At 33.2% G+C, this 72089-nt stretch overlaps 2 protein-coding genes across 2 annotated transcripts in view; both read right to left on the minus strand.

Moving 5' to 3' along the window:
* The window catches only part of LOC133178493 (mucin-2-like), a 21200-nt gene extending 7331 nt beyond the window's left edge, over nucleotides 1-13869 (minus strand). Inside the window, exons 1-2 of the mRNA XM_061313187.1 lie at nucleotides 13804-13869; nucleotides 12982-13117 (exon numbers count right to left, since the gene is read on the minus strand). Of these exons, the coding sequence (XP_061169171.1) occupies nucleotides 12982-13117; nucleotides 13804-13869 (202 nt within the window). The remainder of the gene's footprint in view (nucleotides 1-12981; nucleotides 13118-13803) is intronic.
* Nucleotides 13870-21035: 7166 nt separating this feature from the next.
* LOC133178495 (blastula protease 10-like) lies at nucleotides 21036-48480 on the minus strand. Its single transcript, XM_061313188.1, has 6 exons — nucleotides 48462-48480; nucleotides 48182-48298; nucleotides 40594-40700; nucleotides 38808-38929; nucleotides 24200-24345; nucleotides 21036-21061 (listed from the first exon to the last, which is right to left on the minus strand). The coding sequence occupies exons 1-6, from the start codon at nucleotides 48478-48480 to the stop codon at nucleotides 21036-21038; spliced, it is 537 nt and encodes a 178-aa protein (XP_061169172.1).
* Between the last annotated feature and the right edge of the window lie 23609 nt (nucleotides 48481-72089).

Below are 72089 nucleotides of genomic sequence, written 5' to 3' on the forward strand. Positions count from 1 at the left end.
GCATATAGTAGCTTTGTTTTATATAGTATTATATATATCGGCAAAATTATTGGGGGGGGGGGGGGCATGGCCACCCCCCCCCCCGGTTTCTACGGTCATGTATCCTGAATGATTATTATTATTATTAACGGATATAACTGCTAATTTTGCCTGTCTATCATATTTGTTTTTTTTTTTTTTGAAAGGATGTCTATATAGAATATAACTTCATAGTTTGGGCATTTGAACATGGTATTTTTTTTAAGGGGGGGGGGGGGGGGTATGGTAATATGGTCTATATTTTTTTTCCGACAGTCTGTAATGATAGCCATTTAGTACTGCCAGTAGCTGAGTAACGATCCGAAAACGTCCAGGTTAAAAAAATCTCATATACAATATGTATACGACATTATGATTACTTTATCGTCTTCTTACTCATTATCGCCTATCTATTTGTAGTTGTGTTAGATATTGCACATGGAGAAACGAAACGTAATTTTAAATATATCTGAAAATTATGAGTAAAATGTTAAAACTGGTTTTGAACTATATGAAAGTCTTAGATGTTGTTATGTTTGAATTTAATTTTCACTTCTCACCAGATAATCATTACTTTATGATTTTATGAAAAGGGTTTACAATATAGGTACTCCCCAACATGGGAGTGTGCAAGATATGATAATATGATAAGAAAACGATTAGTTAGCAATAATCAATTCGATTGTTTTTGTCATCTGAAATCTTTTTTCATATCTATTGTGGGTATATAAAAACGTTTCTCTTTGATGATATAACATATTTATCATAATTAGTGAATTTTATTTCGATTAAGTAATTTACATTGAATAAAGTGGTATACGTGCCATTTCCGTTTATCTTGTTTTTTTTTAAACTTCAGGTTCCGTTTTGAAATTCAAATACTTTGGAAATCTTGTGTTTTCGTTGGACTCTTAATTTTTTTTGCGGCCGATTTGATGATTTGCATCACTCTTGTTTAAAAAGTCTGTAGTACCTTCTTTCCTGACAATCTGTGGTGCGCAGGATTGCATGCCATCAAACGTCACTATTTTACGTGTATTACATGTATGAACTACAATTTCATTTCAAATCAGACCCGTAGGAAGCAATTTCAGTAGGGGGGGGGGGGGGGGGGGCACTGCCATACATTTTTCAGTTGACAGTTGAGGGGGCATTACCAAAAATTTCCTGACAATTAAACAAAAAACAGAAAAAAAAACTTCATTAACTACCAAAATTCCTTAACAAACTAAAAAAAAATTATTGAGCGGGCACAAACACATATTATCTATGTTTATTATAGTAATCTATACATTGGCAAAATTATTGGGGGCACGCCCCCCCCCCCTTGCCCCCCCCCCTCCCGGTTCCTACGGCCATGCAAATGTCCGGGAATTGCCATAAATTTCGGAAATGCAACGAAATTTTCAAAATGACAATAAAATAGATGGTAACTTCAAACGTATTCATTTTTAATGCAACTTTTCATTTCAATGTTGTTTTTTTGTATTTTCTGAAAAAAAAAAGTCTATTTTTTGTTTGTACGCAGTATGACCATACAATAACACATTTAAGAATGATAAAATCCTTATCCTTGGCTACTATAGTATGTATTTTACTACATTAATTCAGTTTTACTCAAACATGATTGATTAACACTTTGTGTTTGTTTTCAGCTTAACGTGTCTCTTATTATCCTTTAAAAGTGTTACATATATCAACAGTTATACCAGACAACCGTTGTTTATTCTTGGTGGCATTTCTTTAGAGCACAAATACAATGTAGCTTTAATTAAAAATTAAACCAAAAGTTTTCAGAACTTCTTGAAAAATTCATAGTAAAATTTTCCCAAAATTTTAAAGAAGAGCCTATATTGGTTATTTTTGTACATATGTTAGTTTCTTATACAAAATGTCAACGTCACGACGTTAAAGTGTGTAACGTCAACGTAATGACGTGATAGTATTAATAAGAAAAACAATACCAAATTTAAACGTATGTAAAAAGAAAACCAGAAAAGATATTGTTAAAAAATAAATTGTTTTACAACATAAAAATCTTAGAATTTTATGTGAGAAATTTCATTTATTTTGATGACTGGGCCGATTTAGCCCCTTCGTGGATTTAGCTCTTTCAATCGGAAAAGCTCATTTGTGCCTTCGACTCTGATGGGCTAAAAACGAATATAAAATCTCGAGTTCATATACCTTTAAGAGTGTCTCAAACATATCATGTTATTATCGAATCTCGCGCTTAATATGGGGTGAGAAAGTTGCTGTGAGAAAATGGCAATTTGACAATCACAGGAGAATAGTGGACCCTGCTACAGAATTTGCTGGCATAAAAAATTATCTCATTTCATTACATCTTGGAAGGCGGTAGGTTTTATTCATTTAAATAATAAAGTTTTGTATATAGTTTGTTGATCTTAGTTGATAAATTTGATACTAATTTTTATACGTGATTGGTTACTTAAAAAATTAACCATTTATATTTTATCCTCGCTCATTTCACATATCGAGTTAAATTGGATAAAGAGGTATGTGACCAAAAATGAAGATGCGTGGCAGCATTTGCTACATTTATTTGGAATCTCGAAAGTGTTGATTTAATGATATCCGATCCTCAGCCAGGAAGGATAACTCTTAAATTTATAATTTTATTTAAAAAGTCTCCAGATGAAGGTTGAATCTGAGATCTTTTTGTGCAATAATTTTCATTTAACGCATCTCAATACGATTTTAGGTTCTTTGAGGTCTTGGAAACAGTCTTGAAAAAAATTGACATTTGTACCCAATAAAAGAAAAAAATGAATTCATTTTTAGAGAAATCGAATTTCCATAAGTCTAGCATTAGATACCAATGCTTATTGGCATAGAATGAAATTAGACGTGATATGTGATGTCTTGCAATGATAGCACAAGCTATTAACACTACGTATCATATTACAATTGAAGTAAAGAGAAGAACTAAAATACTGTATAAGCATAAAAAAAGAAAGAACTTTCTCCAAATGCCTGGATACTTATATTTTTCTATCCTAATTTATATTTGTTGATCAATTTTCAATTAGAAAATGCATAGCTGGTGTTTTTATTCGCATTTCCTGAAAATATATTTGAGATTTGATAATTTTTCCTATATAATATGATTAACTATAATAATGATTTTTGAAGAAATACCATGGGTAAATTCACATTACTATGTGAAATCAGAGACATTTTTGTGGAGCATTTTCAATTACCTAAAAGCTGATTTTCAGAACCTGATGATCGGACTACCTTAATTTTCCATTTATCAAAAGGGAAAGTTCAAGAATTTGTTAAAATCATTGATAATGATTTTTGGAAAGATGTTAATGAAGCATTGATAAAGATTCAGAAAAGTCCTGAACACGTATCAGGTTATATGTATTTAGACATTAGAAATAGTGGATGTCAGAAAGTGGGAATTTTATAACAAAATGGGTTGGAAAAGGTGTCAAAACCCCGAACGACCTTATGTTGAAAATTATAATGCTTTAATGAAATAAAACATGTACTTAGTACTTGAATTTTTTAAATCTATTTTCTTATGAGTATTACAAAAACATAGAAAAGTATTGTGAAAACATTTCAATGTAAGGACAAAATACTCAGTAAATGGGAACTATATGAGATTGTGTATGATAAATGATGAAAAATCAGAATTGATTCTTTATCTTCACTTATTTGATATGTCTTTTTTATTAGATAAATAACACGATTGACTGTAACATATTTACGTATTATGTACACTATTTTACTATAAAGAAAGTGCACTGTATGAGTGTGTGTTAGTGTTGTGGTGAGTGGGTGTAAATTGTTTGGTATGTGATATGAAAAATGGCTTCAAAAATAAAGCATTAAAAAAAGTAATTAAGGGTTGTCATTTTATTTATCTTGAGAGGAAATCGTTTCGCTTTCATTGTATATCTTGCAAACGATTATTTTTGTATATACGATCGCCCTATTGTATATATATATTGGCAGGCGATTATTTTATCATTAGTTACTATGGTTATAAAATCATTTTTGAGTCTTGACATCAATTTAGTAATTGAGGGGTCCAGAGAGAACGTTACACGATCATGATTTTAGAAAAAAGGCTTTCGGTGTCTTATGTACATGTAATATACTGTTTGTCTAATAATTGCAAACTATCGATTATGTAATTTTTTAATCTATTTTTAATAGAACCATGCTTATGTCTGTATTTTTTCTTAGAATCATGAGGTCCATGTAAATTTGCGAGAAAAATCATTATATGTTCTAAAATTCAAAATATTTAGATTTTGTGCGCAGTTCCCTGCCGTTCTACGGTAAAACACCCTTGGCTATATGAACCAGTTGTTTATGCATGTATCCGATTTAATGCTTTACTGCTGTCGAAAGGATATAAAATGAATAAATAATTGATTATTCTATTTATAGGAAAAATTATTTAAATTTTGAAGGCTTAACCCCTGACTTTACTGCATTCCCAAATGCCCCGATTTAAAAAACAGTCAATCAGTCTCCTTACCATAATGAATAATAATAGATTTTAAGGGGAAGTAACTCAAAAATAAAGAACGGTGCTGGTATATCTGTGTCTTGTTTCTTTTTTCTTTTTCATTTTCAGCCAAAATATATCTAGATGCCACTGGAAATGAGGATACAATAATGTATAAAATAATAGATAAACTTTATGAAATAAATGAGTTTGTGAAAAAATATGTAAGTCCTTTTTATCAACATTTTACATACGAAATGTATTGAGAATTGTACAAACATTGATTTGACAAAATCTAGGGAAGGGTGACCTGGTGGGTTAAATGTACCAGAATATAACGCTTATTACCATTACACCTACTCAAGAGTTCTTGAAAAATTCTATACGAAAGCCAGGAACCTTGCCAAGGTCCTTAAGGATATCCGCTCCTCAGCCAGGAAGGATAACTCTTAAAATTATTATCTAATTTAAAAAGTCTCAAAATTAAGGTTGAATTTGTATTTTTTATGCAACAATTTTCATTTTATGCATCTAAATATGATTCAAGGTTATTTGAAGTCTGAGAAACAGTCTTGTAAAAAGTTGCAATTTGTACTCTAGCAAAGTAAAAAATAAGTACAACTTTACAGAAATTGAATTTCCTTTAATCTAGCCTTAGATACCAATGTTTATTAGCATGATATGAAATTAGAAGTAATCTGTGATGTCTTACAAAGATAGCACAAATGTGTTACACTATGTATTATATAACAATTGAAGTAAATACAAGAACTAAAGTACTGTGTAAATATAAAAAACATGCAATTTTCTCCAAATGCCTGGATACCTATAATTTTTTATCCTAAAACATATTTATTGATCATTTTGAATTGAAAAATGCATAGCAGGTGCTTTTATTTTGTTTCCTGAAAATATATTCGAGATTTGATCATTTTTCCAATATAATATGATTAACTATAAAGATGAACTTTGAAGAAATACCAGGGTAAATACACATTACTTTTAGAATTCAGAAGCATATTTGTGAGCATTTTGAATTACCCAACTCCTGATTTTCAGAACCTGAGGATCGGACTACCTTAGGATTTATAAATTCACATTTATGTCACATTACGGCAAATGTTGAATGCTCGCATTCGTAATGCTTCGGGGCATACACGTATACGTATTGCAAATATAACGTTCAATAACACGCCAGGATATTTAACCCTAAAGTTCTTTAGACTTTTAGTAGTTACTACTTTACGAATCCCACTGTGGGACTTGGAGACCGGTCCTTCGGATGAGACCGTATAAACCGAGGTCCCGTGTCGCAGTAGGTGCTGGCACGAAAAAGATCCCTCACTGCTCAATGGCCGTAAGTGCCGAGTATAGGACAAAATTTGCAGCTCTCCACCGGCAAGTGGTGGCGTCTCCACATGAGTGAAAAATTCTCGAGAGGGACGTTAAACAACATTCAATCAATCAACAATCTAATTAGCTTATGAGTAAAATTAAATGTCTTACCGCATATAGTGTTTAGAAGTTCGATGGTGTCGATTGCAATATCTCCCGACCACGAGTCTCCTCGGATTCCCTCAAATATAATCTTTCAAAGAAATAAACACGTCATCAAATGCACTGCTACTAATATTTATTTAATACTGCAGCAAAGAATATGCCCAAAAAATAACAACATGTAAAGCTGAATTATGTAGACTATATTTTTTAAGATGTAACCGACACTCTGAGACGTTTGCTATCAAATGATAAGACCACCCAATGTAACAATAAATACTGCATAAACCTATAGCTTACAAAGAATTCAAATATATACCATTTCAAATCAAAGTTCCATTTCGAGTTAAAATTGTCTTTACTGAATAATTCAAACAGTTATCTAACTTTTCTTGATTTGCGATTTTTTTAAGTTGAAACGTTTAGGGTTCTTCTAAAAACAATATCAAGCACATAAGAACAGGAAGTTTGTAAGCCAGTGCTCACTAGAACATGTACATTTGTAATACCCCGCTCTGGTGTGAATATATGCTTTCATGAATCATTCCAAATGGCATGCCTTCACAAAGACTGTGCTAAAATTTCATGCATCTGCAATGAATAGTTGCTGAGAAAACTGCGACGCAAAATGCGAAGATAAACAGGAAGTTGACATCGGATTCATACAGAAATGAATCCCATCATATGGCATGCCTAAACAAAGACTGCTAAAATTTCAAGCATCTGCGATGAGTAGTTGCTGATCATGAGAAAACTGCGACGAAAATTTGGTACGTAGAGACGTACAGATAAACAGGAAGTTGACATCGGATTCGTACAAAAGTAAATACCATCATATGACATGCATTGTGGCAACGCGTTAAAATTGGGACAAAATCAACGCACTTTGAATTTTTTTCAAAGTGCGTTAAGAATGTACCTCAACATTTTTTACCATGGAGACATTTAACGCACTTTGAAAAAAATACGTATGAAACAAAAATTCTGGACTTAGATTTTAATAATAGACAGTATTAATTTGTTATATTTCTTACGAAAAACTGATGAATTGATCTACCCTCATCGAGAACGAGGAGAAGACAGGTAGAAAGTCCCTCAGCCCAACTCTCTATCTTTCCTACACAATTATATGTATTTACATAACTGGTATGGCACTGATATTATTTCTCTCAATAAATTTGAGTTAACGTAAAATAGATGAAAAAATTGAGATAAGCTTTCCTGAAAAAAAAATTACGCAACCTATTATATAAAAGAAGAGAGTCGCATAACCTTTATTCAAAATATATCCACAATGATTCCTCTGAAAAAATGCATTTACATGGTATTTAAAACATGCTATTTGACATGTCTAGCATTTTTATGATATCAAATTACAGATTTAGAAGTAATCTGACTGCATAACTTTTTTTGAGAAAATGTTATTGGTGAACGAGGTAAAAATTTCAGTCGAGTGAGTAATGAGGCTAAGGTTTATTTTCTTACTTTCAAATAAATGAGTCAACCAATGTTTCATATATGTTCACAATATATAGATAGATCAATATGATAGAAAAATATATGAGAGAGAGAGAGAGAGAGAATTTTCATGGTATGGAAAATCATAATTGCTCCCTTTTCCCTAAGAAAAATGCGACGCTTTAAAAGTCACTTATCGACACCTACATCTACCGAACTTATTAAAGACTGGATAAAATTTAAAAAAGAAAAGAAAAAAAAAAGAAACGTAACTGTGCTATTAAACAATCATTCCTCTATTAGTCCCCTTTATAACAGTTACGAGAACCTTTTGAAACAAGACAACTCCTAAAACTCTTTAAAAGTCTATATCTCAGATCCTGACGTCATCACCGAAAAGTTATCCAACCAGGTTCAAATAATTATTTATCACACCTAAAATTTGCAAGTTTATTGACCAAGCCGTGCACATTTTTTTTTCAAAGTGCGTTAATATAGTCGATATTAACGCACTTTGAAAAGAATTATTTTTTTTCAAAGTGCGTTAACGTGGTCCCACTTTGAAGATTTTTTTCACAGTGCGTAATTTTTCAAAGTGCGTAGTAACAATGCATAAACAAAGACTGCTAAAATTTCAGGCATCTGTGATGAGCAGTTGCTGAGAAAACTACGACGGAAATTTCTTACGGACAGATACACCAATAAGCAGGATATTGACATCGGATTCGTACAGAAATAAATCCCACTGTATGAGATGCCTAAACAAAAACTGTGGTAAAATTTCAAACATCTGCGATGAGTAGTTGCTGAGAAGACGGAAATTTGGTACTGCTATAAGCGAATATAAATAGGAAGTTGACATCGGAATTGTACAGTCATGAATCCCATCATATTGCATGCCTAAACAAAGACTGTACTAAAATTTCAAGCATCTTCGATGAGTAGTTGCTGATCATGAGAAAACTGCGAAGGGAATTTGGTACGGCGAGACACGCAGATAAACAGGAAGTTGACATCGGATTTGTACAAAAATTGATACCATCATATGGCATGCCTTAACAAAGACTGCTAAAATTTCAAGCATCTGTGATGAGTAGTTGCCGAGAAAACTACGACAGAAATGTGGTTCGGACAGATGCACGGATAAGCAGGAAGTTGACATAGGATTCGTACAAAAATGAATCCTACTATATGGCATGGCTGAACAAAGACTGTGCTTAAATTTACAGACAGACACACAAGGGTAAATCAGTATACCCCCCCCCCTCCTTCGGAGAGGGGTTAAGAAAATATGTTCATTGTTATATATTACTTTTTTCAATATAAAATGTGTTAGTTATACTGATTTTCTTGCCCGGTATTTTGATTCTTCATAAGGAACGACTTAATTTACTCTAAATACTCTAAGTGATACCTACGAAATCCGGTCAATATAAATATTGTTATCTAATTATTTTTGTTAATGAAAATAACAGATAATAAAATGAGTACCTGCAAGTTGCTAATTGCAGGGATATCAATTTCAGCGTAATGCCAAGAATTTCCCTGGTTTCCAGATTTCGAAAATGCTAACGTCTTTGGAGTATTCGTTCCCTGATAAAAGACATTAAGTGACCCTACTGTCGATCCAAACATGTGGTAATAGAACTTCAGACATCTTAAAATAGCTGAAAATAAAAAAGGAAGTTGTCATTTTAAACATAACTACTTTGTATCACACATGGAATTATCATAAATTACTATGTGAATTAACTTTTCGGACTTTGTGTTAATTGTTACTAAAACTTTTCTTATATTTCCGCAAATGTGTTAAATTCTATAAATTCCACACAGCCGTAATCCCACCAGAGGCAGAGTCAGAGATGGACACTTAATCCCTTAATTGACTTCTGTTTATATTTATTGACACTTAATCTTTCATCTACTTTAATTCTATTATATACATGCCGCTAAATGTCATCATTCGCTCAATAATTGTTTGATACTTGATTTCTTTATACTTTTTGTTAATCCTTTTATTTTACTCTTTCTTTGTTCATGTTGTTCAGTATGTGTGTTTTGTTAAAAAAATTAAAGTCATTTGGAATCAGACTTTCGGTGCTGATACATCCCAAACTCATGTAAAAGTATATTCCATGCTAATTCTACATAAAAGTACAAAAAACTACAACGCGTGTTGGCTTGTTGGAGGTTTTCATGAATCTGGGTTTAACAATAAGAGGAGAACTCAGGGTTGGCCAGAATAACAATTTGACGAACAAATTCAAACCGTAATACTTGGTTGGAGAAACCTAAGGGTAATGACACCGGGACTGCTACATATACTTTGTAGTAGTCAGATCCTGGACCTCAACTAAAGCCAAATAGCGAGTTTCCCCAGAATTTGACAGTGCTTATTACAGATGAAGGAGACGTCTAAGGACAAATTCAGCAATGGAATATTCTTTCCGACCGCAGTGCAGACAGAAGTTCAACTTCCCTTCATGTCAGCATCCAGTGTGCAGAAGGTGTGGAAACGTGCATTCTAACGTTTTATGTTTCGCATTCAATCAGAAGTGCTACAGATGTCACAGAATTGGACCTTGTTTTAGGATGTGCTTCACACAGATTAAAGTATCAAAGCCAAAAAGTGATTTCAAAGGACCGGTTGCTACTTGTAGCAGGAAAAAGACTTGGGACTTGAAAAGACTGTGCAAGTATCTCGAAAATAAACAAATACTGCGAGAATTGCCATTCAGTTCTCTTCGAGACAGTCGTGCACTATACAAACTGATCTGAAAAATCTTAAATTTCAACTATGCATGTAAAATAAAGAGAAGAAGAATATGACGGTTGAATTAACAAAAGCAGAGTTTGAAACCGAAAAACTTCAAAATCAAAATATGGTTTTGAAAAAGGAGTATCTCTTTTATATATATATATATATATATATATATATATATATATATATATATATATATATTTAATGTAGTATAGAGTGGCGGCGCTAGAATTTCATCGCCATCAGAAGCAAGTTTTTTTAACTTGCCTAGATGGTCCAGTGGTCTAGATGGTCCAGTTCCTGCAATGCTAGGAGACAGATTCCACAGGTCTCCACTTTAAGCCCGGATCGGGGAAGAAGTGGGTATTTCTTCCAGGTAATTTCTGAATATCGTAATTGCAAAGAAACATGTCTCTCAATATAAAACCATATGAAAATGTATCAGAATATTTTCAGCCATAATGGGACCCCAATGGTCTGAAACTTTTTCATATAGAAACTTAAAACGGCAAATATTCATTTTTTTTATTAGGTAACGCTTTCCTTAACTAATAGATGAAATTTATAGTGATCATTATTAGTTGTGTTCTTTATATGTAGCTGAATGCAAACGAGAACTTAAAACACTACAAGCTAATTCAGAGAATTTGTGTCCCCCGCTTAGGGAAAAAAGAAGAGCATGCGCAGTTCGGGGGGGGGGGGGGGTCACACTGCCCTATATTTGTAGAATTATTAAATGTGTAATGTCTATATCTTAAATAGTTCATTCAGATTTAATGTTTCCCACATATAGGAATGTGCTGTATCAGCAGAATGCTATATGTTTAGTATTAAGTCAGTAATTGATGTTGACAGCCTCAGCCACGCGGTTTGTGAAATTGCTTAGTTATGTAGTTTAGAATTAAAGCATTAAACCAAACGGACGTGTTTTATAATGAGTGTCTAGAGCACGATAATCACGGACAGTACAAAATGCATACATGTATATTGAAGCAAATTAAAAAGAAGTGCCAATATGGATATAAAGATTTGATTGCTTATTCTTTAATATGTGTACAGAAGATTCTTTTTAATATACAGAATATTTATCACACTGTAATAATGATTTTATGAGTTTGTACACGCCAGACATCATAACTTTTTCGTCGCGCGCGTGGCGCAGTGCTTAGAGCGTCTGCTCTAGAGTCGCGGAGTAAGGAGTTGATCCTTACGTCGCGGGTTCGAATCCCACTGTGGGACGTGGAGACCGGTCCTTCGGATGAGACCGTATAAACCGAGGTCCCGTGTCGCAGTAGGTGCTGGCACGAAAAAGATCCCTCACTGCTCAATGGCCGTAAGTGCCGAGTATAGGACAAAATTTGCAGCTCTCCACCGGCAAGTGGTGGCGTCTCCATATGAGTGAAAAATTCTCGAGAGGGACGTTAAACAACATTCAAACAAACAAACATAACTTTTTCATTTCACATGTTGAAGAGTATCATTTAGTAAATCAAAAAAAAAAAAATTAAAAAAAAGAAAAATAGAATCGATCGGGGATTGAACCCGCGCCTCTCGCTTGCTAAGCGAGCAACATACCCCTAGATCACGGAGGCACTTTATTATATAGCAAATTAAAGGCAAACACTAGGTCACACACACAAGTCAGTAATGATAATGTCGTAAAAGTTATGCTTCTTTGACTATGTAACAAGAAGTTGATCTACTCATTTCCATAATATGACTCATATTGAGTTAAGTCTGATTAAATGCAAACATTAGGTCACATATAATGTTTATATTCACTTTCGATATTGTCAAAATTTTACACATTACATATTGTCTAATTTAGCCTTTACTAAACAGTTCTAATAGATGTAATTAGAATATAAAGCACTTGACACAATGATCTCTTTTTGTAACTGTTTGTAAATCATTGTAAAAGTGGGCAACAAAATAAACACAACTCTCCCTAAAAAGCTTTGGAATAGTTTTATGAACGCAGAAAAAATTATGTATTATACGTAATAACTCTCCACCTGCCCCTGTGCTAAAAATAGTGCCAAGCGACTTTTAAATACACAATAAAAAAAAAAACGGGGCGGGACACTTTGAGAGGGGCGAGAGATGCCATTGGGAGTTATGGTATAAAATTTCTTTGCAAAAGCTCAAAAGCTTTTTGAGATATCGCCCGGAAACGAAAGTGTTACACACAGACGGAATTTGTGAATTTACGACCTTGACCTTTGACCTTTTGACCTCAAAATTAATAAGGTTCTTCTTTAGTCCACAGGGAGTTGTTATGTAAAATTTCATTGCAAAAGCTTACAGAATTCGCGAGATATCGCGCGCGGAAACGAAAGTGTTAAAACAGACAGAATTTATGATCTTGACCTTTGACCTTTTGACCTCAAAATTAATAGGGTTCTTCTTTAGTCCATAGGGAGTTGCTATGCAAAATTTCATTGCGAAAGCTCAAAGGGTTCTCGAGATATCGCGCGGAAACGAAAGTGTTACAGACAGACAGAAATACAGACGGACGGACGGACGGACAGAGAGACCCAAATTAATATCCCCCACTTTCAGTGAAAGCGGGGGACAAATATATTGACGATGTGAAATCTCATTTGGTTAAAAATAAAAAATAATATTAAGAATTGCCCAATACTTTTGTTCTTTTTCTTTTATCTTAACATCGGTCGAGACACAGCGAACGAATTACCAATTTTGTGAATTTGAAACTTAAGTGAAAAGAAATATTTTTGCGTTAAAAACATACCAATTAAGAAGTCAATGATAGATGTGTTCATAACAGCCGTTTCTCCAGCTGAGCGTGGTGAAGAAGCCTCTATATACATGTAGTATAAACCAGACTGTGCTGCCGAGGGTCCTGTAGAGCTAGATACTGTCGGTCCCTAAAATGAACAACATCTAGGTCATATCATTAATTTTTTTCCCTTTTTGTACACAGATGATACATGGTAAAATTCTATATATGAAGCACTCATTTTTTAGTAGGCATAGTTAAGTTTATGTGCAGAAAATTTATTTTTCAAAAATTTCTGAAAATAAAAGAATCTACAATGAAAAATATTAGGCCCAAATGTTCAGCGGCAGATCCTCAAAACAAGGTTTTTATATTTGTATGATTTAGCGTGGCCCTAGCTCATGACAAGATTCTTTTTTAAATAAATGTCCTAGATATTCGTACTTAAAACTATTATACCCTATTGTGGCCCCAGCCTACCTCTTGGGACCATCCTTTGAACAATTTTGAATCTTCACTACCTGAAAATACTTGCATATTATTATGACATTAAAGGCTTGTGGTACTTGAGAAAAAGATGTTTTCCCGTATATTCCCATATTATTGCGTTATTGTGGCCTCATCCTTTCCCGAGGCTGTAATTTGAACAAACTTCTAAATTACCTGCTAATGCTTTTGTTTGTTTTCTGCTTTATGGGGAGGGGTTTTTAATAAATTTTCTTTCATCCCCTATTGTGGTCCAATCCTACCCTAGGGACAATGATTTGAACAAATTTGAGTCTGCACTAATTAAGGAGACTTTCATATTGCTCTTGAGAATATTTTTTGAATTACTTTCTTTATATTCCCTTGTAAAATTTTAATGCTTAATTCTGTCTCCGCCTTTTCCACATGAGCCATGATTTGAACAAACTTTATATACACTACCTGAGGAAGTTTGCATACATAAATATGCCTAATTATAGCTCTGCTGTTCTTAGGAAGACGAATAGTTTTTTCATATATTCATGTAAATAGTTACATGTATCCTTACTTTGTCTCCACCATATCGCCAGGGATCGTGATTTAAAGAAACTTGATTCTACAACATGTCGAGAAAATTTTACATATCTTCCATCTTTTATGGCCCAGTGGTGGAATTTTTTAAGGCGTCCATCTATTTTTTGTCTTTTCTTGATTATCTCTGATTCTTATCTCACCTGAGCCGAAGGGTGAAGTGAACTTTTCTGATCGAAGGGGTGTCCGGTGTCTGTCTGACGTGCGATGTCTGTAATCTTTTCACATTTTTGGCTTCTCTCAAGAACAACTAAGCCAAATTCAAGCTTGCCACGAAGCATCCTTAGAAGAAAGGGGATTTAAGTTTGTTCAAATGTAGAGTCACGCATTCTTTCAAGGGGAGATTATCAAGAATTAATGAAAATTCAATGTCATCTTTAAAAATCATTTTCTCAATTGCTGCTGAGCCAGATAAGCTGTAATAGCTTTAATAAATAGTGTAGATTCAAGTTTATGCAAATCATTACCCCCGGGGCTAAGGTGAGGCCACATGAGGCGATTAAATTTTTACATAGGAATAAATGTGTATACGAAAAATCTTTTTAAGAACATCAAAGCTATGTTTAGTCATATTCATATGGAATTTATATAGTGTAAATTCAGATTTGTTCAATTAATAACACCCGGGGGTAGGGTGGGGCAACATATGTAATCAGAATATGAAGGGGACAAAAATCTGCTAATGGAGAACAGCGGGGCCATAAACAAACTCGGGTGAGTGATGTGTCCCTTGGGCCTCTTGTTCTTAATATCCTTGATTATATGATTGATAATTATAAATTGACTTCTTAAAGTGGTGCTGGATAAGAAGTCGATTATGTTAAAACTTTACATAGGAACCGACGGACGTAGGACCAAATGTGAAAAAGCTCATTTGATCTTTCAGCTCAGGTAGGCTATAATCTAACGAAGAACAAGGAGCAACTTTAGAGAGAAGGCAAGAACAAACAAAAAGAATGAGTTATTGAAGGAAGTGCTGTGTTGGGAACAGAAACTCTTTGACCAATGAGAGTAGACCTGCGAAAAAAGGGAATTTTCACTTAAAATAGCATCCAGGAACAAGAGGCCCGACATTGTCTGGTCAATTACCACAAAACATTTTCTTCTGGAGCTCAAAAAAAAATGTTGATTTAAAAATTCTGTTAAAATTGCTTGCACAAAATATCTTTTTGAATTCATTTGGGTAAAAAGTAACAAGGCTAAATAGAAAGTTATTTCCATAAGTACATTTTGGTCTTAGACGTAAGTTCTTTTGTAAAACGGGGCCTTGTCATTGAAGCTAAGGCAATACACAGCAAAATCGAATTGCACTTCGGATTTATACGTAACACTTTTAACCAGTTCAAGAGATTGTTGTTTAAGTCCGATTCGAGAATTTTTCAATCATATAGAGACGTCATCTTATATCGGTGAAGGGTTTAGATACTCTGCACTCTGGGCCTCAGTGCAGTGAGGGTTCTTTATCGTGCCAACACCCATCGATACACAGGACCTCGGTTTTTAAGGTCTCATTCGAAAGATCCGTGACTTTCACTTTCAATGCCGGGAGGTTGGCGAAGGAACAGTCACTACCTATGATTACGTGTTATGTTTGACGCGGCGCGGAGAGAATTGAACGCTCTACCACTAGGATACGCTACCGTGACTGGTGACCAGTTCAAGAGTAAGCATTGTCAAAGTGCCGAAAACATACGACTAAATGTCGGGACTTTAGAATATGCTCTGTTTCAAGAGCTTCTGTTGGTTATAATCCATAGAAATCTCTTAAATGAATGTACTTAAGGCAGGACATACTTCCAGAGGCACCCACGGTAAATCAAGAAGGTCAGTACGGTTAAGGATGAGCGGATTAAGGATGTTGTCATGAGAGCACCCATGAAGCTCGCATATTTGATACATTATTCTTCACAGAACTGACCCGACCTAATAAAGAAAACATTTTCCTTGCTGAAGGCAACAAAACTGCAAATAACCGGGACTTTGAGAAATATTTAAAATGATTTGACCTAGCTGAATTTAAATCTAAATCTAACAGTATCTAGGAATTTCTTTTTTCTGATGAAAATATGAATGAAATGATCGGGTATGTTCTAAGTGTTACAGGGTCATCGCGAAAGAAAACGCTAGATTCGGTTCAGTTTTGATGTTAAATGAGGATAACAAAAAGAAACCTAGAAAACACACTCACAACACACACACACATTAACAGGAGACAAATACAACACATAACAAAGTTACAAATTACACAACATGAAAATTCACGTCGCTGCCAATGAGGTATTTTTCGTATTATTGATATTCTTTTAAGAAGTATTTAAATCATAAAAAATAAATCTTACCAGGTATCCAGTATAATCATAAAATATCATAGTTATCAAGACGTGAAACTCGATGACTTTAACATTACAGAAAGGGTTGGACCTCATACAAGCTAGAAGGTAGAAGCTAAGAGTTACTTTATTTGGCGGGATAAGCGCTTATGTAGTGCACGAAGTTAGCATACATACATATTAATCATCAAGTAGTGGTATGTCATTGGTCCACTAGTTGAACTTATACCTGGTCAGTTTGTAAAATAAAAATAGAAACATCACGTGACAAAACAAAACATTCACACGTCGCTCATTCACTCAAACAGTGCTATGTTTGATTGACAATGCGCCCTAATCAAATATGAATTATTAACAAAATATTTAATGAAATATCACCTGTGACATAAATAATTTAGAGCTATTTGATAAGTTATGTGTCTTACACGAAAAATATCTTCATGGAGGACGGAGGCACATTTTTGACAGAGGCACCTTTATCCTACTCTAAGTGTACAAAGAAACCTGTCATAACTATTGCAGTAGGAGCCTATTAAATGTCTTGATTAGTGATTGTTACTACTCGGGATTGCCCCGCATTAAAAAGATCACAGAATATTCTCATATAAATTGCTATCAATTCTCCAGGTCATAAATCTGAACACTTCGTCAGTTCACTCTAGGAAATTGACAAAGAGAAAGTAACCATACCTGAGGACCTACAAGCCCTTAATTTAACTTACATCATGTATCTTTTTTTAAATCTGCTGAAAAATGTTACAATGAAGTAATATTATTATTCATCTTTTTCTTGTACCTCTAACACCTACAAAAAGTCTTTTTTTAACTTCTTTTTGCTAATTATTTAAATAAATGTGTACGTGAATTTTCATACTTATCTGGAAATGCAAATGCATTGTTATCAAAACGTCAAAAAAAAAAATCAAATTAAACAACCAGCGTTGTGAAAACAGTAAAAGAAATTCCAACAACTTGCATATGTTTGGTAAAAATCAGAAACCTGGCAATATCGGCAACAGTAAATGTGTACATCACCTAAATCACAGGCTGCAATGATCGTAATGGAGGCTACATCAAATGGGTGATTTGTTTATCAATGGTTTTTAAAAGGTTGTACCTTTTCAAAATAATATTATAATACAGATTGATACTTACAGACCCGACACTCCAGTCAAATTGATCTGATTGTACATTCTGTAGGAAGGTCAGACCAGGATCATCAAATGTTGCAGAAAGGCTTACAGATCCTAAATTGAATTCAAAACATAATAATCTGTTAAGCTTTTCATTTTAATGACATTTTTCCTTTCAAACAACAAAACAAAGTTTGTCTAAGGACTTTCTACGATTATGTAAAATCTGCATCTTTATTGAAAGGTTTACCGTCAGTGATTTCATTACAGTTGGCGCCAGAATAACCACTGTCACATTCACAGATATACGATGCACCGCTAATCACACATTTACCAAACCGGCAAGGTGAATCAACACAAGCTGGAAAAAAATGTATATCAGTAACGTATGTAAACTATTCACTTCGGAAATCTCGAGTTGTACTTTATTGGGTGTCACTTTTATTGAGAATGAATTTAAAAAGGCAACATTAAGACAATTTTTGCTAATTCATATCAAAATACTTACATTTCCAAATAGTTTTTATCTAAGACTATTTGCAAATTTAAAAAAATTTCGCTTTCACCTGAAGTACCGTGGGATGAGTAAGAATATTTCCAATGTGATGTAATTGAAGTCAAAAAATAGTGCAAACTTTTTCTTCAAAAATGATCGTTGAATGACAACAATATGTGGCAAGTCATCAGAAAAAAATGTAAATATGAATTTAATTTTTGAGAATTCATGAGGTACATGAACTACAACGCTTCACGCCTGCATATTTATCATGAAGCGCTAATGCGCTTCATGAAATATGCCGGCGTGAAGCGTCGTAGTTCATGTCCTCATGATTTCTAAAAAAAAAAAAATATTATTTAATCTCTGAAAAAACACAAAAAAATTTAATTTATTTCATCATCGAATCATCGAACCACGACCAAATTCAAACTTGACCGGTATTTTCTGATAAAATACACAAAAATTAGAGAGCGGGAACTGAACATTTCCAAAAATCATCGGACCACGACCAAATTCGAATTTGACCTGCGTATTCCTATGCCGTATCCATATTTGAAATTTGAAGTTGAATGTGTGCAACTTGCCGAGGTAATGAACGGAAGGTCAATGATGATGGAATGACGGAGCAGAGTAACACTATATGCCACCGGCCATTTTATGGCGGGGGCATAAAAATTCAGGAAAAATAGAAAATATCCTATTTGACTTATTTCAATCAAAATTAAAGAGGGTGTTGCAGAAACTCGTGATTATTCCCTAAATCGAGAAGGACATTTAAATACCCATGACGCATGAAGAGTTATCTCTACATATAGATAATGCTACGTAGATGACTTTATTTATACAGCGGGCATGTCCAGCTTGTTATAACAAAACATTTCACATTTTATGTTAATATCATGCATAGTTTTTCCTAACATTGACTGGCGACCTGTGAAACTTTTTTTCACATCTATGGTCACTGTCGCCATATTGCATGAGAAGAGTTAGAACGATAAAAACCACAATTAATGGCAATGATGTACTGATGGCAGTACATCATTTTGAAAGATGTTCTGTAAAAAACGTGCATTAATATTTTTCAATATATATGAGTAAAAATATGTCCATAATTACGCTATTGACGCAATATCCAAGACATTCCATTAAGTCATTTCAATTTAGTTGTTTCAAGTCAAATCTGAGCCACTAATTAACAGAACAATAATGAAACGAAATGAGTATAAAAAAATTATATTATTTTAAATGATAGTACTTTATTTTTTAAGACATTGCCACTTCATAATAACATTAAATGTATGTCTTATTAGTTTTAGATCACAATATCAAGGAAAACAATTTAATTCTGCATGCATTTAAAATATTACCCATTAACTTTCTGACATTCTCTCCCTCTCTCTCTGTCTCTCTCAAGAGAGTTGTTACATTGTACTTCCATTATAGTGTATAAGAAAAAAATATGCATATACCAGCCATTCCAGGATTCGAACCCATTCTCAGGTAAAAAAAAAAGATCTTCGCATGGAGTCCATACGCTTTACCACTAGACCAGCTCCAACACTGAAGTATCGAGTGCTATTTTATGTACACATTTTTCATTTCGGATGGATAATCATTTTTCTTCGATTTTTGTGATTTTCAAAAATATGCCTCTTTGAAACAAAAATCGGAAATGGCAGTTTTGAAGAAAACTCCTGTCTCTTTATGCGTATATGAAATTCATTCTGTTTCAAGGAGGCAATTTTTCAGAACAATGGGGATTCCCTATTTGAAAAAGAGAAAACTTGACTAATTTGCTATGTGACTAGTTTACACTTCTTTTAATGGCAAATTGTTAGTCGATATGCATTTTGCAAATATTGTTCTACATTGTGCTGTGTATACTGTTGTATCTGAAAAAAATTAAGACCGCTTTCTGTTACTTAATTTTTTTTCTTTTAAACTGCTACAGCTTTAGGGAAAATAACAAAAGAACTGCAACACTCTCTTTGTATAATCATCCATCAAGGTATTTCGAAATTACAGCGTGACTTCGTTCATCTAAAACTAACACTTGTCATTATCAAATATGCAACATATCAAAGGGCAGACAGCTCTTAAAAATGGCATCATGCCAATTTTGAAGAATTACTTTAATAGATATTGAATGGGCAAAATCCAAGATGAAAAAAAATGTAATTTAGATATTTGATACTATTGTCATTATACAACTCTATATCATATTTTAATTATATCCTTAATACTTGCTCGTGCGCTTCTCAAAATGGCAAAAATATCATAGTAATTAATGAAGGATTTATGAAAATACCTTTTAAAAATATACTCATTAAAATGAAGCTTTTCATTATAATTATGTACACAGATTTTCCAATGAATGTCAATGAGAATAGTAATTTCTTCCAATTTCAGACATTTTGAAGGTCATGTCTTCATGACCTAGTGGGATAGAGACAATGCAAAATTCGTTATTTTTGCTTTCCTCCATCCTTTGTTGAAATGTTTAATATATTTTTTTTTAAATACAACAGTCATAATAAAGAAAAAGCTAAAAATGTTGAAAACCAACAGGTGTCTGAAGTAAGTCTATAGAGAAGCATCACTCCTTAATTTATAAGAATGTACTGATGATAAAACAAATCAAATAGCCCCTTGGCGTTAATGTTCCGTACGGAATTTTGATGCGGAATAGGCACGGCTAAGGCACGGAACCAGCACGGGTTTTTAAAAAGCCGTACCGTACGGGTTCTACATGTCCAAGACACGAACACGGATTCTGAGTCTGAAAGTGAGGAATCCTTGCTCACAAAACCCGTGTGAAGGCATGGAATTCGTGTCCCAGGAAGACGGTTTTTAATGCAAGCGGGTTTTGCTTCAAACTATTTATTCATATCTCACTGGGTTTTTTTTACTGAGCATGCTCAATCATAACTTCCTTTATTTAAATATTAAATTGGAGGCTAAGAATGTGTCTTTTTTACTCTAGTTAAAGGATATTTAACTAAAAGATGTCAATTGGAACTGTATTTATGTCAGTCTGGAATGATTTCATCACTTTTGAACTAAATGCAGTAAGTCTAATAGAGAATAAATAAGTCATTTTCAATTTACATGATCTTTCTCTATTGCAATGTGGACAATGAACATGATGAAATAGTCTTTGTTTATTTGAATGACATTAGTTGGACTTTCACTAAGTATTCTCTATTCTATAACATTTTATGTGTCATCACTGTGCTACAGAAAGTTTTATTTAAATTAAATTCTTTCTCAGATTGTGCAAACTAAGATAAAATTACAATAATGAATTGTGCATTATCAATAAATTCTTAATTAAAAACAAGCACGAATTGTAAATGATAAGGTAAATCTTTAACAGAAAGTAAATGGACACATTCAAAATGAACAGTTACCTAAACATATTATCACGTAATGTTAACAGTTACCTAACCATATAATCACTTAATGTTAACAGCTACCTAACCATATAATCACATAATGTTAACAGCTACCTAACCATATAATCACATAATGTTAACAGCTACCTAACCATATACCGTATATCCGTTTTTTTCGCGTGTTGCAAATTTTGCGAAAAAGGGTAGATTTGTAGTTTTTATTTTGCGTAAGTTATTTTTTGCGATTAAAAAAAAAAATTAATAAAAGGTAACGTTTTTATGGTACACAATAACCAATATAATTTCTGCGTGTTTAATTTTTTCGAATTAAAAATGATTGCAAAAAATGCGAAAATTAGATCATCGCGAAAAAACCGGATATACGGTACATGTAATCACGGAATGTTAACAGCTACCTAAATATTTAATCATGTAAAGTTTGGATGTCAGATGTAGGAGGAATATTAACAAAATATGTAATATTAAAATAAGACCAACTTGGCCCAACTGTGGGGTCACCTACAGAAGCTGTGTATTAAAATTGATTGACATTTGTATAACCATTTTAGAGAAAAATTGAAAAGTTTCAAAGGAGTATAAACGACAAGAAATGTACTTGAACAGAAATCAACACATCAATACTCGGAAGCAGTAATTCAACTGACTGATATATATATATTAAGTTTTTAGACTTGCCCAGATGGCCGAGCGGTATAGCGCGCTGTTCCTGTATTGCTAAGAGACAGATTCCGTAGGTCGATTGATTGATTGATTGTATGTTGTTTTACGTCCCATTCGAGAATTTTTCACTCATATAGAGACGTCACCATATACCGGTGAAGGGCTTCAAATTTTGACCTTTACTCGGCACTCAGGGCCATTGAGCAGTGAGGGATCTTTATCGTGCCAACGCCTGCCGTGACACGGGGCCTCGGTTTTTAAGGTCTCATCCGAAAGACCCGCAACTTTCACTCCAAAGTGCCGAGCGCATGGCGAAGGAACAGTTGCTACCTATTTTTTATCGACTTAGGTCTGTCGCGGCCGAGATTCGAACTCACGACCTCCCGATCACGGAGCGAGCGCTCTACCGACTGAGCTACCGTGAACGGTCCGTAGGTCGAAGGAAAAGGGTATCCTGATAAAAGTTAATTTCTTTGTGCTTCCTATACTTAGGGCAGTAATAATAGTTTAAGAGTTGTTAAAAAAATTTGCTGTAAAAAAAAAGTATGTGTATCGGTAACGATCCTCTAATAAAACTAATATCCAAATAACTGTATCTCTCTTCCATTCTCAATGACCGTGTAGTGTTTGAAAGCGCCGCGAGAATTCCATCTGCATCGAAAAGCAAGTTTTTAAGACTTGCCTAGATGGCCGAGCGGTATAGCGCGCTGTTCCTGTATTGCTAGGAGACAGATTCCGTAGATCTAGAGTTCAACCCCGGGTTGGGGCGGAAGTTGGTATCCTTATAAAAATGAATTTCTTTGTGCTTCCTATATATATATATATATACATGTATATATATAGAGAGAGAGAGAGAATCCAGTTTTTGGTACAGTAAAGCACTAGTATATCCAATGGATTAAAATCGAGATTCACAAAAAACGAATAAACAATTTCACTCTTCAGACAGTTACAAAATGAATTACAAGTTAAACTGCGTTACGTAATTTGCAATTCATTTTGTAACTGTCTTTAAAAGGCAGAAAGCCTTTACAGTTAAAATGTGTATTCGAGTTTGTGATTCGATTTTAATTCAATGGAGCATATATAAGAGGGGTGATCAAAAAGTTCGCAAACTAATTGAATTACTTCCAAAAAAGAAATAAAGTTAAGTTTCAGTGTTTATTATTTTTAAAGAAGTCATCTCCGATTTTCATGCACATCTGCCATCGTTCTGCACATGCGCGAATCACGTGATCTAGGCGGTCACGTGACATGATTTTTCCGAGTCTTATATTTCTTACCATGCAAGTTAATTTTTTTTAACAGGAATAGTCTGTTTGTCACAAATGGCCAATTATCGGCAATTGGATGGATGGATAAGGATATCTTTTTCCAGAATGAGCATAGTGACAATCACAACTCGACTCCTATGTCTTGTGCGCGTTGTTTATCCATTGTGGATAAAGTATGGGCGCCTTCTTTTTATCATATCTGATATGTTTAAAGTCTAAAGTAAACGATATCTTAGGGATTTAATGATTATATTATTTTTAAGACATTCAGTTATTTTTCTAACTGTAACCTGGCGATCTTTCGTAACAAATTGCTCTACTAAAGAAACATCTCTTCCCCAGCTTACTTTCACTGGGCACCAGAACAAACATTTTTAACCATATCCCTTCCTTCACTAAAACAATCAATCCATTTAATTAATTAATCATTTAATCCAATTAATGATTGAACTTCTGGCAAGTCTTTTGGCTTTATAAACCTTGTACAAATTATTATATGCTACTGCAAAGGAATTTCCAAGATATATGTTAAACTTTAAACCCGTTCGTAGCTCGATTACGACTGAGTCAACCATTTTTTGTCACAAATCATCTACATATTGACGTCATTTTCACACTGTGACGTCACAAACATGATCAAACATAACGTAACATCTACTATTTATAGAACATGTTAATGACTATTATGTGTGACAAATTTTCATTTTGATCTGAATTGTGGTTTTGTAAATATAGAGATAGTTCGGGAACTTTTTGATCACCCCTCGTGTATATATATATATATATATATATATATATATATATATATATATATATATATATATATATATATATATATATATATATAAATGAGTTTTCTTACACACTCCAATGCTCCTAACTGTCAGCTGAAAACCTTTCTTCGGTGCCCTGTCACTGGATACTGCACTATTAAATTTGATTAACATTTCGTTCTTCAGCTCATCAGATGTTGTATAATAATTTTCTGCGTTACGTATTCCACATAATCTGAAAAAAAGATTAAATGCAAAATAGGTCAAGTTTTAATGACATGTATGATGATCTAGGCATATATAGAGAGTATAAAGTACATCAGATGCTCACAGTTTTTTCATACGTATCTTCAAGACAATGCCATTTCTCATGTAGATATACTAGTAAGTATTTTTTCATGGTTTTTAAAAAGATTGTTTCTGATTTCCGTTAATTCAAGTTTCTTATCAATAAAATTACAGGAATCTCAGCATCAGTTGATGTAGAGGCATGTAGAGAAAATGATGACATGTCTTTGGATTCAATAATTACATATTTTTACAGTGTATATATTTAAAAGGACAAGTTATGGTAACGGCCGAATCTGGCCCCTTAGTTGATGTAAAAATCAGAACACAGTTAAAATCGCGATAGTTTGTAGTTAAGGTATGTCACTCGTAAAATTAGTTATATCAAGGATTTTTTAAGAAGTATATTTTAGATAAGTACTCATATAGTATGACTCAAAATCGCAAAGAAAATGGGGGGTCAGTGTACATCTTACTTAGCTACGGTACAATTACGTTGACCTTTTTGCACTTAAATTGTAACTTTTTGGTTATTCACTTTAATCTTTATCATATTTTATCAGATGTAATTATGGCAAGAAATATAACCTTATTTTACCTAAAATAGTTTGAATAATATTTATCATTGAACAAATCATGCAAATTAATGCGCATAAATTATTGTGTGACCTTTTTGCACTAAAAAGTATCATATTTGGGGTATAAAAAATCTAAATAGGTAATAAAATATTTTCTTGTATCAAACTTTTTATAACATGTGCTGATCGGTAGGAAGCATCGTGTTGTTTAAAATAGTGAAAGAAAAAATTGGGGTGAGTGATGTAAATTTTGAGATATTGGTCAAAATGTGCGATTTTCAGGCAAAAAACGGTGTAAATTTTATCTTGACTTCTTTAATACATCTTCATTTCTTGGCAAAGTCTGTTGAACGAATGTGTAAAATTTGTTCTAAAATAATAAATTGAGACCTATACTTAATATTCCTAACATGTCATAATGGAAAATATTCTCAAAATAAAAATATGTGGGACTAAAGTTCCAAGATATTTAATCAAACAAATGTGTAAATTTGAAGAATTTTCTTTTAAATATCCTTCCACCACAAGAAATAGTCCCTCATAAATCTTGCTTCTTTATGAATTTGTGAGCAGTTTTTTAATTGAATCTTGAATAATTTGCATTGTTTAATTTAAATATGTTATAAAAATTGAATTGTAATAGATAGTTTTTGTGATAAAGGTTCTGACTGAACTTTTCTTAAAAGCTGACGAGTGACATACTTTAAGAACTTAAAATGGTGCCTGTTTTAAAACCAGCATTAATTTTGATTCAAAGCTTACACGGAGGCCATAAGAGGGTGCAGAAATAGGACATTTCCCCGAATTTCCTCAATTCTGGTGGAATTTTGTCAAATTTGAGATACTTTTCCCTTCGGGAAACATAGAGCAGCTTGCCTATCTGAAATTTTTATAAGCAAGATGTATCTGATACTAGTGTCTGAAATATATAAATTTGGAAGATAAGCAAGCTTGTGCTCTATGTTTTCTGAAACAAAATGTGCTATAAAATCGATGAAAATTTGCATAAAAATGAGAAAATTCGGAAATGGACATATTTTCTGATCTTCTTGTGACCTCTGTATATCCCATAACTTAGAAACAATATTCATTTCGTGGTAGGGGTGACAACAAGTTTCTATTGATAAACCGTTGCATCATTGTGAAAGACACCCCAAACCAGGGACCAAAAAGGGGTCTTAACCTATTTTGTCCTTTCCTAAAAATCAATGTGCTTCTTTATCTGTGCATTCAAAATTTTGGGATAAAAAATACAAAACAAATGTACATGATTGAATGAAAATGAAAAGTGACAAATTCAATGAAAAAATGTAATTATTTATTAAAGAGAAAATTTCTATTTTAAGATCAGACTATACGTTCCTCATTGATATATAATTTTTCCAAACAATTTGTCATTGAACTATTGATTCTAAAACAAGTGTCCTCAGAAAAAAAATATGTATTACGTTACCGGGTATTTGCTGAAGATACTATCTTTGAGTCAAATACTGACTGGCATTTTTCATACTTATTGTTAGGCCATTATTTATACACTGAATTGTCAAACGGATTTTTTTCCCTTTTTCCCGATTATGACAAGGAGCACACGGCGGGTGGGACCGATCGGCAGGGGATGCTCACTCCTCCATGGCACCTGATCCCACCTCTGATGTTTTTGGACGTCCGTGTTTGCTCTGCTCCCGATTTGTATTGTTTGAATGGATTTTGAGCTTGAATACTAGCTGTTTGTTATCTACATATTTCATACCAAAGACGGTCTTTCTTATATTATACATGTACTCCTTTTGGGAATCTCTTAAACTGTCAGCATAATAAAACTTGTGTATTTATTTTACAGACATTAGCAAAACAGTTCAGATTACAAAATAACGATTATATATATATATATATATATATATATATATATATATATATATATATATATATATATATATATATATATATATATATATATATATATATATATTGAAATATAAATATAAATCCACAGTGCTCGGTAAATTATAGGTACAATTTTAAAAATGAAACACGAAAACGTTTAGCAAAGCTTTAGCGCTTTCATTTTCAATCTTCAGAAGCTCTACAATAGGTAACATAGCAACATAACGTCATAATAAGCGGAACACAAATTCTAGCGTCTATAGTGACGTCATAGTTAAACAATGCGGGAAATTTAGAATGGAAACAATATGTACAATTGTGATTACGATTACGATAAATTGTTAAGTTTAGGTTTGAAAATATGTATAAAATGTTTTTCTTTTTCGCGTCTCCGGATGTCACTTTCATTTGAAAGTTTGTAAAAAGGAAATATAGTAAACTGTTTATTTCCACAGCGATCCAAATGCTCACTTAGAGGGATTTGTCGATATTCCGGTGAGTTAATATGTTGTCTGTGGACACGCACACGGGCGCGAAGCGGGTTGCTTGTTTCCCCGATGTAATACTGGTGGCATCCAGGACATGTAATTACATATATTACATTTTTAGTGTCACAAGACATATTTGCGTTGACTGTAAATTGTTTTCCGTTAAAGTTATAAGTTGATCCTTCTATGATATGTTGGCGTGTCCCGCAACGTGCTTCCTCACACTTGGCGACTGTGCAGGTATTTTTAAAATGGGAAGAACACAGGATTCTTCTAAGATTCTTAGGTTGTCGTCTGCTGTTGATAAATTTTACATCTTTATATATTCGTTTTGTTGATAGGTCATCTTTAAGAATGTTGTTCAGTTGGTGAATTATAGAGGTCAGGTTATGATTCCGTGGGTTGTGAGTATGCACAAATGGAATAATTTCCGTTTTATTTTCCTGGCTCTTTGTAGACAGTAATTCAGATCGTGTATATCCTTTGACTTTCAATATACCGTTATCTATGAGGGTTTCAGGATATCCCTGTTTTATAAGGTACGGCTCTTTCAGTCGGATATCTCTAGTGTTATCATCGCTAACGATAGCACATAAACGTCTAGCAAGATTGTAAGGGATTGCTGTTTTTGTATGGTGAGGGTGACAGGAAGCAAAATATAGGTACTGGTGGGTGTCAGTTGATTTGTAATAGATATCCGTAGAAAGTTTTGTATCTTCTTTGATGACTAGGACGTCAAGAAAAGGTAATTTAGTATCACTGCTTTCCATTGTAAATCTGATATTAGAATCCAAGCCGTTTAACAACTGGTGGAAAACGAATAATCTGTCAACATTGTCATTCCATAGAATAAAACAATCATCCAGAAATCTTTTCCATTTTGATATTATAGATTCAGCATCTTCCTCTCCCCATAGAGTGGCTAGTTGGTGATGTAGTTTCTGTTCGAGATATCCTAAGGTTAAAGTGGCATATGTGGGAGCCACTTTTGTCCCCATCGCTGTTCCTTTGGTTTGTATAAAATGATCTTTTCCAAAGGCGAAGGTATTGTTCAGAAGTATTATTCTTAATCCTTCCAATATAAATTCTTTCTCAAAACGATCTTGTAGTAAATCTGGATATCTGTCAATCCAATATTTAACAGCTTTTATACCCAAATCCACTGGTATATTTGTGTATAAACTAACGACGTCGGATGACACCAGCTTCGTGTTACTTTGAATATGGTCTGGTAGGTGATTAATAAAATCTAAATCATCTCTAATAAAACTGGGAACTTTTTCATAATAAGGTTTTAATAAAATATCTAACAAGTGACTAAGTCTTTGTGTTGAACAATAAGGTCCCCCTACGATGGGTCGAAAAGAGAGATCTTCTGGATTAGGACAGCAGATGTATTCTCCTTTTTGAGCATGTATTGCGTTTTTGATTTCCGATGATTTATGTACTTTTGGTAATCCATAAAATTGACTCTCACTGGTATCAAAGTTTGTTAGATAGTCTTTCTCCTTAGCAGTCATATTCCCGGAAGATGGCCCACTGACAAGTTGTTTTATCTTTGCTAACTTTTTTTCTCCTGATTTGCATTAATAGTTCTATAGTAGACGGGATCCTGCAGCATATTCAAAATTTTACGTTCATAAAATGCTTTATTCATGATGACTACCCCGCCTCCTTTGTCGGCCTCTTTGATAACTATGCTTTCTGTATTTTTATCTATGGACATAGATATTTTATTAGCGGAACTTCCGAAGAAAACGGACACTACAAACAAACTTTTGAAAGAATTGATTAATGTTGTGAAGCAATCTCCATGCACGGAGCGGGAATTTCAAAATATTTTTCCCAATAACTTCGAGGATACAGAGGAAACAATTGTAAAAACTACCGGAACAGGGGTAAGCACATATCATTCGCCAACTTTAATTTTGCAAAGAGAAATGAATGAGCTAGTTTTGCAAAAGGAAGCTTACCGAATTAAGCAAAAGATGAAAAATGAGTGGAGCAAGATTCTTAACTTCAGGAAACAAACCTATTGGAAGCAATTCAACAATGCTAACCATGCGGTTTACTATGAAAAATGGATAAACCAAGAGAATCCTATTATTCCTAGAAAATTCAGGATTAAGGAAATCCGTGGAGAACCAGAGGCTCAAACTGCAGTACGTATAGATGTTGCTAAAAATCGCGTAAGGAGTGAAATAGAGTTGCTACGAATGAGAGCAGAGAATAACCAGAAAAATATTTTGAGGTTAGACGAGGATGGATCAAACATTAAAGAAAAACGCAACTGGGTTAATTTTAGAAATGCTTCAAAAACTATGGAAATCGGATTGTCAAAAGGAAGAGGACAAATCATTCAACAGATGGCGATTCACTGAAACCTGGCTTTTAGATTACGCGAGAACATATGGCAAAGAGTCTACTAAACAGTCGCAAATAAAACAGGCGACAAGAAAACCAGCACAAAAAACAGGAAACAACAAAAGCTAGTTATGCATTTGTTGTCAGCAACGATACAGTATACGTACAGACAGGATCAAAGTCTTATTCTACGAGAAATCACAAAGGAAGTCAATCATTGCCCAGAAAGCAAAATTTACATCGCCCATATACTCGATAGACAACGCTCAATAATGTGAGACGAAATTCAACCCAGTCTTATCCAGGAGACCAAAATAGTAGCAGAAATAATCCACACATAAATTACCCTAGGAAAAACAGTGAGGGCCACCTTAACCAACGGATAACTAAGCGATATAGACCATCAAATATCTACAGAAATGAAAAAACAACATTCATCGGACGAGGTGTACGACACTATTTTTTAGGAGGCGGCAAGCCCAACCAAGGGCAGAGATACAAGCCACAATTTTATCAAAAGAAAACGCAAATTTAGTGGAGGTAGAAGAAACAAATGTAACACAGGAATCGATACAAAGTGATCCTAAAGTGTTCAATCTTTCCGACAGGATATTAACTAAAGCAGAGATAAAATTATTATCTAAAGGCTTGAAATATACTCCCACTCCACGTATGAATAACCAAGAACTCAAAACGGACGTAAAAGAATATACAAGACGACTGCGACTAAAGGAATTTTTCAACGAGGAGGACGACGAAGCAACACAAAATAATCAACGTGAAGAACTAGAGGATCTCGTTAGAAATAAATCCCACTTTATCCCAAAACGAGGTAGAAACCGAACTCTAGATGCGGTATGTGATACTCTAGATAATATAAAGCTACCCAATGTTACTAAGTATGTTAAATCTAACCTCACCAAAGAGGAGGGAAAAGCTTTAAGGGGGCCGACTGGGGTTTTCATTGCGCAATACTTCGCGCAGCATAGTAAAATAAAGCGTATTTACTCTTTTAACGCAACTATTTTTACATAATTTATAAAAATTAACAAATTTAGGAAAATTGAGGTTAAAAAATCTAATTACGTATTTAAATAACTGATTTTTTAAACGATTTTTCAAATGATGGGTAGATAGACGTCGTAATAGCATGTTTCTGACGTTATGAATAACCGAAGTTCTTTAAGCGGGGTCATTTATTATGTCATAAAATAAAAAGTATAAAATAGATGCTCTTGAAATTTTAAACACAGGAAATTGAGAATCTCACAATCATTTTTAATATTTTTTATGTAAATCTGTGGTAACTGTCATGTTTTGTTGTACTCCATAAAAACAGGAACATATCACGATTTTTGACATTTTGAGATGCCCCCTCTGGAAACCAGACGGTAGATTTTTGTGTTTCTTGCAAAGAATGTACAATATAGTATTACCCATCAAATAATATAATTTGAGCAAAAAGTCTATAGTAGCATTTGTATAATTTGCTCCGAAGTGCGAAAAAATGGTATTTTCCTATATAACCCTATAGTAAATGTACCTATATTTTGAGATGGTCCCTAAAAAATAACCAGACGGTAGATGTTCACTAAACTTGGCATATATACTGAAGTCAATGTAAGGTATATATGATATAAAATTAAAAAGTTTCTCTATAGTAGTTTTCACACAATAAAACCCCAGTCGGCTCCCTTAAATGACCTATATAATGACGAAAGCATAGTTATCAAAGAGGCCGACAAAGGAGGCGGGGTAGTCATCATGAATAAAGCATTTTATGAACGTAAAATTTTGAATATGCTGCAGGATCCCGTCTACTATAGAACTATTAATGCAAATCAGGAGAAAAAAACGTTAGCAAAGATAAAACAACTTGTCAGTGGGCCATCTTCCGGGAATATGACTGCTAAGGAGAAAGACTATCTAACAAACTTTGATACCAGTGAGAGTCAATTTTATGGATTACCAAAAGTACATAAATCATCGGAAATCAAAAACGCAATACATGCTCAAAAAGGAGAATACATCTGCTGTCCTAATCCAGAAGATCTCTCTTTTCGACCCATCGTAGGGGGACCTAATTGTTCAACACAAAGACTTAGTCACTTGTTAGATATTTTATTAAAACCTTATTATGAAAAAGTTCCCAGTTTTATTAGAGATGATTTAGATTTTATTAATCACCTACCAGACCATATTCAAAGTAACACGAAGCTGGTGTCATTCGACGTCGTTAGTTTATACACAAATATACCAGTGGATTTGGGTATAAAAGCTGTTAAATATTGGATTGACAGATATCCAGATTTACTACAAGATCGTTTTGAGAAAGAATTTATATTGGAAGGATTAAGAATAATACTTCTGAACAATACCTTCGCCTTTGGAAAAGATCATTTTATACAAACCAAAGGAACAGCGATGGGGACAAAAGTGGCTCCCGCATATGCCACTTTAACCTTAGGATATCTCGAACAGAAACTACATCACCAACTAGCCACTCTATGGGGAGAGGAAGATGCTGAATCTATAATATCAAAATGGAAAAGATTTCTGGATGATTGTTTTATTCTATGGAATGACAATGTTGACAGATTATTCGTTTTCCACCAGTTGTTAAACGGCTTGGATTCTAATATCAGATTTACAATGGGAAGCAGTGATACTAAATTACCTTTTCTTGACGTCCTAGTCATTAAAGAAGATACAAAACTTTCTACGGATATCTATTACAAATCAACTGACACCCACCAGTACCTATATTTTGCTTCCTGTCACCCTCACCATACAAAAACAGCAATCCCTTACAATCTTGCTAGACGTTTATGTGCTATCGTTAGCGATGATAACACTAGAGATATCCGACTGAAAGAGCTCAAGTCGTACCTTATAAAACAGGGATATCCTGAAACCCTCATAGATAACGGTATATTGAAAGTCAAAGGATATACACGATCTGAATTACTGTCTACAAAGAGCCAGGAAAATAAAACGGAAATTATTCCATTTGTGCATACTCACAACCCACGGAATCATAACCTGACCTCTATAATTCACCAACTGAACAACATTCTTAAAGATGACCTATCAACAAAACGAATATATAAAGATGTAAAATTTATCAACAGCAGACGACAACCTAAGAATCTTAGAAGAATCCTGTGTTCTTCCCATTTTAAAAATACCTGCACAGTCGCCAAGTGTGAGGACGCACGTTGCGGGACATGCCAACATATCATAGAAGGAACTTATAACTTTAACGGAAAACAATTTACAGTCAACGCAAATATGTCTTGTGACACTAAAAATGTAATATATGTAATTATATGTCCTGGATGCCACCAGTATTACATCGGGGAAACAAGCAACCCGCTTCGCGCCCGTGTGCGTGTCCACAGACAACATATTAACTCACCGGAATATCGACAAATCCCTCTAAGTGAGCATTTGGATCGTTGTGGAAATAAACAGTTTACTATATTTCCTTTTTACAAACTTTCAAATGAAAGTGACATCCGGAGACGCGAAAAAGAAAAACATTTTATACATATTTTCAAACCTAAACTTAACAATTTATCGTAATCGTAATCACAATTGCACATATTGTTTCCATTCTACAAATTTCCCGCATTGTTTAACTATGACGTCACTATAGACGCTAGAATTTGTGTTCCGCTTATTATGACGTTATGACGTTATGTTGCTATGTTACCTATTGTAAAGCTTCTGAAGATTGAAAATGAAAGCGCTAAAGCTTTACTAAACGTTTTCGTGTTTCATTTTTAAAATTGTACCTATATATCTATATATATCTATATCTATATCTATATATATATATATATATATATATATATGCTTGAAGTGAAACAAAACAGATATTCGACCTTAAAAAAGATAGTATGAAAGTTCCATCTCTGTGGTTTATCACTCCTCAAACACTATGGAACACCTAAAACTTAGAATAAGGTACAGTTTCTAGGATTTGGAAATAATCTGCATATGATAAAATTGGGTTTATTACATATTTGTATAATTTATAAGAATATCAAATGATGAAATGTTAAATTTATGTATTAAAAAAATCACAAAGATTAGTATATTGTCAGAATGGTTTTCTTGATTTTTTATACTGGGTCATCACAAAGTTTTATAACGAAATTCTTTACAGCGTTATGATCTCAAAGTAATCAGTATTTTTTTTTTTTACCTATGTTTATTATATTATTAGATTGTTTGACAATTTTCAAATGACGAAAAAAACCTTTCTTTTTATCTTTTGCCTTTTGCCTACAGTTCAGTGGTTTCATAATTTAATCGTCTTCTTGATACATGCTATATAATGTTCAATTAGATATGCTGTATGACTGTTTCGCCCCGATATCGTCAAAATCAACGACTTCCAACAATATTCAATATGCACTCATATAGCCCCATGATTACGATTGAAGCAAAACTATTTACATGAAGTGTGTGTGTAGAATATCAGTTTTTGAATTAATTGTGGACTTACAATAATTATTTTTTAATTCAACTTTTTTTATTCTACAATGTCAAATAAAAAGGCGACTTGATGGTGGGATTTTTAAAAAGTGGAACACTTGCAGGGGATAGTTAAACGTATTCTGAAAGAAAAAAAGAGATCAGACCTAGCACGTTTAACAAACAAGAGGCCCATGAGCCACATTGCTCACTTGAGCACTTTTAACTAGAGAAAAGCAGAAATCAGTTCAGTATTGAAAATTTGTATACATGTGTTCTAAACCTAACCCCAGGAGGACGATTTGAACAAACTTGGATCCACACTAATGAAAAAAGGATGAAGATAACGAACAGTAACTAAGGATGCTTCCATATTTCGTTGACTAGTCATGGCTTTAAAAGATTTTAAAAATATTCTCCTGTATTTTTCTATACAAAAGTTTGATCTTCTATTGTGGTCCTGCCCTAACCCACGAGGGACAACAAAGTTTGAACAAAAATAAATCTACACTACCCTTCTTAGTCATATTAATGCTTGTGCATTAATATGACTAATCAAGTCTTTGCTGTTCTTTAGAATTTTTTCAAAGACATTTCCTTAGTATATACAGTATTCTGTATTAATTTGACTAGTTATGAGTTTGTTGTTCTTGAGAAAAAGCTTTTTAAAGATATTTCCTATATATACCTATTAGTAACTTTGATCCCCTGTTGTGGCCACGCCTTACCCCCGGAGGTCATGATTTGAACAATCTTGAATCTACACTGCCTGAGGATGTGTCTATAATACAATGACTAATTATTATAGCTTTGCGGTTCTTAACAAGAATATTTTTAAAGAAAGTTCTTATCTTTTCTTATGTTTACCTTCTATTTCCTGTTTTGGCCCCAACATACACCCGGGAGTCATGACTTGAACATAGTTGAATCTACACTTAGTCTTTTTTTTTTAACTTTTACATAAGTTTCATCTTTTTCTAGTCCAGTGGTCCTTGAGAAAAAGATTAATAAAAGATGCCATGAAACTTCACCAATTCACAATTATCTCTCCTTGAAAGAAGGCATAGAACTTCACATAAATTAAATTCTTGTCAACCAAAGATGCTTTGTGGCGAGTTTGGTTGAAATTGGCACAGTGATTCTGGAGGAGTCAAAATTGTGAAAAATTTACAGACAAGACACGACAGACACACGGACGCCGGACACGTTCGACAATGACACGAAATAGTCCAAAAATGCAATGGGACTTAGCAACAAATGTGATTGATGTTAATTTTGTCCAGCTGACGAATTAGCTTTTAAGACCTAAATGACTGCACAATTGAAATATATTCCTCGCAATTTACGAGGATGTCAAAAAGTTCGAATTCTAATTGAACTACTTCCATAAAAAAATATAATTAGGTTTCAGTGTTTATCATGTTTTAAAGTAGTCATATCTGACTTAAATGCACATCTGCCACATTTCTGCCCATGCGCCAATCACGTGATCCAGGCGGTCACGTGACATACTCCATAGTGTTCTGTTCACATAAGTTAAAAAAATTTCCGAGTCTTGTATTTCTTACCACGCAAGTTATTTTTTATAACAAGAAAGGTCCATTTCTCACAAATGGACAAACCTCGGCAATAGGATAGGAGTATAAGGATATCTTTTCCCAGAATGAGCATAGTGACCATCACAACCCGAGTCCTTTGCCTTTGATGCGTCGTTTATTCATTGTGGACAAAGTATGGGCGCATTCTTTTTATCATATCTGATATGTTTAAAGTCTAAAGTAAACGATATTTTAGGGATTTCATAATTATATTATTGTTAAGATATTCAACTATTTTTCTAACTGTAACTTGGCGATCTTTCGTAACAAATTGCTCAACTTAGGACACATTTCTTACCCAACTTACTTTCAGTGGGAACCAGAACAATCATCATTTTAACCATCTCCCTTCCTTCACTTAAACAATCAATCCAATTAAGGATTGAACTTCTGACAAGTCTTTTGTCTTCATAAACCTTGTGCAAATTATCATATGCTACTGCAAAGGAATTTCCAAGATATACGTTAAACTTTAAACCCGTTCGTTGCTCGGGTGCGACTGAGTCAGCCATTTTTTTGTCACAAGTCATCTACATATTGACATCATTTTCTCATTGTGACATCACAAACATAGAGCAAACATAACGTTACATCTGCTTTTTATAGAAAATGTTTATGACTATATATTTGCATATTCTATGTTTTCTCCCACTATGAACCTGCACTCACCAGTTGAGTTCATGGCACCATGAAAGCAATTTCTTCTGCTTTTAGTGCATTTCGTTTCTTACACTGGCGCAGTACAAGCTACGCCACGTTTAAAACACATTCAGAAGTATATATATGGAATGTTGTGCAAAAGGAATAAAAATTTAGTTTTTAATGGAATCCTCCGGGAAAAAAGAAATTTTAAATGATTAAGATTAGGTGTTTTTAATTTTAAAAAAAATGACATTATGAATAGCAATAGCTCTGCTGGCATATATATGGAATATGGAGTATATATGGAGAATATGGAACATGGAGTATATATATGGAATGTTGTGCAAAAGGAATAAAATTTAGTTTTTAATGGAATCCTCCGGGAAAAAAGAAATTTTAAATGATTAAGATTAGGTGTTTTTAATTTTAAAAAAAATGACATTATGAATAGCAATAGCTCTGCTGGCATATTTTCCATGATGCGCACTAGCGCGCATCATGGAACATGTCAGCAGAGGAATTGCTATTCATAACGCCATGTTCACTGAATAACGTTGTTTATTTCTTAAATGTATGCCAAATTTCATTTTGATCTGAATTGTGGTTTTGTAAATATAGAGATAGTTCGCGAACTTTTTAATCACCCCTCTTATGTTGATTTATAACACACAGTTTGTCTCAGTAGTACTAAATTACGTTTTATTAGTCCCCTACCGGTGAAACCGGAGGGGACTATAGGTTTCCTCTGAGTCTGTCCATCCGTTTGTCTGTCTGTCTGTCCCACTGTCTTTCCAACTTGGTTTTCCGCACTGTTTTTCTAAACGCTTGCAGATATTGAGTTGATTTTTGGTATGTGAGTGAATCTTGATGAGTTACAGATCAAATTTGCATTTCGTTCCGCTTCAATGATTTTTGACGGAATTACGACCTTTTCAATTTTTCAGGGATTTCCGCAATTTTTTTCTAAACGCTTGCAGATATTGAGCTGATTTTTGGTATGTGACTTTACTTTGATAAGTTATAGATGCATTTCGTTCTGCTTCATTGATTTTTGACGGAATTATGGCATTTTCAATTTTTAACGGAAACAAGATTACACTTACCGGTAGGGGACTAGTATTGCTAATGCAATACTCTCAAAACGCTTGTTAAAGTTAGATATATCCACTAACTTTTAAATACTCCACTATAAGCCATTCAACATTATGTTAGATTATAATAATCTTCCATACAACTTAATTATTATAAATATTTACAGCCTGACCAAGCCGAAAGAAAAGAATTCAGGAGGGGGTTGGGGCTGTTTTGCTAAACATAATTTTTGTCAAGCCATTTGAATACCATCAGACTAGAAATTTGCCTCTTACCCATGAGGTTTCATTTTCTGCTTTGATAATTCAAAATCTCAAGTGAACGAGTTGTTAAGCTAAACCAATCCATAATGAGTTTAACCAGTTTTTAAACTTAATGAAAACCATTTCCCTTTAAACCATGTGCACACACAAACTGGCAGTATATTCTCCACCACAAATGAGGCAAGCAATTCTAAGATTGACATGTAAAATGTGTATAACAAGTGAAACTGCATATATGAATAGGTCGAATTGCGTGTTCATACGAAATTTAGTTTATGAAATATTTAAAAAGTTGGCTTTTTCTGGTATAACCTTCGTACAGTGGTCAGATTTTCTCTTTATAAACGTTTAAGTGACGAGCAAATCTACTGAATAAACATCATAAACATTAACAATTACTTCTTAATCAAATATACTACCATGTCAAACGACTTATTCATCTATGCTGCCTCATTGATCTAAAACATAGTAACGAGTGTCTGAAATCAATATTCTCGATTTGCATATTACCAGCAGTGAAAATGGTGCGTATGATTTTTTGTTTTCGTTTCTTTTGTATCATCTGCTTTGATATACACTACTAAAAACCAAACATACGTAAAACACTCTTATTTTTCCATCATTTGTTTTCTGCCGCATATGTTAATAATTAAAAATAAATATGTTCAGAACTCTGCGATTTGATCCTAACTAAATCACACAAATACAGTTTCTTTTCAATTTCACTTATGATTTTGTTGTGTTCAGAAGACATCTTTCTTGGGCACTTACCTTGGACATGTTTTGCAGTAGAACAATCGTAGTAACTCATTAATGGTGCTTACACGTCTATTATTATAGGCCTATTAATGTTGAAGAAGGAATCTTATCTTGTTACGTTAATTTGTATTTTAGTTGCTTTTTTGGGGTTTCAAAGGAAATCTATTAGTTCATCACTCTTTTACACTTTATACCAAGGGTAACACTTGACCAATGTCGATCTAGAGAGAGAGAGAGAGAGAGTTTGCGTGTTCCTTACTCTGGTCCACTTTGTCCTAACAGATTGTACCGGATTTCTAACCAATGATAACAAGCATCAAATCCGTTGTCTGCTATGTCCATGAAGTCTATTGTAAGCTGCACATGTTCATTAGAGGGAGCCTAAAAATAATAATTATTGCCAGCTTTCATAAAGAAAGTCTCATTATACATGCATTTCACAGACTTGTGTGTTGTTAATATTAATATTAACAATTTCATGAAAAATGTTCTTTCTCCTTAAAGGTGCTTAGACACAGATTTGAACTTAATATTTTCTCAAATTTTCTGTATAATATCAGACTTATATATTGCAATAGCATTTCACGCGAAAATATAATTAAAAACTTAATTTATCTGCAAATTATTGGAACTACGAATTCCGGGATGCGTTTGATTAACACATCTTTGCACTTACACAAATTTTAACTTTATCCTTAATATTTAAGAAAAGAAGCGATTTTGTTATGTATAAATGCAAAATATTACATCTATAATCCAGAAAATTCAGAGTAGAAATGTTCGAAAGCAAAACCAAATCACCAGTATTGTCAGTCCGTGCTCTGTGATGTGTACAGACTTTAACAAATTGAGCACACCCGTGAAACGTAAACTGTTTTCGTAAACAGAGCTCTGTTATTGTTAATGTTTACTATTCACCAGGTGTGTTCAATTGTTAAACTCTGCACACACCACTGAGCACGGACTTACAATATGAGTGGGTTTTGCTTTCGAACATTTCTACTCTGAATTTTCTGTGTTATAGTTTTAATATTTTTCATTAATACACAACAAAATTGCCACTTTTCTTAAGTATTAAGAATAAAATCAAATACATGTATGTGAAAGCGCAAGGATGTGTCAATCCAACGCGTCCAGAAATTCGAAGTTTTAATAACTTCGAGCTGAAATAAGATTTTTATTATATTTTAGTAAAATGCTATAGCAACATATAAGTCATGAAATTATACAGAAAATTTGAGAAAATATTAACTTCAAATCTGTGTCCAAGCACCTTTAAGATTAGTACACAGTACGAATATAAAGTATCTGTGGAAAAACAACCAAAAACAATTCTCGAATTGTTCTTCAGTCAGACTTCTTTACAAGAGTAATTTAATTACCGAATCTTGTATCCTTTGTTTCGAAAATCATAGTTACATGTATTGGGTGCCGGATTTCTGCACCAGAGAGAAAATAAGTTCGATTATGCATTAAACCTCTTCTTTATCCCTGAGAATTTAAGCGAGAAATTGATTTTATTATTTTGTTTAGCATTGAACCATCTTCTGCAATTGAAAGAACCATGTCTTTTGAGTATAAATCATGCTTATGTCCCGATAAGGGGAATAAGTTTGAAAATGCATCACATCTTTTAAATGGTTCTCTCATTCAGGACTTGTTTGCAGAGATTTTAGAAATCAATAAGATTTTCTTTGAATTGTAACATGGTTCATGAAATGGGAATATGTAGAGAAGGTGACCTTCAAGGCCCATTAATTTGTTAAGGTCATCTTACCCTTCATTATTGATTCTATGTCTAAAACATATCTGTACAATATAAATCCTTGTTCTTTATGGATTCATGTGGACATTTGATGTATGCAATTTAAAGTTCCTTAATAAAATGTATAAAAATGTATTTCTATTCAATGGTTTAAAGCCACCTTGAAACTAAAGAGGAAAGTACTTGTCAATTTGTCATGCTTATCTGTAAGAAGAAGGGAGTTTTTTGATAAATTCAGTAAAATTTCATTCACAATTTCTGCAATGCATTCTTGTATTACCTTGATCAACCATACGCAGTCAACACCAGTATCGTAATTGTTGGGGTAATTTGGTGAAGTAATGGTTTGCTCCACTCCAGATGACAAAGTTATTATACCTCCACAACCTGAAAGGATGTATTGTAATTAACGAATAATGAATTGCAAAAAAGTGTTTCAAAAAGAAAGCATATGGACATGTATAATTTTGTTCAATCTATCAATCGTTAAAGTTTGACTTTACTAACAACAGATTTAATTAAACATGTATACATGGAAATTGTATATGCTTTATAACATGTACAAAACAAGTTTTACTTTGATGTCATAGAGAGCCTTACTTTCTCTAAGCATGGAAAAATATAGGCTACTGTAAAGAAAACATACTGTAAAATAACTGGAATTAAATTTCGTTGTTAGAGAAGTTCAGACATTTTAAGAGAGAATGTCACGAATCATCAAGCTTCAAATGGAAACTGAAAATTTTAACCTACTGTTTTCTTTTATTGGTTGTAAAAAAGTGTTCATACTAAACAACTTTCACATATATGAAAATGATGTTTACCCAACGAAAGTATTATTTTTTCCCCTTATTATGTGTTGCCATGGAAACCATCGTAAGTTAAGAAAAATAGCTTCAATTTTAACATTTTTTAAACAATATTTTTTACAAAAAGAATACAGATATCACCTACAACAAACTTAATGCTTATTATTGAAGATGTATAGTATACAAAAAAGTTTACAAGCAAATCTAAATACCTAGGCATCTGTTGCCATGGCAACACAAATATTGTACAGTTTTACAGTTTGAAAAATTGAAAATTACCTCTCAAGTTTAAACTTATATATATAAAATATACAACAAGCTGGGCATTAAAATGAAATTGATTCTTACACAATACAGGTTGATCTTCCAGAATGACATATAAAATTGAGAAGCATTTTTATAGTTTTTGTGGAAAAAACGGTTAAATTTTATGTTTTTAACCCGTAAAAATGTTAAAAATACGCAAATTTTAAGGAAAACTTTCAATTTCTTCTAAATTGATAATTGTTTATGTATATTTGCTAATACACTCTTGCATTATCAATAAATATAGTGATATTATGAGATAAAAATCCTGTAATGTGCCCATAGCAACCAATTTTACTGCATAGCAACCAACGCATTTTCAAGAGATTGTGTCTAAAAAAGAAAGGAGAACATGTATTTAAATATAAAAAATTCGATAAACAAGCTTTATTTCACTTAGGAATAATAAAACATACTTAAATTTCAGCATCAATCATATTCTGTGCATAGCAACCAAATGATGTCCATAGCAACAGTTAAAATTTAAGTTTTTACACCAAATAAACTTTAATGCTAAATACACACATCAATTTTTAAGGGAAAAAACCTTCAATTTCTTCCACATTGATCTATTTCATTTATATTTGCTAATATACTCTTGCAAAATCAAAAAATAAAATGATATAATGTTGAAATAATTCTGTAATGTGCCCTTAGCAACCAATTTTACTGCATAGTAACCAATGTATTTTCAAAACACTGACAAAAAAATGAAGGAAAATATGTATTTATATACAGAAAACAAGATATTTAAGCTTCATCTCACTTATGAATTATAAAAACATATTCAATTTTCTGCATCACTTATATAATCTGTGTATAGCAACCAAATGGTCCACAGCAACAGAGCTGAACAGACATTTTGTAACCCTTAAATTATCAAAAAATGTTGGTAACACTCCAATGAACTACATGTATTTATAAAAATTCAGACAAAAGCATGGTCAATTTATTTATGAGATTTTTTTTTTTGGGGGGGGGGGGGTAACCTTTACATAATTTGTCTTAAATTCAGTATTTCTCTTCTTTTAATTGATTAGTCATTCCTCATTCAATGAAAGCTTCAATCCATTTAATTTTCATCTGTTTCTTGATAGGGCAATGCCCATGTTTACAACATTCAAAGAAATCATCTCAAACTGTACTTTTTGGAACATAATGAGAGAGACCCATAATGCTGGTGGGTTCTGTAATCTCACTTGTCTCAGTCATGTCTGTGTCTTGACTCCCAGCAATCACAGTCTCTCATGAGAATCTGACTGCTGTGTAAAAACTTAAAAAAATAAAACAATATTAAACAAAGTTGCCCAAACTACATGGAGAAAAATTTACAATCTCAAAGGATAGTTTTTTCCTTTTATCTGAGTAAACTTAAAATATTACCTTGGGTTCATAGCAATTTATGAATAAAAAGAAAAAAATAATAAGAAGAAGAGTTCCATAGCCCACACTGCTCACCTGAGCCACCTATGCAATGCTATTATTTTTTAGAAGTTTTTGTAAAACATTCCAATCTATATTCCCATGAAACATTCATGTTCTTACTGGGGCTGTACCCTAGCATCAAGAGGCCATGACTTATGCATACTTGAATCCACTCACAACAAATGCATATGCTGGATAGCAATAAGACTTATGTAGCCGATCTGTATAATGTAAAATTTGCTTCCATATTTTAATCCCACTCAACCCAGCTTGTATCTACAAGACTTGGGAATTTTGATTTTCTCATAAAATATATTGCACACCATTTATAATTTTGCTTGTTATTGTCACACTAGGATACAGTGAGTTCATTTAAGAAATGAATTCAATGAATTCATCTTTTGAGAATTCATACGGATATGAATTAGGATGCTTCACACAATTTATTTTAAGAAACGTGATTTGAATAAATTTAAATCTACATAGGGGTACCTGAGGATGCTTCCATATCAATGTGACTTATCAAGGTTTTGCTGTTTTGGAGAAGAAGATTTTTAAAGATTTTTTCCTATATATCCCTATGTAAGACTTTGATTGCCCTTTTTGGCCCCATCCTACCCCCAAAAGGTCAAGATTTGAACAACTGGATCTACACTATGTAATTAAAGTTTCACATAAGTTTCAACTTAAATGTATCTGGACAAGTAGTTCTGTTTTTTAGCTCACCTGAGCCGAAGGCTCAAGTGAGCTTTTCTGATCAAAATTTGTCCGTTGTCTGTCGGCGTCGTCGGCGTCGTTGTTTTCGTAAACTTTTCACATTTTCATCTTCTCCAGAACTACTGGGCCAATTTCAATCAAACTTGGCACAAAGTATCATTGGGTGAAGGGGATTCAAGTTTGTTCAAATGAAGGGCCACGCCCTCCTCCAAGGGGAGATAATTACGAAATAGCAAAAAATTAATGGCATTATTTAAAAATCTTCTTCTCAAGAACCAATGGGCCAGGAAAGATGAAACTCATGTGGAATTATTGTCAGGTAGTGTAGATTCAAATTTGTTCAAATCATGACCCCCGGGGTAGGGTGGGGCCACAATGGACGATCAAAGTTTTGCATAGGTGTATATAGGAAAAATCTTCAAAAATCTTCTTCTCAAGAACAGCAAAGAAGTGATTGGAAATATTTATGTGGAAAGATTCCTCAGGTGGTGTGGGTTCAACTTTGCTCAGATCATGACCCCCGGGGGAAGGGGGGGGGGCCACAATGGACGATCAAAGTTTTACATAGGTGTATATAGGAAAAATCTTCAAAAATCTTCTTCTCAAGAACAGCAAAGCAGTGATTGGTAATATTTATGTGGAAAGATTCCTCAGGTGGTGTGGGTTCAACTTTGTTCAGATCATGACCCCCGGGGGTAGGGTGGGGCAACAATGGACGATCAAAGTTTTACATAGGTATATATAGGAAAAATCTTCAAAAATCTTCTTCTCAAGAACAGCAAAGCAATGATTGATAATATTTATGTGGAAGCATCCTCAGGTGGTGTGTATTCAACTTTGTTTAGATCATGACCCCCGGGGGTAGGGTGGGGCCACAATGGACGATCAAAGTTTTTCATAGGTGTACATAGGAAATATCTTCAAAAATCTTCTTCTCAAGAACAGCAAAGCTATGATTGGTTATATTTATGTGGAAGCATCCTCAGGTTGTGTAGATTCAAGTTTGTTCAAACCATGACCCCTGGGGGTAGGGTGGGGCCACATTGAACGATCAAAGTTTTACATAGGAATATATAGGAAAATTTTTTAAAAATCTTCTCAAGAACAGCAAAGCCACGGTTTGTCATATTTATACGGAAGCATCCTCAGATAGTGTAGATTCAAGTTTGTTCAAATCATGACCTCCAGGGGTAGGGTGGGGCCACAATGAAAGTTCAAACTTGTAGAGAAAAAAGTCACAGTTAGTCAAAAAATTATGTAAGCATCCTTAGTTAGTGTAGATTCAAGTTTGTTCAAATCATGACCCCCCCCCCCCCCCACTCACTTTTAGGGGTAGGTAAGGACCACTTATGCATTTAAGCTTTTCAATACTAAAAATTTATAATTATAGGTTTGACCTTGAAAATATGCCTGTCATTATACTGACTTTTCCGTGAATGTCAAAATGTTATGTCACATATCCTTTAACTTGAAAATTGAGAAATATTTAATGGAAGAAATAAAATACACTTAAGAACATTTTTTTAATGGACAGAGGGAATTAAAATTCAGTGATCATTATTGGAAGGTTTTACATGCATGGGCATGTACATTATGATGCAGTATTGTACTGTGGAAACATTAATTTTATGGAGTTTCATAAATTTTAACAATGCCACACTTCTTCAACTATGAAATTAAATATTTTTTCTCAAACCTTGAAAATTTGACCCCTCAAAATTATATATATATATATATATATATATATATATATATATATATATATATATATATATATATATATATATATATATATATATATATATGCTTTGTGCTTTCTATATTAATATTTTTTCACTTAGGGCAGTTATGTTAGTTTAAGAGTTGTTGTAAAATGTGCTTTATAAATAAAAATTAATTTCATTACAACGTGTATTGGTAACGATCCTCTAATAAAACTAATGTCCAAATAACTGTATCTCACTTCCATTCTCAATGACCGTGTAGTGTAGGGCAGCGCCGCGAAAAATTCCATCGGCATCGACAGCAAGTTTTATGACTTGCCTAGATAGCCGAGCGGTCTAGCGCGCTGATCCTGTACTGCTAGGAGACAGATTCCGTAGGTCGAGAGTTCAACCCCGGGCTGGGGCGGAAGTGGGTATTCTTATAAAAAGTGAATTTCTTTGTGCTTTCTATATATATATATATATACATATACATATTATAATATTTCTTTTCTTCTGATCAGAGACATAAACAACAAATAAATAAATAATGATTTATATTTCTGTTCTTATTAAGTAAGTCTTTCTATTTAAAAGTAAATGGCTGCTAATACCAGTGAATAATTGCAAAAGGCTAAATTGTCTTTTTTTCTAGATGCTAGAAGCATTTTTTAAATATTCTGTTGAATCTGTAGAGTGTAGAGTACATGTATCTGCATGTAGAGCTACTCTATATAATTTACATGAAATTCTGTATTGCTGCTAACAAGAGTTTTTCTTGGCTTTTGTAAAGTAAAAAAGGAAAGAAATATAGAAATATGTTTATAATACATTCATGCATTATCTTTTATCTGAAAACAAATCAGTTTGACACTGTCATCTTTCGAAATTAACTAATGTATTGTAATTTGCAATTTCCATGTGCAAATCTGATCTACAGACTTTCATAGTAAAAGTAACAGTAATATGACCTTTGCCAAGGAAACATTAGGATCCCTCTTATATTGGTAAGCATAGTAATATATGTGAAGGAATTGACTTAAAAAAGAATTTTTTCATCCCCCCCCCCCCAATCCTGAAATTGAAAAGGTTTTTCAGAGATTTTATAATTTTTTTTCTTGCATGTCAATTTTTTTATGTTTGGCATCTGTTAAAGTTAATGTGAAACACCCCATCCCCACTCCATCCACTGCAAAAAAAAATCTTTGATCCGCAACCTGAATTTCAATGTTTTTTTCTAAATGTATTTATACAAATTAATGTTTCGCTTTAAGAACATTTTAAACTGTTAAATAAATTTAAATAATTATTAAAAAAAACCTGTGATTATAACATGTACATAGATGTATTAGGCATTTCAATAACAAATAAATATAGAGAAAATACATACATGTACCAGTTCGATAGGTGTCGGTCTTGATTGCCATTGCATCTGCTGTCAATGTATTCGTGTTATTAAAATATTTGCATCAAATGAATATAATTGTTTCTGCCCATTTCTGCAAAAAGGAAAAATATTTATAATTTGAAGTAATGTGCGTGGCGATTTTTTTGGATAATAAACAAAGGAAACTGATTCATTTGAATTTTACACGCATTTAGTTACCAGTTTACTGTAAACAGATGAATGGAGAAAATTCGGATAAGGAAGAAAGTGATCGCTTTTAGAAATATTTTTTTTAAATTATATTACCTGATTTGTCATAAGGTTTTTGTTGTTGAAAAGATTCCAAGCTTATGAATCTTTTTCCCTCTTGAAACAACATGAATTTTCCTTGAGTCAGTGCTCCAGAACATCCAAAGGTTGCCGACATTTTTTGTTTCTATCACAGAAGAGCTTCCAAGGGAAGTCATTCATGACAATAAAAGACGGGAAAAGTACCCATCAGTGTGATAAAAAATCCTTTCAATTTAAGCCCACTTTAGAATGCTTCTCAATTTTAATTTTGATATTAACAGTAATAATGTTCATTTTTTTGAGAATCGCATCATATATTTATTTTCTTGTTGTAGATTTGAGAATTCAGTCACCAAAACAGGGTCAAAAATAGGCCAAGTGCATGCAGAAAAACTAATAAAAATTTAAAGTTTTTGTTCACATGCAGACAAAATATAAAAATACTAGTTTTTAAAACTAGTTTTAATCCGTTTTATTAATATTTATTGATTTTTTTATTTTTTGTACTATGCAAAAGTACTGCAAATTGACTGATTCTGAATTTTTCTAAAGTGTGTATTTTACTTACTTTGATATATGGTTACCATGGAATCGATTTGGCTGATCATTGTAAAATTTTACCACAAATGATAAAACTGTTAAAGAAGTTTAATAACGCAAAAATCCCAAAATTTTTAAATTTTAAAGTTTCCATCAATTACACTGAGTAAGCTTGATGATTCGAGACATTCTCTCTTAATGTTTTGGGGAAAAAAAAGAATTCGGGTATTTCGTCCTAACATGGAAATGAAGAAAATTAAACACGAAAGTTATAGGTTTCATTTTATAATTGACTAATTTCGATCTTTCAGACTGAAATCCAACATTCTAGAAATCAATAGAAAGTTAACTTTATCTATACCTGACTTTTCAGGTGAACATGACATTTACACTTTTTTCAATGTTTGACAGAAAAAAGAAATCGAATTTCCAAAATAATACGGTTGGTTATGTTTATTGTTGTCGTCCAATGAAATCCAACGTCTCTCACTGCGGTTGACTAGGACTTCAGCAAAACAAAGAACCAAAAGAGATGGCAAGGTTTGTTCTTGGCCTTTTTGGTCATCGCGATGATTAGAAACCCTCAAAGTAAAATACTGGACTCCTCGGGTACCTAATCATCGTACTGACCTAAAAAAAACAATGAATGGTATGTGTTGACTGTGTACTAGATGCATGCTACTAATTCACCTGAGCTTGATTGTACTGTGTTGCACGTAGATCCTATCAGTCCAGAGGGGCAGTAGCATCCACAATTGTGATTCAGAAAACCCCCGTTTTCACATGTTGGTGGATTATTACAGGAATCTGCAAGTTTAAAGCAAGGAAATAACAGAACCTAATTACTTTCTACACAAGCCTTGTTTATTAGATGACTGTAGAATAATTCAATAGCTGTGGACTACAAATTATAAAGTAGCTGAGAGACATTTAATTTTTCAACACTTGAAGTAATAATATCAAGAAATACTTTTTGTTTTTAGAAACATTGTTTTAATGTTTATGGGGGTAAGTACTTTTGAGGAAAGCAAATTCATTTCACTGAAATCTAAAAGAAAACAAACAGCTCTTTATAGTAAATAAATAAGTACATTTATTTCTAAATGATTGTTTTAAATTTTACCAGTGCATCTGTAAGCAACAGTGATATCTTTGACGTCATAATACATCAAACCGTTTGCTTTTCCCGCAAGAAATGCTAGTTTGGGATCTTTAGAACGCATAGTTGGTTTATTGGTATCAATTGCAAAAGCCTGTCAATGAAAAGAATTGAATTCAATTCAAAAATTCCGCTACTATCCTTAAGAGAGTAATTATCTTACTTTTGTCAGTAATAGGATTAAGTGTTTTATTGCTGATACAAAAATTCCTCCCCTCTTTTTTCGAAAAAAAAAAAATTAAAATAGGACATTCGTTGTTTTAAAAAAAGAAAAACATCTCGGTAAGTAGTTCCGATTTTGTGATAAGAAGTGGAGTTAACTGTAGCTTGTGTAAGAGTTTATATGAAGCCACTCAGATCAGGACTACTTTAACTTGTTTAAACGAGAAGCATATGGACAACAACGCTCACCTGAGTTACTTTAGCCCGCTGTTCTTCAGACGATTTTAAAATATTTTATAATCCCTTGAAAAAATTGCGACCCTATATTATATCCCCATCCTAACACTAAGGAGTCTCTGAATCCACATAACCTGGGGATGCTTCAATATCAATATGACTAAAATGACCTTGCAGTTATGGAGAAGAACAGTTTTTCCTGTATAAATGCATTATATAAAACGCCTTCACAATTTCCTCTTTTTTAATTCCAGTGATTCTTAACTGCAGAATTGTAGTTATCTGGATGAGAAAATTCGGAAAGATAAACCAGAGAGCTACCTATCTGTTAGGGGTGGTTTTGAAAAAAAAAAAGACTGGTAAAAACATACACATGCTGAGAAAATGAAAATAAAAAAAATTGGAGGTTCAAATATCACGTACATCGTCTATAAAGAAGACACATGACAGTTACCTTTTCTGGCCCCGTGTTTCTTGAGAAGAAACTTTTTAAAGATTTCTTCTAAATATTTCAATGAAAAAATTTCTGCACCTTTTGTGGTCCCACATTACCCAAGGTGGGCCATGATTTGAACAACTTAGATTTTACACTTCCTAAGGAAGCCGTCACAAAAGTTTTACTTTTTCTCGCCCAACGGTTCTTGAGAAGAAATTTTATTAATGACCCCATCCTAATCTTGCCTTTTCTTGATTATCTCCCCTTGTAAGCAGGTTTGGTCCTTCATTTGAACAATTTAGAATTCCCATTAGCTAATTTGCCTTGTCTTTTTCATAAGAAGTCGAAAATGTAAAGAATAATCAGACGGAGGGATGAACGGATGCCGGACAACGGGTGATCAGAAAAGCTCACAAGCTTTCTGCTAAAAAAGAAACGAACAGTAATTACATTTAAAAACTGAAATTATCCTTACACCTAAATAGTACTGAAGTATAGAAGATATATCATATGGATTGTTATCTCTGGTATTAAACTTCTTAAAGTTGACGTTGTTTTGTCCATTTTGTATATTATCATCATATATCTCAATATAGGGATCCCGATCCTGTCTGTTCTGTTCGTGCCACATACCTAAAGCATGACACATCTCATGTATAGCAGTACCAATCTACAAAGGAAAACGCATCTTTTTAAAGTTTCATTCATCTTTTCTCCAGAGTTCTTTAATTCGTTTGAGATTGTAACTGGTTCACAATTTTATCGATTTAAATAAAAGAACTTCCTCAAAAAGATCATCTGCAAGATATAGGTCCTTGGAATCCATATTATAAATAAACTTTCACCAACCGCTTGAAACTCTTAACACATTACACAATGAGGACTCCCAACAAGTACAGTAGTTTTCACAAGAGATCAAAAATCTGAAACTTCATTGTACAGGAAAACTAAGGACAAGAAAGTCTGGTACAGACAAATAAAAATCATTGCAATATATGTGAAGTTTCTTCAAATATTGCACGGGTTAGTGTTTTAATACAAAATTAATTTTTTGTAAACCTTTCTGAGAAACGAGCCCCAGGTCCCACCTGGTAAAAATGAAATGAAAATGAAATTTGTTTGGACGTAGCCTCTACTAGTACTGTACATAACACTCAATATTTTTATGGACATTAATGCCCTAAAAAAACTGATCCTTGCACCGAAAGTTCGTTTTTAATAATCATCTATGTGATAGTTAACACTTATCAACTAGCTGTGAGTGGGATAACGCTTTTATTGAACCCATAATAGGAACTTTTCCCTGAGGGCATGCACTAGAGGAGTAGTTCTCGTGAAGGGTTTCATAAGAGTGCTACCCCTCTCATAGCCAAATGATAAGCTTTTAATTATATATATATATCGTATACATATATGCATGGAATATAACACATACCCTTTTGACATGCGGGAGCTCAGCCCTTAAATATATATATATATATATATATATATATATATATATATATATATATATATATATATATATATATATATATATATATATAAGGGCTGAGCTCCCGCATGTCAAAAGGGTATGTGTTATATTCCATGCATGATAAAGGTGTCAGAGATTTTTCCAATAGTGTCTTATTTTTCCCCCTTAGGTTTTACACATTTACCCATAATTCAACTACAGTGTATTCAGGCATTTCTGGACATTTTTTCAGAATATCTTACAAAACATCTTACATTGTACAAAATCTATCACTGGATCATTGGGAGATGGAAGATTTTTGGAGTCTTTTTTATTTAGACATTTTTGTTGATTCTGTGGATGCTATTTTTTAAATAATTGAACATGGCGCTGACAAATATTGAACCTGATCCATAACTTGAATTAACAGTCATTTCTTGTGAGAGTGTTTTATTTTTATATAGATGCTGACAGGCCGCGAAACCGGGCAGTTTTGTGTACTTTCTTTTCTTAAAGTCATGTTATTTTTTTTTCTTTATGAAAGTACAGAACACAGCAGCATAGTGGTTTGCAATCAAAAGACCAAGGTTCATACAAAGCTTGCAGCTCCTGAATATGTTTCAATCTGATGTGAAAGAATTTAAAGAGGAAAGTGTAATCGCCTTAATTAAGGACAGATTACATCTGACCTCAGAAATCAAAATAACAACAAAGTCATATTTACACCAAGAGGCTTAAGGGCCTTAACAGTCACCTGAGTATAATACAACATTGTAAAGGATCAACATAAGTATAAAATAAAAAAGATGATAGATTATCGAAGCTATGTTGCCCAGAAGCAAGAGAAATCAGATGATCATAAAATAATTAGTCTATTACTCAGTAACAAATGTTCAAGCGGATCTATTTACATGTCTGTACCTGCCCCCTATTTGTTACATGTACCATCACCATTCTGACTAAACAAAAGAAAAGTGTTTCATCACTATTAGAATACCAATTGTATTCCCTCTCATATTGGTGTCTCTTGTTCTCTCAATTTTGGAAGAGGCACATTTGCTAATCATAACTACAGTGCATGTACTTAGTTTGATTCTTTCCTTAAAACCCAGGAGCAGAGAAGAATTTTTCCAAAGAATTTATATAGTCTTACTTTAGAGCTCCAACATTAACCCCTGAACCTGGGGCCATAAATTTAACAATTTTGGAAGAGGCACCCTTGCTCATCATAACAAGACACCTAGTTTGTCTGCTAAATATACAGGGGAGAGAATACGATTTTTTTTAATTTTTGCATTCTGATTTTATGATCATTAAGAGTCCCCTCCCAAACTCCAGAACCCCTGATCCTCACGGGCCACATATTTCACAATTTTGGAAGAGGCACCCTTATTCATCATAACCATGCACTTAGTTTATCTTCTGAATATACAGAGGAAGGGATGAAGATTTTTCAAGAATTTATACATTTTCACTACATGAAATATGAAGAAGAGGCACATTTGCTTTTCATCATCATGCATTTGATTTATCTGCTAAATATATAGGGGGAGATAAGACGATTAGCAAAGAATTCATGCATTCTGACTTTATGACCATTGGAGCCCCGCCTTAACTCCAGAACCCCTGATCATGGGACCACAAATTTCATAATTTTGAAAGAGGCACCCTTTCCTCATTATTACCAGGCACCTTGTGTATCTTCTTAATAAACATGAGAGAGATTAGTGATTGAAGAATTTATGCATTCTCACTTCATGATCATTAGAGCCCCGCCCTAACGCCCGAAGCCTGGGGCCACAAATTTCATAATTTTGGAAGAGGCATATTTGTTCATCATATTAACCATGCATCTGATTTATCTGCTTAAGATACAGGGGGAGAGAAAGAGATTTTTAAAAAAAAAATTATGCATTTTTACATTATGATCATTAAAACCCTAGCCTAACTCCGGAACCCATGATCCTGGGGCTACGAATTTCACAGTTTTGGATGAGACATCCTCGATTATCATATCCAGGCATTCTCACTATATGAAGCATGAAGAAGAGGCACATGTGCTTATCATAATCATGCATCTGTTTTATCTGCTAAATACACAGGGGGAGAGAAGACGATTAGTAAAGAATTTATGCATTCTGACTTTATGATCATCGTTTGCCGTACATACGTTAGATCTTAAGACTGATGTTGTTATCTTGATTTCAGTTGCATTGTGACGTCATCAGAATTTCAGACTATCCTCGCAGCATTATCTGTTCATGGTTTGTCTATGATACTTTATAACAGTTATCTTATGCCTGGTACTGAGAACAGCTCAATTGTTCAATTGTCCTAAACCGGCGATAGAACACAACGAACTGTTCCCAGTACCTCGGGAAATATATTCCGATCTATTGCCAAATTAGGTATAATATACTAGTAACTGTATACCATAGAATAGAACAATTAAAACTGTAGTATTAGGTAATAACACAATTTATACCCGGTATATAGTTTTGCTTTATACGAAAATTTTCAGAATATGAGAAAAAGGTTATTTATCTTCTAATCTTTGTTAAGAAACATTTAAACAGAAGTATAATTAACATTTCAACGAGATTTTATTGTATACATTGGATGACAAACCTACGTTTACACAGCCAGACTCCTGAAGACTGAGATCCTGGCGACCCCAGTTTATCATTCCAACATAGGACCAACAGCCCCTGGAATAAAAGAGTGAATAAATAGCACACTTAAGGAGGGATTATTGTCTTGTTTCTGACTAGATGAAATATTCAAAGTATATTTGCTAATATGTCTTATATATTTAGATGTAAGGGATTTAAAGATCATATTTTTCTTTCCTCAACATAATTGTACAACTTTAAATAGAAATGGTAAACTGAGTTTGAAATCTAGCAGGGACTTTATTTTTGGCGGAACGGTGGCGTATGAAAATATCTCCTTTTCTGCTTCTCAAAATTACTATAGAACAATGAATGTAGTAAAAATTTTAAAACAATTAAAGACTTTAAGAAATTTCAAGTGTGAGTAAAATTAATAATAATTGACTGAAGTTTTAAAATATATGAAATAAATATGATTTTCCAAACAAACTACACTTTTGTTAGTTTTTATTAGCTTCCAATCTAAATACAGATTTGAGCAAAAAATCCGTAAAAAGTGTTTTTCTCTCTTAGTAAACGGTTTGTTTTTTGATCAATTTGTATCTTTATATCACTACTTTACCATATGTGAAAATAAGAAAAAATTAAATATACGAAGCATATAAAAATAACTAATATATCCTAAAAATCTAGGAAAAACAGAGGGAATTCGGATTAGCCAATATCTATTTTATGTAAACTATTTATGTCAATTTGGTAGAATCATCTAATAGACCCTATATGGTAATATCTTTTTATGCAAAAAGAAAAACAATTAATCTTTTGAAATAGAAGTAGGCATTGCATGATTTGCAACAGTATTTTTTTATTCTTTAGGTCAAAGAAAAAGATAATGACCTTGACCTGATCTTGCTTTTAAAATAAAACGGTCAAATTTAATCTAATTGACACCATCACTTAATGATAGTGTCTTCTGAAAACTATGAAAATTTCAACAATTTTCAAATACAAGAAATATGAGAAGAATCCCTCCTTAACACATTGTATGTGAGACTGCTCGGTGGAATACTATTATAATTAATTATAATTTTCTTTAAAAAACAACTATGAAGTAGTGAAAAAAATTATAGAAATATTAAAATCTATTAAAATAAGAATATGAATACTTACGAGGCAGAGAGAAAATTGACGTAATTGCTGTGTCCAACAGTGTTTGCCAGGGAAGATCCCAAGGGAGTGAAACGTATACAGGTAAGGTTGCTCATCATACTAATAGCCGAGACTATCACTGCAGTTGTTGTGGGAGCTATGTAAACAGACAATTTTATTATCCGCATTGTTAATATTATTCCATATTGTTTCCTCCTAAATATAACTAATATAAAGAGTGCAAATCACTGCACATTGTAACAATGTGAATTTCAAGACAATTACCATGGGGGATGTGATACACCCTTTTTATCTGAAGTATGGTTGATGTTCAGGGATACATGTAAATAACATTCTGCTTCTGGCTTTGTGGGCAAATATTCAAAATGTATGACGGTGAGGAATTAAGAGGGGACCGGTGCCCCTTTCTCTTGAACTTGAATACCACTTGTATATGAAATTGTATATTTTCTGCCGTTGACCTTGAAGTTGCCCAAATGCATGGTCATGACATATCCTCGGGATATAAGCAATATTTTTTGTCAAGTACAAGCTTCCATTGTTTCTCTATTATAACATACATGTATGGCCAGGATAGAAATTATTCCTTTTTTCTGACAGTGATCTAAACTTGTCCAAATGACTTCGGCTCAATGTCAATAAAAACTTCCTCGAGCAAAAATTTTCTATGAAAGATAAACTTCCGGTGTTTCTCCATAAGAAAGTTTAAGATCGGACATTAGGTATTCATTATTTCTGAAATTGATCTCGAATTTGCCAAAAATCTTGGGTCAAGATCATGAAACGCTCTCCCCTCAAACTTGTAAGCAATTTTTGTGTGCAGTATGAGCTCCATTGCAAAGTTATAGTCCAGCCAAGACTACAAGGTGGGGCAGACAAGGTGATCCTCAACACCTTCCCCAAAACTTTGTATGCTGGAGAGAAGACAAATTGGATGACATCAGCTTTTCCATCGTCAACTCCTCATGTTCATATATCAATATTCCATTATTCGTTTCATGTAGTGATTCGTTTTCCTATCAATTTTGACTACGGACTACTCCGTTAAGGAGGGATTCTTCTCATATTATTAGTATTTAAAAATTAATGAAATTTTCATAGATTCAAGAAGACATAACCATAAGACATAATTATTTTATTAAGTGATGGTATCAATTAGATTAAAATTGGCCGTTTTATTTTAAAAGCAAGGTCAGGTCAAGGTCATTATCTTTTTCCTTGTCCATAAGAATAAAAGATTACTATTGCCAATCATGCGATGCCTACTTCTATTTCAAAAGATTAAATGTTTTTCTTTTTGCATAAAAAGATATTACCATATAGGGTCTATCAGATGATACTACCAAATTGACATAAATAGTTTACATAAAATAGATATTGGCTAATCCGAATTTCCTCTGTTTTCCTAGATTTTTAGGATATATTAGTTATTTTTTTATGCTTTGTATATTTATTTTTTCTTTTTATTTTCACATATTGTTAAGTAGTCATAAAAAGATACAAATTAATACAAAAACAAAAAGTTTTGACCGTTTGATACAAAAACAAAAAGTTTTGACCGTTTACTAAGAGAGAAAAAACACTTTTTACGAATTTTTTGCTCAAATCCATACTTAGATTGGAAGCCTTTAAAAGTTAACAAAATTGTACTTTGTTTGGGAAATCATATTTATTTGATGTATTTTAAAACTTCATTCCATTATTATTAATTTTACTTACATTTGAAATTCTTTAAGTCTTATATTATTTAAAAATTTTAACTAAATTCATTGTTCTATAGTAATTTTGAGAAGCAGAAAAGGAGATATTTTCATACGCCGCCGTTCCGCCAAAAATATAGTCCCTGCTAGATTTCAAACTCAGTTTACCATTGCTATTTAAAGTTGTACAATTATGTTGAGGAAAGAAAAATATGATCTTTAAATCCCTTACATCTAAATATATAACACATATGAGCAAATATACGTTGAATATTTCATCTAGTCAGAAACCGGACAAGAATCCCTCCTTAATTAATGTTAAGGCTTACGACAGATGTGTCCAGTCGACAGGGGTTGCTTTCTCCTCTTATAGGCGCCTGGTCCCACCACTTGTGTTTGTATTTTTATAAGATGTATGAGATAGATCACTTTTAACTGTTTTCTTCCCTTTTTTCATTAATATATTTTTCTTTTCATAGTTTTTGTTCCGTTTTGTAGCAAGGATAAATCAAGAAAGTAGGATTTTAAATGATTCAATCGCTCATTTCCTTTGCTTCTAAATTTACAATGCATAAGTACAAACAATCAGAAATGTTTATTAGCGAAGTCACTCAGTATTCGACTGAACAAAGCCAGACCTCTACACTGCACAGAAAATACATGAAAAGAACACTTTAATGAATCGATTCCGGAAAAGTTTTACATGAAAACCCTGAAACTTGCAATGTCGGATGGGATTGATTCATTGACTTGTGTTGATTAAAGTGCAGTTCGAGAATTTTTCACTCATGTATAGACGTCAGTCTGCCAAAGAGGAAGTGCCATAAATTTTAACCTATGTACGATGCTTACGACCAGCTGAGTACTAAACTTTCTTTATAATACAAATGCCTACCTTGATGCGGAATGTTCGTTCTAAAGGCCTTATCCGAAATACACTTGACTTCCTTTTCTAACAGAGGGCTCTGGTTTGATCAGTTTCTTCTAGATTGATACTCAAAATTATATGCATTTTTGTAGTCTACCTATGTACGAAGTTTTATCAAAATCGGACCAAAACTGAAGAAGACTTGTGTATTGAAACTTGACAAAAATTTTTTTTTAAGCTTGGCAACATTTTTCGTTGAAATAAAAATTGGATTTGCAGAATTAAGTGTCTTAGTATTATTGAAAACAGGCTAAAAAGAAGGAGAAGCGCTTTGAAAGAGTTTCGCAGAAATTTCTATTTTCAATAGCTTAAATAAAAACCCTCGAGTGAAATCAAAGACCTAAAAAAAGAATTGTGAATGTTTATTCTTTTTAGTCAGCAAGTATTACTGAAACTGGACCAAACCAAAATAATGTAGATAGACAAAATAATAAATCTTGTGTATGATACTAAAAAATCAAATACATGTAAGTCGATTTCAGTAAATTCCAAGTTCATAGCGTTACATGATATTATAAAGTCTTGTAAATGCTTTTAACATGCTTGAAAATAAAGTATATTAGTCCAGATACATGTTTTAATGCTACTGATGAGCAAATAGGCATTTTCTCTGATAGTCCTTTATAGAAGTTAATTACATTAATATTGAAATATGATCAAGTCAGTTATAATCACCCAAAGTTGATGACTGTGTGTACGGAACAATCCCTCCTGGCCAGAGAGACTGATCCTCCATAACAAAGTTTCTCTTCTTTCTTCTCTTTCTTTCTTCATCCTCCTAAACAACAAAATATTGACATTCACTGAATTTTACTACTTTGATAACCCTTTAGATCTGAAAATATGAAAGAAGTTCATACACGTTATGTCACCGTCAGCTGACCGTAAGAATTCATTCCGTCGACTATTAGTGAATGTTATTTAAGTCAAGCTGGTATGAGAAATATATTTCTACATGAACATGTATTATTGGTATGTAAGAATTAGAACTAAAAGTCTAGGATTTAAAGACTTGTGTGGTTATCTATCTATCTATCTCTCCATCTATATATATATATAAATATATATATATATATATATATATATATATATATATATATATATATATATATATATATATATATATATATATATATATATATATATATATATATATATATATATATATATATATATATATATATCTCGAATACATAATTGCTAACAAGTTAACTGCAAGACGATCCGACCGAATAACCGGTTAATCGTATCAGAGAGAAAATGGTAGCTTTGTAATCTTTAAAACAGGCTAGTCTCCTTCTTATAGCAGATCTTAGTCCTGCATATTCAATATAATTTGTTTTTAGATTAAAGTTATTTTGAATATGATTAAAACTATAAATATTACCATTTGGATCAAGGAAATCATTAATAAAAACAAAACAAGAACTGAAATAACTTTTAATAAAAATTGACCGGCCACCAATGGTGACCTTTGTATTGTACCAAACATGTTCTTGCTGGAGTGTTAAACCATTCATAGCTTCATTCTGATATACTTTAGACCAGCTAAAAAATACATCTTTCCAGAATTTATTTCTCAAGTTATTGCCTAAATTCTTAATATGATCAATTCCAAACACCCAAAGATTATTTATACTTGTTTAGTTTTAATTCTGCCTCAAGTAAGCTGACCCATTTGGCTTTTGAATGTATTACCCGTCTTATCCAACTTGCCTTCAATGATGTAGCAAAATCTTTATAATCTATCATCTTTAGACCACCATATCTGTACTCTTTAATTATAACATTTTATTTAATCTTATGATTCTTCTTATTCCAAAGGAAACTAGTATTAATTGTAACGGGGACCGTTACAGATGTTCCCCAAACGCTCCCCAACTTCCTTTTGGTGTCTTATTCCCTGTAAGCTTCATTAAATAAGGCAATTAAGTATATTGTTTTTTTTAACGCATTACACGCGCTCGCACAGGCATGCATTTACAAAATGACCATGTCAACTTGTCTACACTTTTAATACATCTTTATATTCAAATTTCATTAAAAGATAAAAAAAATTCGGCTATATTAAGTATATCTGTCATTTTTCGCATTGCACGCGCGCGCACGTGCATGCATGTCCATGATGACCGTGTCATCTTGTCAACACTATTAATATATCTACATATTTTGGGTATCAAATCATTTCATCAAAAAGTATAAAAGTTACAGCTATATCAAGTATATTGGTCATTTTAGCATTGCATGCGCGCGCACGTGCATGCATATATTCATGATGACAATGTCGTCTTGTCTACATTTATAATCTGTCTATATATTCTGAGTATCAAGTATTACATCAAAAAATGTAAAAGTTATGGCTATATCAAATATATTGGCCATTTTACTCATTGCACGCGCACGCACGTGCATGAAAATGCATGCATGTGCGCGCTGATCATGTCATCTTGTCTACACTTCTAATATATATTTATATTCTGAGTTTCAAAGCAATTCATCAAAAAATATACAAGTTAAGTCTATATCATTTGTATAGGTTATTTCAATCATTGCGCATGCGCACACGTGCATGAATGTGCATTCTGACCATGTCATCTTGTCTACACTATTGATATATCCTGATATCCTGAGAATCAAAGCATTTCATCAAAAGATAAGAAAGTTATGGCTATATCAAGTATATTTGTCATTTTACTCATTGCACGCGCACGCACGTGCACGCACGTGCATGCATGTGTGCACCGATCAAGTCTTCTTGTCTACACTTCTAATATATATTTATATTCTGAGTGTCAAAGCAATTCATCAAAAAATGTACAAGTTAAGTCTATACCAATTGTATTAGTTTTTTCAATCAATGCGCATGCGCGCACGTGCATGCATGTGCATTCTGACCATGTCATCTTGTCTACACTATTAATATATCCTTATATTCTGAGTATCAAAGTATTTCATCAAAAGATTTGAAAGTTATGGCTATATCAAGTATATTTGTCATTTTACTCATTGCACGCGCACGCACGTGCATGCACGTGCGCGCAAAATGACCTTCGTTCCGCAAATCTACATAACATTCCTATTAACCCTAAAAAGGTTTCAACTCAATCGGATGTATAGTTTCGGACATCACTCACGGACAAAAAAGTACCCAGGAAGAAAAATAATAATAATAATAACTAGACTCTTGTTGCCATGGCAACAAAAAGGTCTTCCGTTCCTATATGATATCGTTTGCATTGTTTTCTTTCTGTAGAGAAACGTGTACAGTATGTAATAATTAAGTTGTAAAGAATCTAAAATTTGTCCTTTCAGTACTTGTCATCCATTGATTTTTACTGCTGTCCTTATATATGAAATTGTATGCATATTTTTCCATTAGTAGAAGCATATTTAAATTATTTTTAAATTTAAAAGTTAAATGGGGGGGGGGGGGTATCTAGAAAACAACCTGTCAGTTCTTACAGTACTTTGATTTTCACTGCTAAAATGAAAGTATCCACCGTACTTATATATAAACATGAGAAATTATAAAACATGTAGTGTATGAATTGAATTTTGCATTTAGAGAAACATCTATATATAAGTCAAAGTAAAAAACAATACTAAATATCCTTTCAGTCCTTACGGTACTTTGATTTTTATTGGCTAATGAAAATAGCTTCCATAGATAACTTATTGTGTGCATTGATTTTTATGTATAGAAAAACATGCTTGTTTATACTATACTGTAGTAAGAAAAAAAGTGGGTATCTAAAACAGTCCTCTCAGTACTTCAGGTACTTTGATATTTACTGCAATTAAATGTGGTCTTCATTCTGATATATGATACTGTATGTATTGATTTTTGTATGCAGAGAAACATGTAAACATAACCTTCATGTACGTTAAAGTAAGAAATGCCCTCTCAGTACTTTCAGTACTTTGATTTTTTAAGCAAACCGAAAATAGCTGAAATCTACAAAACGGGTGATCTGATTTCAAAACAAATCAAATATTTGGCACTTATGGACGTATCTCTATTACGCCTAAAAATATCTTGAAAAAATATTTAAAAACAAAAAAGTCGAAAATTGATTGAAACACAAATTCAGTTCCGGTTTGGACAGGAAGTTCCAGACACAAACAAAAATGACATAGAAACAAAGAGAATGTGATGATTTATTATTCCTGTAAATTTCACATCTAAACCTCAAACCCCTTCTGAGAAAAACACCGGACAAAAGTGCATTTTAAAATTTGAAATTCGGTCATAACTTCGGACCGGAAGTGAATTTTTCAAAAAACGGAATTTTATATAAACTTCACATATCAACCTATTATCCTGTAAAAAATGTGAAAATCTATCGAAACATCTTTGAGTAATCGCGCTCACAAAATTTGGGAGGAATAATAATAATAATAACTAGACTCTTGTTGCCATGGCAACAAAAAAGTCTTCCGTTCTTCTAAATCTGTAAGAATTTGCTTTTTTCTGTGTAAAAACCATACATATCATATTTACTGTGAAAGAAAAAAAATAACTGGAAAAAAGTCCTTTCAGTACTTAAGGTACTTTGATTTTCATTATCAATCTTGTATAATACATTTGGCACCTATGAGAGATATACGTATATCATTACCAATTTAAAAAAAAAATGTTTGCAATCATTTCTAAGACAAACAAACAGACGAACGAACACCGTACTATCATAAACTTCACTGTGTATATGTTTTGGCATAATTGTGATGGTGTTATAAAAAAAATATAATGAATTAAGTTAGTATCACATTAAACGTAAAGTCACTGAGTTTTGTAAAGTTATAATATCAAGATTTGACAACATACCTATAAGACAGATTATTCAATTACAGTAATTCTTCAGCAATCGATTGATTGATTGATTGATTATACGTATCTTGTTTAACGTCCCTCTCCAGAATTTTTCACTCACATGGAGACGCCACCACTCGCCGGTGGAGACTGTAAATTTTTGTCCTATACTTTGGCATTTATCGCAATTGAGCAGTGGGGAATCTTTTTTATGCCAGCATCTTCTGCGACAAGGGACCTCGATTTATACGATCTCATCCAAAGGACCGGTCTCCACGTCCCACAGTCGAAGTTCATAATACCGAGATATTTTATTTTTTATTTCATTCTATTTTTTTCACAAGTTTGTTGCAGCAGATTTACTTAAAGATCATACTTCAAGATCATTTCGAACTCAGGCTACTTAATTGCAGTGCATACAGCGTCAAGTGATTTTGATTGACAGGTCAACACACGTGCACTTCGTGTGATACTTTTTAAGCTGAAAAATATACAGGATGTGACCATGACTGACTATGAAATCAGAAAACATCTAATAAAGAATGGGTGTGACCGATAAAGAACTAATTTTTGGTCTGGATCGGGATTAAGAGGGAATCTCTCCTCTCTCTCTCTCTCTCTCTCTCTCTCAGACATGTAAATTGAACATTTCATAATTATAAAATATGAAATTCTGTATACATGTAAATGGTAATGTTATTCACATGTTCCAGATTTAAATCTAAAACGAATATATAATTCAAATTCAAGACGGGGGGGGGGGGGCTTCAAAGGAATTAGATAATTTTATGAATTACAAGGAAAAGTACGGACGTCAGTTGCATGTACATGATTATATATCATTGCATAAAATTGTGTTCATTCAGATATACTTATCCCACATATCAACAGACTTGTACAATTTTTTTGTCATGTTTTTTTTTTCAAAAGAAACATATAGCGTACCATTATTTCACACACTCTTTAACTCTTTGAGTATTTCACAAAAATCCAAGAGTCGCCTTTTCACATCTTTTATAATTCCTTGGGTATATAGAGTATAGATCATGTGTCATAAATAATTTAACCTTTTATCAAATATATATGTAATAACCAAATCTAATCTATAGATTGATTTTCTTTCTTTTCAGTGACAGATATCAATTTATTTATAAAGGCTTTAAAACAGTACTGTATTACAATTTTCTATCGCTTAATTCCTTTTTTGAGTGTATGTAATATTTTTTAATATCGAAAGTAAAACTCGGAAATCGGGATAATTTCGCATTCAGATCATAGAGAATAATAAATCGTCTGCATTATAGAAGGCTTATAACTATCGTATTCTGAACTTAATATACGAAATAGATAAAACTGCATGCCTGTCCATCACTATAAATGTATATTCAGTGCTTATAATATATTTACTTGAATTAGCTACCTAGCATATATATATTAATTTTTTTTTAGATATATTCATGTGTAAATTAACTAACTGTCAATACAGACTTACACTACACTGGCAACTTCAAACTTTACATGCACTGGAAGCGGTAACCAACGTCCTCTTAAATTTTGAAGAGTGAATATAAAACAACTAAATATTTTGATATGGAGAGTGTATATGTCTCTGACGTCATCGATACTATTTCCGCCTTTATCTCGAAAGTTCTATTCTCACTTACAAGTCAGAGTTATCTTTCTTTGCCCATTGTCTACACACTAGGTAAATAGGGAAAATGAGGGTACCGAAAATCTGCAAAATGTGGAATCTGATTTCAAAGCAAATTATATATTTAGTATTTGTAGAATAACCTCTGTTATACATAATAATATCTTGAAAATATATTAAAAAACAAAAAAGTTGAAAATTGACCAAACACAAGTTCACTTCCGGTTAGGACAGGAAGTACCGGAAACACACGAAAACAACTTTGAAACAAAGAGAATGTCATGATCTAATACTCCTGTAAATTTCACATCTTTACCTCAAACCGTTTCCGAGAAAAATTCCGGACAAAAGTCCATTTAAAAATTGGAAATTCGGCCGTAACTTCGGACCGGAAGTGAATTTTTCAAAAAACAGAATTTTATATAAACTTCATATATCAGCCTACTATCATGTGAAAAATTGTGAAAATCTATCCAACCATCTCTGAGTAATCGCGCTCACAAAATTTGGGAGGAATAATAATAATAATAATAATAATAACTAGATGCGATCTCGTTGCGAGCAACGAGTGGGTCTTCCGTCCGATTTTTGATAAGATGAGATAAGAATTTGACTGAGACTTTCGTTCAAATATAATGATATAAATAAATTGTTAAGACGAACAATTTTGCTTCAGTAATCTATAACAAAATGTTGATCATTAAAGATTATAGATTAAAGACTTTCGGCCCGTCTTGGTCCCTATTTTGAGGGGCCAGCCCTATTTTCTTGATATCTTTTTACAGCTCTCATGATTTTGAACACTTTTTGTTCAACAACTATTCTAATTTTTTTTTTCGTTTCCGAGATATCTGCAAAAGAAATAATAGGGGCTGGCCCTTCAACTCCTTAATGGGAACGTTTAGCAAAAATTGAAAGGTAATGTATTGTTCAGAATGTTATTGTGAACATCTTTTATTCAATATTGCTTATCAAGATATTTCCCACTTTCGAGATATAAAGCATCAAAGATTTAGCATTCTGGCCCCTAATGTCCCCTTATAACGTCAAAGATTTAGCATTCTGGCCCCTATTGTCCCCTTATAACGTAACATATGATGCCAACAACGTTATATAGTTAAGGAGTGTGAAGATGATCTATTTTGCCTTAGTAATGTATTACAAAATATTGATCGTTTAAGAATTATTGATGAAAGACTTTCGGCCCCTTTCAGCCCTTATTTTGAGGGGCAAGTCCCTTTTTCTTGATATCACCTTAAAGCTCTTATGATTTTGAACACTTTTTGTTCAACAACTATTCATAAATTCTTTTTCGTTACCGAGATATATGCAAAAGAAATATTTAGGGGCCGGCCCTTCAACTCCTTAATGGAGACGTTTAGCAAAAATTGAAAGGTTACATATTGTTCACAACATTATTGTGAACATCTTTTATTCAGTATTGCTTAGCAAAATATTTCCCACTTTCGAGATATAAAGCGTCAAATATTTAGTATTTCGGCCCCTCATGACCCCTAATTATGTAAATGTGATTGGAATAACATAATATATAGTTGTAGATTGTTCAGATAAACATTTTTGCTGCAGTAATATTTTACAAAATATTGATCGTTAAAGAGTTATTGATGAAAGACTTTCGGCCCCTCTCGGCCCCGATTTTGAGGGGCCAGCCCCTTTTTCTTGATTTCACCTTAAAGCTCTTATGATTTTGAACACATTTTGTTCAACAACTATTCAGAAATTCTTTTTCGTTTACGAGATATATGCAAAAAAAAAATATTTAGGGGCCGGCCCTTCAACTCCTTAATGGGGACGTTTAGCAAATATTGAAAGGTTGCATATTGTTTAGTACATTATTTTGAACATCTTTTGTTCAATATTGCTTATCAAAATATTTCCCACTTTCGAGATATAAAGCATCAAAGATTTAGCATTCTGGCCCCTTATGGCCCCTAATTATGTAACATATGAGATTTTTATTATAATATATAGTTGTAGATTGTTCAGATAAACATTTTTGCTTCAGTAATGTATAACAAAATATTGATTGTTAAAGAGTTATGGATTTAAGACTTTTTGCCCCTTTTGGCCCCTAATGTGATGAGTCAGCACTTTTTTCATGATATCATATAAAAGATCTAGTAATTCTGCACAATTTCTGTTCAATGTATTTTAAGAAAATATTCATAGTTTTGAAGATATGATAAAAAATGTCTCGAAAATTCACTCCTGATTCATGTCCTAAATTTTGACCCCTACCGAGCTTCCATACTAGGCACTTCCAGAAAATTTGAAAACTGAGGTGCACAACTAGAACATGTCCTCTATTATCACTGAAAATTTCAGCACTCTATCTTTTGTCGTTTTTGAGTTTTTGTGTAGACAAAATGGTCACCAAAAATTCGATTAAAGGGCGATAACTTCCGACCGGAAGTAAATTTCCAAAAAATAAAAAAAATGAATAAAGTTTAGATCATGATACATCATCTCTGAAAATTTCAAGTGAATCCATCCAACCATCTCTGAGAAATCGTCTGCACAAAATTTGGACAGAAAAAAATAATAATAATAATAACTAGAACATCATTCTAAACAATTATGTTCAATGTTGCTTTTCAAAATGTTTCCCCTTTTAGATATAAAGCGTCAAAAATTGAGCATTCTGGCCCCTTATGGACCCTAATTACGTAATATTTGAAGAAAACTTTAAGATATCTAGTTGCAGATTGTGAAGATGAATATTTTTGCTTCAATAATCAATATCAAAATATTTAACGTGATAGACTTATATGTGAAAGACTTTTGGACCCTCTGAGCCCCTAATCTGAGGGATCAGCCCCTTTTTCTTGATATCACATGAAAGGTCTTGTAATTCTGAAGACTTTTTGTTCAACAACTATTCAGAAGTTTCGTTTTGTTTTCGAGATATGTAGACTTGAAATATTGAGGGGCCGTCTCTTTAAGTCCTTATAGGGGCTGTTTAGGAAAAATTCAAAGGATGCACATTGTTGAAAACATCATTCTAAACAACTTTTGTTCAATATTGCTTTTCAAAATGTTTCCCCTTTTCGAGATATAAATCGTCAATGATTAAGCATTCTGGCCCCTTGTGGCCCCTATCATGTGACATATGACGTAAAAATCATAATATATAGTTATAGTTTGTTAAGATGAACAATTTTGCTTCAGTAATGTATACAAAAATATTGGTTGTTTAAGAGTTATCGATTAAAGACTTTTGGCCCTTTTCGGCCCCTGATGTGTCCGTGTGTTGGTCGTGTTTGGTAAAATAAAATGAGTACTTAATAAGGGCTTAAGTAAGAATTTTATCGTGATTATTATCCCCTTGCAACGGAGTTGGAGGGGATATAGTACGCAATCATATGTGTTCGTTTGTGGTTGAGTGAGTTAATGCTTTGCGAAACGAAAGCAACGTAATTTGCATTGGGACCGATATCAAATGTTGTTTTAATTTATAGATCAATCGCATCACCTCGGGTCTTTCCGTCGAAGGTCGGAAAAACAACCTCGAATGTCAATCGCATCATCTCGGGTCTTTTTGTAAGAGGTCGGAAAGGTTAAGGAAGCTCTAAACACTGCATACTAAAGAGTTCTACTTGAAGGGTAGTTTTATGCAGTTAGAGTGATCTGCCCTTAGAAGAAAGAGAGAAATCAAGAGGCCCAGGGGCCATATCGCTCACCTGAGCACTCTGCCTAGGAAAAAGCAGAAATCAGTTGAGTCTTGAAAAGTTTTGATATGAAAGTGGTTCGAGGGGGGGGGGGGTAAATTTGAACTTGAATCTATACTTCAAAGGGATGCTTTTGAATTAATATGACAAATAATGGCTATGCTGTTCTTAGGAAGACAATTTTTATTGATATATCATCTGTATTCCTTTGTATAACTATGATCCCCTGTTATGGCCCCTCTATTCTCCTGGGGGGGGGGGGGGGGTCATGATTTGAACAAAATTTGAATCTACATTACCTGAGGATGCTTGCATTTAAATATGACTAATTATTGCTTTGCTGTTCTCTAGAAGAAGATTTTAAAAGGCTTGCTTTTTCCTATGTATTCCTATGTAAAACTTTGATCACCCATTGTGGCCCCACCCTACCCCTGGGGGGGGGGGGTCATGATTTAAACAAACTTGAATCTACACTTCCTGAGGATGCACCCATTAAAAAAAAACAATCATGGCTTTGTTGTTCTTGAGAAAAAGATTTTTACACATTTTTCCTATGTATTTTATGTAAAACTTTGATCGCCCATTGTGGCCCCGCCCTACCCCCAGGGGTCATGATTGGAACAATCTTGAACCTGCACTACTTGAGGATGCTTCCATGTAAATATGACCAATCATGGCTTTGTTGTTCTTGTGAAAAAGATTTTTACAGATTTTTCCTATGTATTCTTATTTAAAATTTGAATTGCCCATTGTGGTTCCACCCTACCCCCGGGGGTCATGATTGGAACAAACTTGAATCTACACTACCTGAGGATGCTTCCATATAAATATAACCATTCATGGGTTTGCTGTTCTTGAGAAAAAGATTTTTAAAGAGTTTCCTATATATTTCTATGTAAAACTTTGATCGCCCATTGTGGCCCCACCCTACCCCCGGGGGTCATGATTTGAACAAACTTGAATCTACACTACCTGAGGATGCTTCCATATAAATATGACCAATCATGGTTTTGCTGTTCTTGAGAAGAAGATTTTTAAAGAGTTTTCCTATATATTCCTGTGTAAAACTTTGATCGCCCATTGTGGCCCCGCCCTACCCCCGGGGGTCATGATTTGAACAAACTTGAATCTACACTACCTGAGGATGCTTCCATATAAATATGACCAATCATGGCTTTGCTGTTCTTGAGGAGAAGATTTTTAAAGAGTTTTCCTATATATTTCTATGTAAATCTTTGATCGCCCATTGTGGCCCCACCCTACCCCCGGGGGTCATGATTTGAACAAACTTGAATCTACATTACCTGAGGATGCTTCCATACAAATATGACCAATCAGGGCTTTGCTGTTCTTGAGAAGAAGATTTTTAAAGAGTTTTCCTGTATATTTCTATGTAAATCTTTGATCGCCCATTGTGGACCTACCCTACCCTCGGGGGTCATGATTTGAACAAACTTGAATCTACACTACCTGAGGATGCTTCCATATAAATATGACCAATCATGGCTTTGCTGTTCTTGAGAAGAATATTTTTAAAGAGTTTTCCTGTATATTTCTTTGTAAATCTTTGATCGCCCATTGTGGCCCCACCCTACCCTCGGGGGTCATGATTTGAACAAACTTGAATCTACACTACCTGAGGATGCTTCCATATAAATATGACCAATCATGGCTTTGCTGTTCGTGAGAAGAAGATTTTTAAAGAATTTTCCTATATATTCCTATGTAAAACTTTGATTGCTTATTGTGGCCCCACCCTACCCCCGGGGGTCATGATTTGTTCAAACTTGAATCTACACTACCTGAGGATGCTTCCATATAAGTTTCATATTTTCAAGCACAGTGGTTCTTGAGAAGAAGATTTTTAAATGATGCCATTAATTTTTCATGAATTCATGATTATCTCCCCTTGGAAGAAGGCGTGGCCCTTCATTTGAACAAAATTGAACCCCCTTCACCCAAGGATACTCTGTGCCAAGTTTGGTTGAAATTGGCCCAGTAGTTCTGGAGAAGATGAAATTGTGAAAAGTTTACAACGACAACGACAACAACGCCGACGACGACGACAGACAACGGACAAATTTTGATCAGAAAAGCTCACTTGAGCCTTCGGCTCAGGTGAGCTAAAAATGGTTGTTTACAGTTAATTACACAATTTGTAATAAATTAAAATATTCTTAGCATTATATTAAACCAAAAATTAGCAATTGAATTCATCATTTCCATTAATATTCCCAATCTATATACTAGTAGGTAAACAACAGTACGTGATTTCTGTTCACGAATAGTCCATTGTCTTTGAACATTTTTCCTGCGGAAATAAGGCAGGTACCCTATGTTGAAAATGAACTAAATAATCTCAGTATGCACACCTTTGTATGATATATTTTTCTCCAAGTCCAAAGAGTACTTTTTGTTAGTGTTTAGAGCTTCCTTAAAAATTTATACAAGATGGATTCGATTTCTATTTATTAAAGAATTGGCAATACAGTGTTAAAAGTCACTCCTGTAGTATATTTTAGGTAATTATACCTTTACATTCAATAAAGTTGGACTCCAAACTCTACAAATAAGAGGTCTCCCTACATTTATTTCAAAGTTTATGAAAAGGGGGGTACGTTGTCATGGACGCCTACGTAACACATTCGAGGTTGTTTTTCCGCTTGTCGGAAAGGCCCGAGAAGTTTCGATTGATTTATAGATATGCTCTTTGCGAGGAAATGCATCGCTTTGTGATGCCCTTGTTTTATTCTTTATTTCACATAAAAGTTTAAATATTTTCAAGTTTGTGAACTATTCAAATTGAAAAAGGCAAAATTAAAAAAAAAATAATTGGATTATCAAAATTATTATAATAAATATTTTAATTTTTTTTACTTTAAACCACAGGCTGTTCTTAGTTTAAGATCTTATACGTATGACCAGAATTTTTGTGCTTTTCAAAAAGTTCCTAGTCAGACATTTTTTCTTTCTTTCTTTCTTTTTCAATTGATGTGGAACGCCTTGAAAAAAAATCCTGGATTCGCCCGTGAATAGCACTGTTCATATAATATATAAACTGTAAGATTATACTGGATCAATATCATTGTTTTCATAGGACAGTAGGTCTTTAAATAATGATATATTTGCTATTTTAAATTGCTACGGGTAGGCTTCATGTTAAAACTCAAAGAATTCATTTCCCCCATTAAAACTTTATTTGGAAATTTCAATGTTTCTTAATTACAAGCAAGTTAAATAAGGATGTGTGTATGTGGAGGGGGGGGGGGGGGTTCAATCAACTTTTTTAAATCTTTCCATGCAATCAGTGATATATACATACTTATTCAATAAGTAAAAATACCTGATTCAATTTTTTAAAGTCATATTCAAATATTTATTTGCATAGTAACTGCTTACAATTTCCTAAATGAATATATACAAATGTAAGGATTCTTTCAATTCGAAATATTTAACGTGCGAGTTGCAAAACCCCGATGACAAATCCTACGTCCATCCACCCAAAGGAACCCCAAAGGACAGATATATAATGTAATACAAATGTTTCCATCACTCAATAGTTGAAAAAAGAAATAAATGGATATATGTTTTTTTATGTTAAATTTGACTCAGTGATATTTCAATAATAACGTTAAGTTTTTGTAAAACTTTAACGATTTCAATATTTGTGTATCTTGTATTTAAAATGAACTGTTTAAAATATAAAATGATGTGAAGTGAATATATTAAGATGCTTAAAAAGTGAAAGGCAACATTTAAATATCATTTCGGTCGTGCATGAAGGAAAGAAAAAGTTTTATGAATCATCAGAATTCATCTGGGTTCCTTTAAATCTCCTTTCGGGTAATTTATCGCAGCCAATAACAGAGACGCCATATTGATCACTTTGAGGCATTAAATTGCGCAGTGAGCTGAAGCATTAGATTTATTGTTTACAAGACTTCCCAAGTAGTCGTTTGTTTGGAAAAGACAGATTCGTACCATAGAGAAAGTGACAGAACGTGAAAACACATTTTTCTGTCATCGTAAGTATCTGTGAAGTTATTCTGCATTTGTATTTTATTTCAGCCACTCGCGCGGTTGAGACGAGACGAAATTAAAAGATTGCAAATAACAGATTCAGTCACGTTGATAGAGCACCTAGACACTTCCGATTGTTTTTGCAAATAAAATTAAAAGAAAACCAAAGTATTTCACCGTTGTGTATGTGTGTTTTTTGTTATTATTGTATTGTTAGTTGAATGAATGGTTCTGTTTTAAAATTATAAAAGTCATCTCCCTTTGTAACTAACATTTTGCTGATGCTCACTATTTCTTTTGTAAGTTCTTGTAAATTTATCTTTTAAACTTAAACGCTTTGGAAAATTTTGTAGGATTTCTTCCTACAGTTTATATGGGACCAGGGATTAATGATAATCTAGGGCATATTTATGATACATATGTTGCAATATTTGGTATTTTTGCCCAAGAGAAGTTTCCCCCTAATATCCCATTTTCCCATGATGATGCATTCCCATTATAATAATAAAAAGCTCAAATAATATACCCCCCTTCTTTTTATTGTATTCATGAATGCATTATGCAAATTTAT

The sequence above is a fragment of the Saccostrea echinata genome, unplaced genomic scaffold, assembly GCF_033153115.1.
Source record: "Saccostrea echinata isolate AGI-Se365-2 ecotype Australia unplaced genomic scaffold, CSIRO_AGI_Sech_v1 ptg000003l, whole genome shotgun sequence".
Classification (NCBI taxonomy): Eukaryota; Metazoa; Mollusca; class Bivalvia; order Ostreida; family Ostreidae; genus Saccostrea; species Saccostrea echinata.

Bases quoted from the DNA above. Each gene is read 5' to 3' on its own strand.
- LOC133178495 (XM_061313188.1), bottom strand. The intron at 40,701-48,181 runs GTGAATTAGTAG...ACATCCTTTCAG, and splicing joins CACAGTACAATCAAGCTCAG to GTTGTGGAGGTATAATAACT. The intron at 21,062-24,199 runs GTAAGAAAACTC...ATTCTCTATTAG, and splicing joins AGTTAGGAGCATTGGAGTGT to ACTTACTGCATTTAGTTCAA.